At 40.1% G+C, this 72089-nt stretch overlaps 4 protein-coding genes across 5 annotated transcripts in view; 3 read left to right on the top strand and 1 right to left on the bottom strand.

The window, feature by feature from the left end:
• The window catches only part of LOC120730989 (lactase-phlorizin hydrolase-like), a 15328-nt gene extending 14260 nt beyond the window's left edge, over positions 1–1068 (top strand). Inside the window, exons 15-17 of the mRNA XM_040027679.1 lie at positions 28–251; positions 411–644; positions 870–1068. Of these exons, the coding sequence (XP_039883613.1) occupies positions 28–251; positions 411–637 (451 nt within the window). The 3' untranslated portion in view covers positions 638–644; positions 870–1068. The remainder of the gene's footprint in view (positions 1–27; positions 252–410; positions 645–869) is intronic.
• Positions 1069–19325: 18257 nt separating this feature from the next.
• LOC120731363 (lactase-phlorizin hydrolase-like) lies at positions 19326–28778 on the top strand. The gene is made up of 15 exons (XM_040028375.1): positions 19326–20130; positions 20402–20472; positions 22159–22236; positions 22329–22422; positions 23246–23330; positions 23438–24116; positions 24212–24860; positions 24959–26497; positions 26609–26877; positions 27006–27296; positions 27394–27592; positions 27678–27880; positions 27964–28070; positions 28208–28339; positions 28436–28778. Exons 1-15 carry the CDS (start codon positions 19518–19520, stop codon positions 28776–28778), a joined length of 5352 nt encoding a protein of 1783 aa, XP_039884309.1. The 5' UTR covers positions 19326–19517.
• A 10928-nt stretch (positions 28779–39706) lies between these two features.
• Positions 39707–50842, top strand: LOC120730988 (lactase-phlorizin hydrolase-like). Of its 2 annotated transcripts, XM_040027678.1 has the most exons (14): positions 39707–40007; positions 40690–40760; positions 42252–42329; positions 42422–42515; positions 43668–43752; positions 43849–44527; positions 44623–45271; positions 45370–46920; positions 47016–47284; positions 47375–47665; positions 47748–47946; positions 48184–48386; positions 48467–48573; positions 48723–49083. In XM_040027678.1, exons 1-14 carry the CDS (start codon positions 39827–39829, stop codon positions 48856–48858), a joined length of 4593 nt encoding a protein of 1530 aa, XP_039883612.1. In that variant the 5' UTR covers positions 39707–39826; the 3' UTR covers positions 48859–49083. The 2 variants fall into 2 exon arrangements, with proteins under 2 accessions (XP_039883612.1, XP_039883611.1); XM_040027677.1 differs by lacking the exons at positions 39707–40007; positions 40690–40760; positions 42252–42329; positions 42422–42515 and adding exons at positions 49427–49657; positions 50593–50842 and having other exon boundaries at positions 43437–43752; positions 48723–48854; positions 49031–49254.
• Positions 50843–52422: 1580 nt separating this feature from the next.
• gjc4b (gap junction protein gamma 4b) lies at positions 52423–59905 on the bottom strand. The gene is made up of 3 exons (XM_040027675.1): positions 59747–59905; positions 53944–55120; positions 52423–53828 (listed from the first exon to the last, which is right to left on the bottom strand). Exons 2-3 carry the CDS (start codon positions 55088–55090, stop codon positions 53815–53817), a joined length of 1161 nt encoding a protein of 386 aa, XP_039883609.1. The 5' UTR covers positions 55091–55120; positions 59747–59905; the 3' UTR covers positions 52423–53814.
• Between the last annotated feature and the right edge of the window lie 12184 nt (positions 59906–72089).

Raw genomic sequence — 72089 nt, 5'->3', positions numbered from 1 at the left:
TACTTCTTTTAACTTTGTCCCCTGCAGGGGTGCCATGGGAGTTTCTGATCGTACCTGGCTGGATACAGGCTCCTCCTGGCTGAAGATCGCACCATTTGGTATCCGCAGATTGCTGAACTTCATTAAGAATGAATATGGAAATCCACCAATTGTAATCACTGAGAATGGAGTTTCAGAGCGGGGGACTGTTGATCTAAATGATGTTCACAGGATTTACTACTATGACCAATACATCAACGAGGTGTTGAAAGGTATCAAAGCTTCTCCTTATATGAAATCTAAAGCCACAAGTGTCCTGGAGAGGAAAATAATGTTTTGTGTGTAATATGGATGCTTAAAAATTGTTCTGCTCATTCTCTAAAAGAAAGAAGAATTTTAAGCATATGAAGGTACTTATTTTCTCTTCACAGCTTACTTGCTTGACGGTGTGGATGTGCGTGGTTACACAGCGTGGTCACTGTTGGACAACCTAGAGTGGGCTGCTGGCTACTCAGAGAGATTTGGTCTGTTCTACGTTAATCGCACAGACCCTAATCTTCCTCGAGTGCCTAAGAGCTCTGTTAATTTCTACACCAAAATGATTAAGTGCAACGGATTCCCCGACCCTGAATCAGGACATGAGTGCCTGAACCCATAGTCTGAAGGTGAAGTGATAAAAGATTTGCTCAGATTCCTACTTTGAATGATAGACCTTTAAATTAAATGTTCAAATAAATATATTTTCAGCAGGTTAGTTAGTACTCTCTCATGAACCCTCTATTTCCTAAGCCATGCAACAGTTAAAATAAAGGTTGGATTTACAGTTACTATCTGCAAATGTTCACAAACAATATGACAGTATTGTTTTCACTGTCTCTCTGCACCAACAGCTGCACCACCAGTCAACATTAACAGCGTGAAATTCCTTGGTCTGGATCCCTCCACCAATGATGCTGAGACTGGACTTTACACCACATGATTGTTGCAGTAGTAGGGATGATTTGTGTTTCTGTTTTCTTCTTTAAGATGAAAAAAAAAAGTCCAAGAATAGTGAACATGGGGCAGTATCGAATGTAGTGAAAACTGTAACTGCCAATAAGATGATGTGCAGTGTAGGCCCCTGTAAACAGTATTTGATTGCAGGCCCTTAAAAATTGAACAATACTTGAACTCCTAGGCTCATCAGACATAGTATGTGTAAGATGTCTTATAACTAAAATTGTAAGTTTGTCATGATTTAGTCAGTTATTAAATCCTTGTCCATCATGTATCATTTGCTTGACCACTGCTGCAACATGAACACTTGAGGATCCAACAAGATTATTTAAAGTGTCATTTTATCCTGTATTTAAAAAATAAAAGTGATTTTTGTAATAAAAAACAATTTTTTTTTCCAGTTATAGTATAGGATGCATAATAAGCCTCATATTTGAATAATGTTTTTGTATATGTTTATCAAAAAATCTAATTTATCAAATAAAACACTGTAAACAATAATCCAGTGAATTATGTCATGATTGTTGTTAAATGTAAGTACCTTCTTCCTCTTCAGATTTTTTGTCTTCACTTTTTTGTACAGTGATAAGCAATTTTTAATACTGTTACCTTAAGTGATTAAAATTAGAATGTAAATCTAAACAATATACAGTGGGGCAAAAAAGTATTTAGTCAGCCACCGATTGTGCAAGTTCCCCCACCTAAAATGATGACAGAGGTCAGTAATTTGCACCAGAGGTACACTTCAACTGTGAGAGACAGAATGTGAAAAAAAAAATCCATGAATCTACATGGTAGGATTTGTAAAGAATTTATTCGTAAATCAGGGTGGAAAATAAGTATTTGGTCAATAACAAAAATACAACTCAATACTTTGTAACATAACCTTTGTTGGCAATAACAGAGGTCAAACGTTTACTATAGGTCTTTACCAGGTTTGCACACACAGTAGCTGGTATTTTGGCCCATTCCTCCATGCAGATCTTCTCGAGAGCAGTGATGTTTTGGGGCTGTCGCCGAGCAACACGGACTTTCAACTCTCGCCACAGATTTTCTATGGGGTTGAGGTCTGGAGACTGGCTAGGCCACTCCAGGACTTTCAAATGCTTCTTACGGAGCCACTCCTTTGTTGCCCGGGCGGTGTGTTTTGGATCATTGTCATTGTCACCCAGCCTTGTTTCATCTTCAAAGTTCTCACTGATGGAAGGAGGTTTTGGCTCAAAATCTCACGATACATGGCCCCATTCATTCTGTCCTTAACACGGATCAGTCATCCTGTCCCCTTGGCAGAAAAACAGCCCCATAGCATGATGTTTCCACCCCCATGCTTCACAGTAGGTATGGTGTTCTTGGGATGCAACTCAGTATTCTTCTTCCTCCAAACACGACGAGTTGAGTTTATACCAAAAAGTTCTACTTTGGTTTCATCTGACCACATGACATTCTCGAAATCCTCTGCTGTATCATCCATGTGCTCTCTGGCAAACTTCAGACGGGCCTGGACATGCACTGGCTTCAGCAGCGGAACACGTCTGGCACTGCGGGATTTGATTCCCTGCCGTTGTAGTGTGTTACTGATGGTGACCTTTGTTACTTTGGTCCCAGCTCTCTGCAGGTCATTCACCAGGTCCCCCCGTGTGGTTCTGGGATCTTTGCTCACCGTTCTCATGATCATTTTGACCCCACGGGATGAGATCTTGCGTGGAGCCCCAGATCGAGGGAGATTATCAGTGGTCTTGTATGTCTTCCATTTTCTGATGATTGCTCCCACAGTTGATTTTTTCACACCAAGCTGCTTGCCTATTGTAGATTCACTCTTCCCAGTCTGGTGCAGGTCTACAATACTTTTCCTGGTGTCCTTCGAAAGCTCTTTGGTCTTGGCCATGGCGGAGTTTGGAGTCTGACTGTTTGAGGCTGTGGACAGGTGTCTTTTATACAGATGATGAGTTCAAACAGGTGCCATTCATACAGGTAACGAGTGGGGGACAGAAAAGCTTCTTACAGAAGACGTTACAGGTCTGTGAGAGCCAGAGATTTTCCTTGTTTGAGGTGACCAAATACTTATTTTCCACCCTAATTTACGAATAAATTCTTTACAAATCCTACCATGTGGATTCATGGATTTTTTTTTCACATTCTGTCTCTCACAGTTGAAGTGTACCTCTGGTGCAAATTACTGACCTCTGTCATCATTTTAAGTGGGGGAACTTGCACAATCGGTGGTTGACTAAATACTTTTTTGCCCCACTGTATCCATCATCCATCATGTCCTGTGCTGCTGTGTGCCATGTGCAGCATTTAAGCTAAATAATGATCAGTGTTGTAGGTTGATTCATTTGTTAATAAAAGTCTAAAACTGTGTTTAAACATTTGTTATTTAGCTATAAATCCAGTGGCCTCTTAAATCTCTTAAACCTTTGCAGTTTTTTACTTCAGTGCATTTGACTTCAGCGGTCTTCAAAGTAGAGCAGTGTTTCACAAACAAGGAGCAGAATAACGCACTTTAAATTGTTCTTGTTAAAGAGACCTGATGAGAGTAAGTGTCAGGGTACTGTATCTGCTTAGTTGGTGACTCCTCACAAACTGGCCTGGCCTGTGGCCTGTATTTGTATAGCTGAAGTCTGCCAGCCTCGACCTCCATCATTCTAAAGACTTCCTCATCGACCAGTAAACCGTCACTATCAGCGTGATGAGCCTGGCCACATGGCTGCCCAACACCAACCGTGAAGACCAGAGCCACTCAGCCACAGGGAAACAACAGTGGAGTTGTCGCGTCAGGTGGCCACCACTCCAGCTGCCTGCCCCCCTCCAAGAACAATGCACCCTAGTTAGCCAACTCTGTCACGTCAAAGGGCTCTATCTGCACAGCTGTATTGATGACCAGCCTTGCAATCTCTGGTAAACACAGACCTGCTGGAGGGCCTGTGTTGACACATTGAAGCCAGTCATAACCCTAGGCACAGAGAATTTGTCTCTCAAGTGTGGCTAGAGGAAGAAAAAGGACAGACAAGCCAGTCACCAGGCAGCTGCCACCACTGCTCACGTCAGCCCCAACATCCGGGTCTGATAACCCTCCTTCGACTGAAATAACCCAAGCTGTCCATGACATATGGCAACACAGCAATGCAGGTCTCACTACTGACCAGCATCACTGGTTAAGGTGCCTCCTAGACGCGTGCGCTGCCAGTGACAAAGACTGCAGACAGACAGGACTGGTCCATCACAGCTTTGACACCAGCTCTGCTCAGCCCCTCCGCCTCTCCACCAACTGCCCTTCACAAAACGGCTGCACCGACCAGGTTTCCCTAACCTTGCTCTCTTCAAACACCCAGAAGGTCAGGTGGCCTGCTGGTTGGAAGTACTAAGAGCACCACCTAAGAGCGGACAAATGTGAGGCCATAGATCTTCCGTATTGATCTTACACATAAGCTTCATTTGACTAGAATTGAATTTATGGATGTTATGATGGAATGATGGATTTCAGTTGCAGGTATTCAAGAAATTTATTGTTGCTGATTCAATATGTTGATACAAGTTCTTCAAATGAAATAAACCTTCCATCTTGTATAACATGTTCTAGATTTTTTAGCCCTTTCTCACACCACAATGAAATCTTTTATTTTTTCAGACAAATATCAGGTTAGTGTTGGTTGGGCATCCTTAAAACAAAAGAACTTTTCATAGACTTCAGACAGCACAGACAGGTCCACTCCCTGTCATGAACTGAAGGTTCACTCAAGAAATGGACCTAAATGCAGACACCAAAACACATAAAATAACTCTTTACAAGAAAGTTTATTTTGATAACTGAAAATGTTTAACAGTTTGAGATTTAGGTTAGTAATTGCCATGGGGAATAGTCCCAGAAAACTGGGTTACTAAAATGGTCATGGTGAGAGACAGAGGAACGGGAGGCAGGAGGTGAGAGATGTTTGCTGGTGAGTGATTTTCCTTAATTTGCAGGTCCAGGTTTGCAAGCTCTGAGAAGGTCAGGTCTGTGGGAATTTCCAGAGAGTCCGAGGTCTAATGGAAGGCCGGAGGGCAGGCAAACAGGCAAGCAGGCAGGGAAAAGAAACAGATATTGAGGTGAGTATGAACCGTGCAAGCAAACACCTCGCCGTGGAGAGCTTAGCGAACAGGCGAGGGGAAGCAGGTTGCACAGGTTTATGAAGTGCAGGTGAGGTGCTGGAGGTCCTACATAAAAAGGGGAGGACAAGGTGCTACAGGTGGAAAACCTCCCAGGCACTCCCGCGAACCATGAAACTCCACTCTCATTATAAATGGAGAACGGGTGGAATCAGAAACCGACTGCTTGTTAACGAGAGCTGCTGAGGAGCATGCAGAAAAGACACCTAAGCCCTTACTCAATTCTCAAGTACGCGATTTGTACAATTGGAACACCAGCGTACTTGATGATGTCACAGGTCCGGAACTTTTACTGCCATCCGCTCTTAATTTAACTGTGATTAATATGTTATGAAATACACTGAAATAAACCAAACATTAACATTTAGAAGTGATCTAAGTGACTTATATATCATGTTTAACCTGAGTAGTGAAAGACCGCGGGGGGTTGAAAACGATGTGCTGGGAGTCCGCTGGTCTCGTCGGCTCTAGTGATCCTCGACCTCGCCGTCTGCTATGGAGCTGGTGGGTAACAGACGTCTCTGAAAACGTCAGAGCACATTTGGAAATATATGATATCTTGATATATCGAGCAGATATTTGAAGCTTACACAGCTACATTCTCGCTTGAAAATAACATAAAAGTTTATTTTGTGACCCAGAAAGAGCAATATTTAAAGGTTTTTAACGGCGCTCCTCCGCCATTGCCATGTTTGGGTTTTGGACAAAATGCAGTCTGTGATATTTAGCTGTACCAAGTACACACAAGTCACCACCGATGCATGCTTGATAAAACCGGTGGAGCGAGTACACATCTGGGAATTTTTCGCGTTCTCAGCTTGATGCGTACTTTGAATTGGAACAGTACTTGGTCTCCGACTGATGACGTATCACGAGTACATGAGAATGCAAGTACGTACAAGTACGCATATTGAGACAGGCCCCTACTGTGTGTTAATGCCTACATCCTGTTGAGATTGAGGTGGGTCACCCTGGAGACCAGATGTAGGCATCTTCACAGGTGTGAGCAAAGAAATGGTGTATGTTTGTTCCTGGATGTGTGGATTACACACAAACGAGAAATGCCTGAAAAACAGGTATTTCTCTATAATTATTTTAGTCAGAGGTCATTGGCCTAAAAGCCGGCCTTTAAAGTTGCTGGTTTGACCCAGTGACCCATTCTTGAAAATTCTGTAAGTAAAACTGTCAGGTGTGTAGTCAGGACCCCAACACAGGACTCTCGATATAGAACACAGTGTTTACAGTGTTTACAGTAAACACTGTGGACTCTGTAAACATTTTACAGTGTTTACAGTGAAGTGATAACAAGATACAGATAAATCCCTGTGTGTGCTCCTGGTGAGTGTCTATTCCCAATTCCCGTGTGGTATCTTCTCCCAGTGTCCGTGGTCCGTGTTTCCACTCTCTTGGTGGCTATATACAATGTGCTCGCTTCATCTTCTCGTTTCCGCAACTCTCCTGGAAACCACAGAGTAACTTCCACACTGGCGGTAAACTCTCAAACATACAGTTTGCGAAACTGAAGAATTTTATCACAACGATCCAGCGTTGACTGGAGCACAACAGCCACTCTGTTGAGTAGCTCCCAAGATGAGGCTGATCAGCAGCAGGTGTGTGTGATTATGCCTCAGGTGTCACGGTGGGAAGAACCACCCTTCAGGCCTGGATCCCAGGAAAACCAGGTCAATAGACTGAGCAAGCGGCCCCTCCCTGGGGCCAGCTCCCCCGCTGACCCCAGTAGGCACCCCCACACTCTGGAACCCACCAGGGCAAGGGGGCCCAGGCCCATCCGGACCGGGGCCCGCAGCAGCAGCACCGCCCAGCCCCACAGAGTCCGGGGCAGCCCACCCCAGAGAAAACTGCACCCACCCCATCATCCAATCATCTCCCAAACTACACAAGACAATAGACACCCAGGTTGAGTTCATTCTCTACCTCTCCTATATCTCTCCCCCACCTGCAGAGTGAGCTCCTGTAGAGAGGAGACCACCTGCAAAGATATAACAGCCTCCCGACCAGTTAGAGAGCCCCCTAGTTGGGCCGATGCACCGGAGGTCCCCTGCACTGGGGCTGAGCCCCCCTGCACCCACCCGCCCACAACCCCGGCGACACAACAACCAGGACCCAAGCCCCCAAGGCCCAGCCAGCACCCCAGACCGGGGGCGGAGCACCCCCAGACCCCCAAGCCTCCACGCCCGTCCTGGACCCACCCAGGGGCAGCCAGGCTACCAGGCCAGTAACCAACGTCCGCCAGCACAGACCCTCCCCCATCTCCGCTGTACGCAGCCACAAGGAAAACACCATCTAAGAGCCACCAGAGCCCCTAACCAGGTCATGGCCACATCCCCCGGGTTAGGCCCTCCAGGGAAAACGTCCCTAGGGACTCTCCAGACGCCTTAAGGCCGTCCCTACCCCCATATCAACCACAATAGCGAAGGCAGGACTAAACAATGACCCCCCCACCCCCACTAGGTGATGAAGCCGATCAAAGGAGCCCAAGGGATTGATCAAATGTGATGGCAGAGGCTGTATCAAGACTAATGTGATCTATTAGATGGTTTTTATATTGGTTAGAATTAAGATTATTTTTATTTTTCCAGTTAATGAGGACCATTTTCTTGGCAATGCATAGGGCCGTAAAAACAATGTGGGCTGTGTTTATTTCTGCAGTGACCTCATCCAAGTTGCCCAGCGAGCATACTAAAGGGGAGGCTGGAATGTTACATTTCAGACACTTTGATAAGTCTTCACATATCTCACGCCAAAACTTCTGAACTGGTGGACAGAACCAAAGAGCGTGGATGTAATTGTCCGGTGTATTTGCTAGACAGTGTGAGCAGTAGCAATTCTAATACAAGTGTTTCCACCTGCTGCTGGCTGAACTCCAGGGATTCTTTTAGAGATTTAAATTCCCGGTGTAAGATCTCCACCAGGGACAGCCTCGCATCAAAACTGGACAATCGCTTATCGATTGACTCCTGGATGTCTACGATGTCTTTGCCGGCAGGCGATGTTGTGCTGGGGGAGTCTGCCGGGCAACATCTTTTAGATGACGGCGTCTCAACTTTGGCCGGGGAAGACGCCCTCTAGGCCTTCTTCATTACTAAATCTTGGAAGCACCAGTCGATGTAATCTTGGAGAGCGTCTAAACTCTCCTCGTTGTCCTCCAGGGTGTTAGAGATGATAGGACAGATGTTGTTAGTTATATGACAATTGGTTAGTTTATTTGGCAATACTGAAGCTTAAAGAAACTTTGTTAAATTCTACGCTACCATTCGCTTTTTTCCCACCAAAATCTCCGGTTTCTGACGTCACCTACAACATGGGTCGCTTACCTTTTTCCGTCACTTCCGTCACTTACCTCCTTCTTCCTCTCATTCCGGTAAGTTCTAAATATGTTCATATCGCTCTTTATAGCCTATTAGTTTTATTTTCGATGCACTCTGAGGCCATAGCAAATTAGAACAAGCATTCTACCGAGTGATTTTGCAGAAGTACGTCCTATTTATAGAGTTGCTAATTATTTGGCATTATTGCAGACAAACAATAATGCCAAATATTGGCATTATTGTTTGTTTCATCCATTTCACATCTATGAAATGGATGAAACACATCGTGACTGGGTTCCAGCGCTACACAAGAGACCTGCTTCAAACATACCACCATGCCAATCAGATTACTTCTTCCATGTGAGGGTGAAGAGGTGACCCTTCTGGATAAGATGGTGAAGGTTTGCTGCGTTTGGTGAACAGTGTGGTAGTAAAACCAGGGAAAAATGAAACTTGCTCCTGTTAAATATTCTTAAGCCTTGTGCCTTTTTTCAAAAGATACAGTAATTAAAGTAATGTTAGTAGTGAGTGATATCATGTAAACACTGTCATGACTTTGTGTAAACGTTTAGTCATTTGTGAACTATAAATGACATGGATTCTACATTGTAACTGATGTGATGTTCTGTAAAGTGGTTTTTAAAAAAAAAAACAGTCAAAAATTAGTTTGTTTCTTTATTCAACTTTTGAACAGTGGTACTAAGTCAGTACATATTCAGTAAATGCAAATTATTTACATGGCAGTGCACTTCAGGCATAAATCTAGACCCCTAGATAAAACATTATGGGTCATTCCCACGACCCACAGCTTTACTGTGTTCCAGCAAAGTATCCAATAGCAGTGACAACTCCTCCACAGTAGCAGGTGGGATTTTTCTTTTTTGAGGACGGCTCCTTTTACCTTTCAATACGGATGGTCTGTTTATGTTTTGAGCAGGAGCCTTTTTTTGGGCAGCTGAAGAGGAGAAGTCTATCTTATGGCCAACCTCTGGCTGTATCTTGGTCATATTACCCAGGAAAACCCAGTATGCAGGTTCATCTGTAACAGTCCTTGTGCCACGGATCCGGACTGTTGCTTCTACTTTAAACAGAAGAGCAGCGACATGGGTGCAGGTCTCCGCGACTCCGGACATACAGGTGCAGTGGGCAGCTTCAACCTTCCCTGTGGTGCTCACAGTGACCCATGGCTGCAATGCTGGTTCATTCAGTCTTTGAGAGTGCAGTATCTGAAACACACACAGACAAAGTTAATTTAAAGACCTAATGAGACAAGGCCGACACAAATGTGTTTTATCTACTTTATCATAAATGTAACAAAGTGTTTAGAAAGTTAGCACATGTAATTTTTCATTTTTTTTTATGTATCCATCTATAGAACGCTGCATGTTATATTCTAAATCTGCCTGTTTTCTGTCAGAAACCTGCCTGCAGAAAATGAACCTAAAGTATGTAATGCAAGGATGTAATCACTATCAAGATGGAGAAAGCATAAAGTGACAATTACGAATCACTTAATATGATAAGGAGATTCTGCAGGTCATTAATCAATGTCTAAAACTAAAATAAAAATGTATTTTTAGTGACACAGGATACAAACATGGAAGCACGATGTATAATTAGAATTCTTTATAATAAATATGAGTAAATCATTGCAATTTCTTTAACCATAAAGAATAACTAAATCCTTCAGGACAATGTCACATCAATGCACTGAACTCACTGTTATCCCTCTAACAGCCTCCACATGTTCTCACTGTAATTTGCGTGAATGAATGAATTTATGCTTGCACTAAGCTTGCACTAATCTGAATGTTCAGAGGGAAATCAAACGCATTTCACTCGCAGTACTCAAGCTGACTTACCTTTGTTTGAATAACGACTTTTACACGCTGACTCCACAGACAAGGTACGAAAATATGTCAGGCTATGTCAATAGCGGTAGATCTTCAGGGTTTCTACTCCACGGCCGTATTTCATACATCTCCAATACACGCTATTTTCTGCAAGTACCGCCGCTTCGGCTCTGGACGCAATCGGTCTCTATACAGTCCACTCTCTTTTGAACTGCTTTTAAGCATCTTTCTTGTGTTTGTTTTGATTTGTGGACCCTGGAAAATGGCGCAGTGCTCCCACAATACATTGCGGCATGACGTCAACTCCAAAGCCCTGTAACTAACCACATCTAATTCTCTGTCTATATTTTCAATAACAAATGGTCAGCTTATTTCATGACCACCTTACTTTTATGCAACCTTAGGTTTTTATGGCTACTCCACTACTTGTTACCCTACTATTAGCACTTTATTACTGAGCTGTATTTCCGCATTATTACCACCAGTTTTGGGGCCCTTTATATCCAGCTTCATAAGACTTTTTGTAATGTTACTCAACTGTAACCAATGTTGCTACTATGATGTTACTTTGATCTTAAGTGGTTTTTACTTTGGGAATTGTATAGCGACAACTTAAGTGGTAATAACAACATTATTATGCTCTTGTCTCCACTTGTAATCCTACTATTACCCCTTTATTACTGAGCTGTAAGATAAAGTACTACCAAATAATTAATAGGAGATTAAGAATAAAAAATCAGCAGCAGAATTTAGAAAGATAATAACGAAACCAAATCCAGGAATTAAAGTGTAAAGTGTAATACACTGGCAGTGTGTTTGTTTTGTTTGGTCATTTCACTGGGTCAACACCCCTCCCCTCCTCCTCCCCCTCACCCCAAGTGCTGAGTTGTGCAGTTTGTGTTTTTAGGCCTGCTGGTTCTACTCCTGGGGAAGAGCAGCCCATCGTTGATCAGGCTTCTCTGTGCATTTATGACAGCGTGCAGAGTGTGGCTGACGTCATCCATGTACAGCAGCTTGTCCTGAGTCTCTGCCGCTGTCATTAAACATATAAAAGCTTGAATTAGCTTATCCGACTCCCTGTGGCTGGAGCAAAGATCATTTTTATAGTAGGCTGTTATAAACTTTGGGACTAGAAGAATTATTCCAGAAGACTATGTGAATGTGTGTGTGCTGTGTGCATTTTTAAATTACATTTTAATGCGTTTTTTTCAGCCTTGAAAATATGCAGCAAGCTCTTATACTTAGGAAGTTGTTGAATTAAATGTTGGAGTGAAATAAGGGCAATTTTTGTCCTTACCTGGACTGTTGATTATTATTATTATTATAATTATTATTATTCAGAATTGCATACCCCTGATCATGATTACGTCTTAGTCTATTTTGACCTTGTTTAGCTTTTGTATTTGCTCTTATACTTTCATACTTGCTTTTTATTTTTCATTTAGCTTATGTTTTTAAAAAATGTTTTGCATTAATGTAAGGTGACCTTATATAGGCGCTTATATATAAAATGTATTATTATTATTATTGAGCATGCATTATTTGAAGTATTGTTTAAAACCATCAGGTATGAGAGATATACGATGGGTTTCCTGAGATCTCAGGAAACCCATCGATAACCATGTTCCCTGTTTTCTCAGGGAACATAGTTATCACTTTTCTGTCATACATCGTTATAAAACATGGTGAGATTATTTTGAATTGGTCCCATTGAGGTTTTAATATATTATCATACTGTAATCTAAACTCCTTTCGCCAAAAGTTTCATAACTCTCCACTGTATGCATGTTTTTCTGTCTTTGATGAATGAGGATTTTTACAAAAAGTTTAAACAATAGAAAGAATAATAATGGATGACAGAATATATGTATATGGGGCTTAAACTACTTGTATACTGTAACAAGTGTAATAACCAATCTCCATAGAAAGACCTTGGACCATTATATTATATTTCATATGCTCATGTTTAGCTGTAACTGTTGGAAATCTTTCAACTTTGAAGACTAATTTCACTTAAAATGAATGACTTTTCAGCTTAATACTGTTAGTTTTTGCTGTGTGGTGTTGACTGTTCTACAATGTGTTTTGGTGCACAAAAAAAACATCTTATGGGAGTAAATGAAGTAGAATTTTTTTTTTTTATTTTTTTAAACATTTTTCAAAGTATGTTCAAAGAATAATTTTCTGGTACCGTCCACAAAGAATTTGAAAACACTACAAGTGCAACAACAGTATGACCATGGAGGTCACTGTGATTGCATGAACCCAACAAAGGCTCTTCTTCCTCAGAAAGCCAAAACGGAGCGGACTCTCTTCTTGGCTGCTTGTGAACTTCTACAGCACCACAATAGAAAGCATCCTCTGTCATATTATGACAGTGTGGAAAGGAAGCTGCACATCACAAGAAAAACATGGCCTGCATGGTGGGAACAGAAGTACAGTCACGTATCTGGACTCGGTATATGCTGGACAAAACCAGAAGGCCAGATGTATCGCTACAGACAACACCCACCCCAGCAATGAACTGTTTATACTGCTTCCTTCTGGAAAGCGGTATAGGACCACACAAACATGCACCTCCAGACTGAGAGACAGCTTCTTCCCCAGAGCTGTGAAGTTCATCTAAATTCTATTTGTGATTTTCTGCACATATTTTTCCTGCACATCTGCACACACATAATGACAATAAAGGTTTATTCTTCTTCTGTTGCACATTTACAAATACCATACTAATTTCCGTTTTCTGAGACAAAACTCATTCTCCTTTCTCGTGTTGCAATAACCTGTACTCCTTGTCATGACCCTGGGACACGTGTTCAACACTAATGAAAGATATAATCTTGGAAAGCAGGGTGATAATTTCTGAACATGTAATAAATGTGGATAAGTCAACCAAAGAAGATAAAAAGTAACCTTGGCAGTGTAGCACTTAATACAATTATTGTGATAATAAATACCTACGCTAATAAATTTAGTAGTATCTATGTTTATTAGTGTCTATGTTAAAATTAATCACACATACACACCTATACCTGTCTTTGTCACATTGTAGGGACACCTGACCAACCTGGTCAGGTGTATAGTGCTGAAAAAAAATCCAGCAGAGTTGTTACCTCAGTGATCAATCAGACAAAGTAGAGTTCCCAGACGAGAAACAGCTTTCTGAGGACCCTTTGGGTATTTACGTGGGGTCAACGGATACACACTCCACGCATCCTACATCTTTATACATTTAAGTACCAGTTAAGACACGGAACCACTTAAGACCTTTTGACATTATGTAGTCTTGATGTTTGTTTTGTTTTTTCTTTTTGAAATGGAACTGTCTCCCTCACACATCAAACACACGCGCGTGCGTGCATACACGTATATACACACACACATAAAAGACCTAGGTCATTCCAACTCAAAATTTTATATTTTTGTCACCTCCAATTTGAGAATTGTGTGGTCCTAGAGTTTGAATATACAGTATATTGCTGTTAATTTTAGCTTCATATACCAAATACGTTTTAAGATTTTTTTATTTTTTTTTTAATTTTTGGAAAAGGCTAGTCAACCCACTTCTATGACATTTTTCTTGCACATTGAAATCTGAGGCAACGTTTGAACATGACTATTTAAGATAAAATCTTGATATTTTATGTTGCCTTACCATCAAAATGAATAGCGATCTGTATTGTGGGACAATTCCTGTCAATTTCTTTAAAGTCCCAAACACTTCACATTGTAAGAGAGTAATATTAGTAATATTTCACAATAATGCTAAAATAAAAGACAGAATGGTTTTAGGAATAAATTCTTAGTTACAAAAATGAAGGAACTGAGCAAATTTCACAAGCTGTTTACAAAGTAATATTATTAGTACAAAATGTAGGAATTTCCAGGAGGTACTCAAATGATATCTCTTTTATAGTTTTTAAAGATATTAATATTTAAACATTGCCATTGATTTCAATGTGAAAGATATGTAATGAGTTTTGGCTCAAACAATGACAGTTTGATACTAAGTTATTCTAAACTTTAGGACTATAAAATTGAATCCAGAGAGGTACTTAAGGAAGAAAAACATAAGGAATAAATGAGACATGTTGTTTTGCTTTATTGTTTTTCAAGCAGGCATTGCAGTAAAATATTGATTGCCTTTTTTTTCCTCAGGAAACTGTTGGTGGTAACAGCAGTAGATAGTGCTGTGTGTATTAAGAGGTTTCAGGTGAGCAATCTTCAGTTCATCTAGCTGCTTGGTCCAAAAAAAGGAAAAAAAAAAGTGTTTAAAGTCAGTGCACAGATAGAACAAGCCCGTGGCTCTAACTTGATTCACTCCACAATCTCACAGTCTGGTCACTTTGATTCAAGAAGGCTGAACTTAACCATGTAACAGCAGCCAAGGACTGTTGAAAACCAGGATCAATGGGGTGGGGACAATCATGGGGTCCACCATGGCCTTTTAGGATGGTTTTCAGCTGAGGCCCAAGAAACATAGTTTGACAACACAGCAAGATCCTTTTTAATGTAATAAAACCCATATGGAAAAGAAATAGTAAAACTTATATGTGATTACTCATGAAAGTGGCCACTTTCTCATTACTTTCATACATTGTTTTAGTAAGTATCAAAACATACAAGTTTCATTTATATATTTTTCAAGGGATCTTATATCTGTTTTCACTCTTATATGCTTTTCATACAAGTTTCACACAAGACAGATACAAACTTTATAAGATTTATATATATCTTTTCCATATGGGAAGGATTGTATCTCAGAGAGGAAAGTAAGTGAACCTTACCAAGGATAACTTTTTTTTTACTGTACTCTTGTTTACAATCAGTCAGACATGAGTTTCATAACTATAGCTATATGTGGCTGTAGTCACACTACTGTAATCCTTTACAATATATTTTGTAGGTTTTTTTGTTTCCTTGAAGGTTGAGTGTTTATGACAACAAAAGGTTAAAAAGGGGAAGATGTGTTGTGTATATAATTGTATAAACTCCAAGGCTGGTTATTGCACACTATGTGTGCATTTTGAGTTGCAACTGTCTGGTAACATTTAAAATGAACTACTGTACATCTTATCATCTTATCGGTGTATAAAGAATTTTTATTGCGTTTTAAACAGTAAATTATGAAACATAGCACTATGCCTTTGTGTTCTGATCCAAGGCGTTATTGAAAAAAACATTACAATGCAATGTCAGAAATGTCATTACACCAGCTGCAACAGTCTGTTTCCTGATTTAATTAATTATTTCATGATTCGTTCCATGTTTTTGTGGATATAGTGGATGTAATTAAGCAATAGTGAAGTAGAACATAATCTCAAGGTCGTTTCAAATCTCTCAGTCATTCTTTTGTCAACCCTACTCAATAAACTAAATTTTATTGATGGGTAAGGGTGCCAACTTTTGATTTGTGCCATATACATTAAAGATTTATGATGATTAATTTTTTGTTATAGAACAAAAGGTGATATAACTTCATACGTGTGGATCAAAGTTCAAGTGGTGTGGGACACATCATGACAAGATTACATTAGTTACATTATGTAATTATCTTATATTTGACATTAAGAGAGTAAAAGTTCAGTTTCAGTCGGATCAGACGTTTGAAATAGTTATTTAAGGTCTATTATTACCTTCAGTGAGGAGGTTGTTTTTGGTAGCATTTGCGTTTGTGTGTATCATTCTGTTTGCAAACATAATAGCTCTGAAAATTGACAATAAATTTTTTGTAGCGGTGTAGAGTTAAAATTTGGCTTGCATATATCAAGGACATCATGGCCAACTTAATGTTTTTTTTGTCAATAATTAACAAAAAGCCTTATAACTTTGGTGTTTTGTCAATATGTAGAAACTACTGTGTAGAGATTAAAAATATCGTGCCACCTTTGACCGCTGGCCTCTCAAAATCAGCAGGTTGCTCTGAAGTGATAATAAGTCTAAACAGAAGAATTTAAAGCTATGTTTCTTACTGCCATTGTTTGCATTGACAACATATATGCATAAAGTGAATTATATATGGGAATTCTAAATATCATGGTACTTTGGGCCTCTGATCACTTCTTTAATGTCAGATAAAGTCAAACTTTCATAAAATGCATTTTATCTTTAAAACTTTAAAACTAAAATTCCACTGTCTTTGTTTGTATTTGCAACATTTAGGAAATTATTCTGGTACAGTTCAGAATCACTTCAATTTTTTTAAGTGGTGTGAAATCGTTTTTGTACCTTCCTGATTTCTTATTTTTTTTTGTATGTTTGTCACATTGAAATCTTTTAGATCATCAAACAAATTTGAATATTAGACAAAAATAACACAACGAATCATAAAATGCTGTTTTTAAATGACAGTTTTATGATTAAGGGGGAAAAATCCAAGCCTACATGGTCCTGTGTGAAAAGGTGATTTCTCTCTAAACTGGTTGGGTCATCCTTGGTAGCAAGAACTGCACAGAAGTGTTTGCAATACTTGGCAATGAGTCTTTTACAGGAATTCTGGCCCCTCATCTTTGCAGAATTGTTGTAATTGGGTTTTTGAGTATTACACAACATTTGGCCGGACATTCTCCTTCAGGATTTTTTGTTACACAGCAGAATTCATGGTTTCATTTACCACAGGAAGTCTTACAGGTCCTGAGGCAGGAAGACAGACCCAGACCATCACACTACCACCACCATATTTTACTATTGGTATGATGTTCATTTTCAGAAATGCTGTGTTACATTGATGCCAGATGTGATGGGACACACACCTTCCAAAAAGTTCAACTTTTGTCTCATCAGTTCACAGAGTAGCTTTGATCACAGTGGGAAGGAAAAACTTCCGTCCAGCACAACCAGGCGCATCTGCTGTGAGTGGTTGGGGGTGACAGGACAAAGACACACTGTGGAAGAGAGCCAGAGATTAATTATGACTAATGATTAAATGCAGAGTGTTGTATAAACACATAGTGAGTGAAAAATGGTGAGTGAAGAAGAAACGCTCGGACCCCAGCAGCCTCGACCTGTTGCAGCATGAAGAGAGAATTCAGTGTCAAATATCTAAATCTCACAGTATAGCTTGCACAAAAATATTATGTCACATTTGACCTCTGCTCTCACTTTTACATTTCACATCTGCCTTACTGTCAAGTGAACCTCAAAATGTGTCATATATAAAAAGCAAAATGTATTCATGATAAGTTATTTACAAATCAGTGCCTACTACTCATTACCCTCTCCTACATAATGTTGGTGTAATCAAAGTTATCATCTGTCACACTATTCTTACCTGATTTTTACTGCACTAAAAAACTAATTTAAAAGAACAAAGAAAACAAAATAAACACACAAACTCCAATACCATTTCTTTAAAAGTACTCTTTACTCCCCGGAGAGTGAGCTGCCTTAATGCACTCTCTGAGTGCTTCTTATTGAGAGTATGGGATTCTGCTCTTTTGTATCTTTTTCATTTAACTACCATCACATTTTATTAATTATTTTATTATATATATGAAATATTGATCATCAACAGGTTGATAATGGTTTATAATATTGTGATCTCAACCACCCATTTTGATGTCGGGACTTCCAGGCCATAGAGTTGGATGTCACGAGACCGGTCTTGAGACCACTTTTACGTGGTCTTGGTCTTGACAGACTTTGGTCTTGGTCTCAGATCCCTCGGTCTTGTCTTGGTCTCGCTGTCTCGTCTTGCTGTCTCAGATTGACATAGTGGTCGGGAGATTTGGAGTATCCATGACACACAACGTAACGTTTGATAATGTGTCATCATGCGCAAAAGCATCAGCTCTAAGAGCCGTGCTTGGAGAGTGCTTTGCAGTGAATCGGAAGAGTCGACTCCCATTGAGCGAGAGCCGGCTCCTCACTTAATTTCCTTTCGCTGCTCAGCTCTCACGCAGTAGCTCAGCTATGCTCCCATCCCTCCATATTGTGGCCAATCACATACGAGGATATAGGATAACATCATTATGTGAAAAACAGAGAGGGTGAGAGACGCGACAGTCAAGTGGAGCGTGCGTCTGTCCTCTCAGTAAGTCAGTGAGACAGTAGACAGTGGTGAGGAGGGCTGTGCGAGTGCATCGCAAAAACACATAAATATGCCTGACACCCGTAAACGAAGTAGCATCTGGCTGCAGTTTAAAGACTTTTTTGTCTCAGTCTTTGTCTTGATCTCGGCCTGTCTTGGTTTTGGTCTTAGTCTTGTCTTGGTCCTGATACCCTCTGGTCTTGGTATTGTCTTGATCTTGGTTAAGGCGGTTTTGACTACAAGTCTACCAGGCCATACTCGGTATAGATGTTGCTGTTTACAATGTTGGCCCCTTGGTTATGCTCTGACTCTTGCACCCTGCTGTTACGTGCTGGATTGTCTCAGGGTCATCTTTACACAGCCTGCCCCTGGGGTCTTGCACCTGGCGTCTTGCCTGGTGTGGTAGACCGTAGCCTCTACTGATCTTATGCTTAGGCCTTTGTTTCTGTGCTGCCATGATTAGTTTGTCTGTGCTCTCTTTCAGTTCAGCTTTGTCCAGCCACTGCTATGATTTCTTGATATCAGTCACTTCTTCTATCTGACAGTGGTACATACCATGCAGAAACCGGTCCTCTTCCTCTTCTTACTCCTCATACTTCTTAGATTTCTGCTGACTGAGGTATTCACAAAGCACATATATAGTTGTGGCCATTTGGCAGAGGACTCAAGCCTGAAGGGTAATGACCACCCGCAGGGCGAGTGGGGAATTTATATATGAATTCTACATGATTACTATTAATAAAAGCAAATAAATACATGTTAAAACTAAACTCAGAGAAAATAAAACTTTTTGATACCTTGTTGCACATACAAATACTTCACATCTTTACAAAGCATTTGCAACACAACACAGTAAGATGTTAATAAAACAAACCAATAAGAGTCAGAAGTAAATAAGACTAAAATTAAGCACCTAGGATAGGAGTAGTAAAATTAATGACTATGATATGATTCTATAGCAATAAAAAGTATATCAGAGCTCAAGAACAGAAGATGGGGAAGTTGTTATCTCTAGAGTCCAGAGTCTATCTGGCTATCTCTCAAAGCTACAATAAAACACTTGTGATAACTAGATGAGGTGCCAATAACAATAATTGTGTAACAATGTAAAAAAAAGGAAAAATATTGCTGTTAAATAGCTCAGCTACACTCGAAAAATATCAGTTGTTCTGTTTTTGAGCCACAATGAAGAAGTTGTTGTGGGTCTTTTGTCTGTACATTTTTTGTCTCTGTAGTTGTCAGAGCAGTGAGGTAAATGGAAGAGAGGACTTCATGCTTCTTGCAGGGCCTCTGACAAAGCAGGTGGTCAGAAGTTCAGACAGAAGCATAAATGATGCCTTTGACTGCAGTCATCCCGTTCCTCCTGGCTCTAAGCAGTACTTTGAGTACCTGCAAAGCAGAGGGGTGACCCACTTCAAAGTACTGCTGTCATGGGCTCAACTTCTTCCTACAGGCCACCCCAGCCAGCCCCAGCAGGCTGTGGTTAGATGTTACCAGACCCTGCTGAAACAGCTGCTGGAAGCAGGTCTTCAGCCTCTGGTCATCCTTCATGGATGGACAGTTCCAGAGTCTCTGCAATCAAGGTATGGAGGCTGGGAGAGCCAGGAGCTGGCACAGATGTTTCAGCAGTATGCAGAGTTTGCCTTCCAAGAGTTTGCACCACTTGCACACTCATGGGTGACACTGGATAGTGTTTGGCATGACGGGCAGCCTGCACATGCTCCCAGTTTTCTGCAGAACATCCTTCAACTTAACAAGAACATTTACCAGATGTACCATCAACGCTTTCCTGACAAAGGTGAGTCAAATTAACAGGAAAAAGTGAAGATTAAAGACAAAAGAACATGACTAAATTTATGTTTTCAGAATTATTCACTAGTCAATACTTGTTCTTATTTCTCTGAGGCTTGAGTTTACTTAAGGTTTCGTTTATATGTAAGTGTCTTGAGAAATCACCTGTAAAAATAAATTTCCATCAGTGTATGACCAAACTAAGTTAATAAAATCCTTCAGCACATGTTCAGCAGTTCCAAACAGTAAAAGTGCCTTTCATGCTTGCATATTTACAGGTAGACGTCTGTCACTTGGACTGAAAACTAAAGATGTGGCTTCTCTCTCCGACATTAAAGCTTCAACAAGTGTAAGTTTTTTCTTTTCTTTTATAGATACATAATCTATACAATAATATATGTATAGTCAGAATTTCACCTCCTTGCATGATTTTTATTTAGGATCCTAATAAAATTTTCGGTTGTTGATATTATTTTTGCAATAATCAATTAATCAATCAATCAATGTATTTATAAGCACATTTAAAACCAACACAGGTTTACCAAAGTGCTGCACATAGTAAAAAGTAACAAGTAGTGGTGTGCGGATCGATATTGAAATACCGATTCTTCTGATACCAGTAATTTATGTTCTAGAATCGATTCTCATATTAAAATATCAATATTTTTGTACTTTGGGGTAAATTTGTAGTTTATCATTAACAGGAACACAGTGGAAAAAAACTATATCATTTGGATCGTCTAAATTAGAAGGAACTACTTCCTCTTACGCCTTTCATAGTCCTGATGTCCTGTAATCATTATGAAGCTATATTATTATATTATTACAATTACATAATACAAGTATATATGAAATATAATGAAACAGTCTTTGTACAAAGTATCAGTATCGGATCAGTATCGTCGATACCACCCTGAATTTTACTTGGTATCGGATCGGAAAGGAAATCAGTGGTATCGCACATCACTAGTAACAAGTAGATCAAACACACACAAAGAACAACACAAAACTTAGTCACAATTAAGTTTGAGGATAAAAGCCAATTCTACAACATACTGGAAGCCCGTGTAAATGAGCCAAGACTGGGGAAATATGGTCATGTTCACGAGTGCCTGTCAAGAGTTCGGCTTCAGCATTCTGAACTAGCTCAAGACAAGAGAGCAGAGCCTGGCTGATACCAAAATAAACACTGTTACAGTAGTCAAGCCTGGATGAAATAAATGCATGTATCACTTTCTCGAAGTCAGCAAATGACAAAATGTTCTTAGTTTTTGCAAAGACCCCGAGCTGGAAGAAGCTTTTACGACAGAATTTATTTGTTTCTCAAATAAAAAGCTGCTATCAAAGAACTCAGATTCTCTGCAAAGGGATTTCTGGTCTTTTCCAGAGGACCAAGGTCAACCTTCAGAGAAAAGCGATGCACATTAACTGGCTGTTGTGAAATCATATTTGCTTCTTGTAGATGATTTTTATTTTTTATTAAACTATTTCTAACCAATCAAATAATTATTAACAATTATAATAATTATTAAATTTAATAAATAAATTGTTAAATTTGTAGTTAAATTTTTAATTAATATCCAATTTTTTCATTTATTTTTAATTTTGGTTTTGTTGAAGGCATTCAAGACCTCTTTACACCACACACTCTAGTGACAAGAAAGTAACAAGAACAGCAGCACTAACATACGTGAGGTTAATCATTGTCACCAAACCTGCAACTACTGATTGCTGTTATATGGATTTTAATTGGTCATATAATTATATACTTTTTTTGTTTGTTTCAAAGATGATTGATTTGGTTTTGTATTTATTTAAAGGATGGAAATGGCAACATAAGTCCCCTTAATCACCTTAAAATATATAAAATATTATGTTAAAAACAACAATTTCCTACAAAAATGGAGCATTACATTCAGTCGTGCAAAAAAAGGAAAGGTTTACTGTAATACATTTCACATTAAGTCTCTTCTCATTATGTCTCATCTCAGAATGACGATGTGACAACATGTTGTGTATCTCCTGTTTTAAACAGATGGATTTCTTGTCAGTGCACATTGACTACAACTGTGCCATCTCTTCAGAGTTTGAAAATGAACTGAGGAACTTACAGGTACAATAAGCATTATAAGATGTTTTTTTATACGTTGCATTTAACATTTTGCTGATACAGCAAAGCTACATATGTTTCATTTTATGTTGTAGATTTTCAGCAGGAACTTGCCTATCCTGATTTACGAGATGAGTGCTCATGATTGTTCTCCCAATGATTACCAGCTTCTTGGAGATTTCCTAAATGGTAAATGTCATGACAGCTTTTTGACTTTGCAAATATTAATAATCAATTAAAACTAATTTCCCATAATAGACATGAGAACAATACCTCATTTTATGAATGTGCAGCTGTATATATAAAAGAAACAATACGACTTTCCAGTGGCTGTCTTAGTAGAGATTTGTGTTTTTGTCTACATGAAATTTGTACTCATGGTGCCTAATAAGCTAGTTACCAAGAACATACCAAATGAATATGTATACTTCATACATGTAATGTTAAATGTTTCTGTGAATATAACATCACTTAATAATGTGTACAGTGTACATCCTGTCAAAAAATGGCGTTGTAAAACAGCGATCTGAAGATATTACGGGATGGCAGAATAAAGAAAAACCAAAGGCCACAACATCTGGGCAAATCCTCTGGTGTTGTTACCCAAACAGAATACATTAAGATAAAGTTCTAGATTTTGGGAGTGTTATTGTGTCATGAAATCTTCTTGTTATGGGCCAGTGATGTTATATAAGGCACCTGTAGACTTAGCTTTTGCTTACGACTTGTGCTCACTATTTTTCAGTAACAGTGAATACATATTGTTACTGAAACAGCTAATAGAGCCCTGGTGTGTCAAAGAAACAGCAAGTGGGTTTTTAGTTAAGATTAAAGAGGATTATTTCTAGATTTAGTTAAATAAAATTCCTTACATAAACTAAGCGAAGTATTGCGAAATTCACAAATAAACTGATTAATTACACAAAATTTTATTTTAAGAGTAATATATTTTTCAAGATAAGTTATTTATCATCAGTCATAAAACGATTCATATTTCTTGAACACAACACAGGCTTGATGGACAATGGCCTGAATATTGTGGGATGTGACATGAAGGACATGTTAGGCAAACTGGACACGGAAGATGCTCTTGTCAAGTAAGAGTTCATTTTCTGATTTATATGTACTGGAATTCTGTTTTGTTTTTTTTTCTTGTTTGATTAAAGATTTGCTTATATTTTTCATGTCTCTCTCTTTCCAAAAGTCATGGCATTTCACACCACACCAGGATGACAGGGTTAAGAAACAGTTATCAGACTGTGTGGGATAAATTTAAGTCCCAGACCACAGCAGAACGAGATCTTTTCCTTAAGGAATCATTCCCCTCTGGCTTCCAGTGGGCCACCTCCAGCGTATCTTTTAAGACTGAAGGTGGCTGGTCAGAAGGCGGGAAAGGAGAGACTATTTGGGACCGGTTTGGTCATGAGGGCTTGGCCTTTGCAAATCAGACAGCTGACCTAGCTTGCGACAGTTACCGTAAGGTAGATTATGATGTCTACCTTCTGCGAGGTCTTCAGGTCGACACCTACCAGTTTTCCATCTCTTGGGCCCGTATTTTCCCCACAGGGTACCGACAGAGCCAATCAGAAAAAGGAGCTCAATACTATGACCAGCTGATAAATGCTCTCGTTGCATCTGGCATACAACCCATTGTCACTCTCTACCACTGGGATCTGCCTCAAGCACTCCAGAATTATGGTGGCTGGACCAATCCCTCCATTGTAGAGGCCTTCAAAGACTATGCAGACTTCTGCTTCTCCAGGTTTGGAGACAGAGTCAAGATCTGGAACACATTCAATAGTCCCTGGGTAGTGAGCCATGCCGGGTATGGTACTGGTGTGCATGCCCCAGGAGTAAAGGACTATGTGGAATCTTCCTATCAGGTGACAGTGATGTTATTAGAATACTACAATTAATCAGTTTATTACAAGTGTAATTATTGCACTAATGTACTTAACATTTGATTTTGCATTATCAGGTCACTCACAATATTCTCAAGTCCCATGCCGAGGCCTGGCATGTTTATAATGACAATTACAGGAAAACACAAGGAGGAAAAGTGGGCATTGCCTTGAACTCTGACTGGGCTGAGCCCAGTGACCCTGCCAAACCTGAAGACGTAGCAGCTGCAGACCGTTACCTGCAGTTTATGCTGGGCTGGTTTGCACATCCCATATTTGTAGACGGAGATTATCCTGCAATACTCAAAGATCAGGTAGAACAGAAGAAAACGGCGTGCTCTGACTCTGTACCAGCAAAGCTCCCAGTTTTCACTCCCACAGAGAGCAAGAGGATACTTGGTACTGCTGACTTTTTTGGTTTAAATCACTATACTTCTCGGCTGGTCAGCAACAATGATGGTGGGTGCACCCCTGGTCCTGACAGTGTTGGTGACTTCCATGCAACTGTGGAGCCCACATGGAGTTCCACAGCTTCTGACTGGATCTATCCTGTTCCTTGGGGACTTAGAAGGCTCCTGAACTACATTTCAACAGAATACCTGAGTGCTAACAAATTACCTATATACATAACAGGAAATGGGATGCCAACAAATTACAGTGTAGACAGTCTCACTGACACCAGCAGAATGGACTATATGAGAAGTTACATCAATGAGGCCCTGAAAGGTTAGTGTTGGGGATTTTCCTGATCTGAAGTCATTTTTTTAGAGAGAGAGTTAAAATAATTCAAATATTAATCTTGTTTTTGTTTGTTCATTTTGTAGCAACACTCACAGATGGAGTGGATGTGCAGCGATTCACAGTGCAGTCACTCGTGGATGGATTTGAGGCAAACCAAGGCTACAGTCAAAGATTTGGTCTTCACTATGTCAACTTTGAAGTGGGATCCAGACCAAGGACCCCAAAGCAATCTGCATATTTGTACGCTGAGATTATTGAGCAAAACGGTTTCAGTTCACAAAAAAGTAAGAAGTTTAAAGCTGCAGAAAGGCCATTAACTCAACGTTTAGCTGCTTTACCACCCTCAGAAGTTCCATCTCAGGCAAAGGCAGTTTGGGAGAAATTCTCTTCACAGTCAAACTTTGATAGACAAATGTACCATTATGGCACTTTTCCTGAGGGCTTCAGTTGGGGAATTTCTTCTTCGGCCTACCAAATTGAAGGTGGCTGGAATGCTGATGGCAAAGGTCCTAGTATATGGGATACATTCACTCAGACAACTAACACTATTCCTGATAACGCAAATGGCAATGTAGCCTGTGACAGTTACAACAGACTTAATGAAGATCTCTACATGCTGCGGGCTCTGAGGGTGAAGTCATACAGATTCTCTTTGTCCTGGTCCAGGATCTTTCCTGATGGCACACGTAAGTCCCTCAACCAGAAAGGTGTTGACTACTACAACAGACTCATTGATGGTCTTATAGCGTACAATATCGAACCCATGGTAACACTGTACCACTGGGACCTTCCTGAAGCTTTGCAAAAGGTCAATGGCTGGGAAAGTGCAGAGATGATAGACATTTTTAATGACTATTGCGACTTCTGCTTTGCTACTTTTGGTGACAGAGTGAAATTCTGGATAACCATTAACCAGCCTCAGACAATTGCATGGTCTGGATATGGACTTGGAAATATGCCACCAAATGTTAAGGACCCAGGATATAGACCATACATAGTTGCACACAACCTCATTAAAGCCCATGCCAAGGCCTACCATACATATGATGACAAGTATCGCCAGTCTCAGGGTGGTCTAATCTCCATAGCCCTCAACGCTGATTGGTTTGAACCTGCTGATGTCAACGTAGTCCGTGAAGTGGTGACTGCTGACCGGGCGATGCAGTTCCAACTGGGATGGTTTGCACATCCTATTTTTAAGAATGGTGACTATCCTGATGCACTGAAGTGGCAAGTTGGGAACAAAAGTGAAATCCAAAGTCTTCCACAGTCAAGACTTCCTTCCTTTACTGAAGAAGAAAAGAACTTCATCAAGGGAACTGCTGACGTATTCTGTGTAAATCATTACACTACAAGGGTAGTGAGCTATTTTACAGCTGCACTTCAGCCTCACTCCTATGAATGGGACCGGGACATGAGAGAAGCAGAGGAACCTGATTCACCAACTACAGCCATTCCTAACCAAAAAGCTGTGGCCTGGGGCTTGAGGAGACTCCTCAACTGGATCAAGGAGGAGTATGGTGATCCAGAGATTTATATTACTGAGAATGGAGCAGCAGTAGAATGGGATGACTTTGAAAGAGTAATGTTCTACAAGACCTATATCGATGAGGCTCTCAAAGGTGCAGTGATATAAAAATATTTCAGAAGATATTTAACATTTTCCACCACTGCCATGACTGGTTGTTCATTTATTTTGTATGTATGTGTTTGCATTTGTGGTTACATTACAGCCAATAACCTTGATGGTGTGCGGTTGCGAGGATACACAGCAACAGCTTTTATGGATTCTTTTGAGTGGCTGCACGGGTACAAATTTCTATTTGGGCTGCACCACGTGGACTTCACAAACCCAGATCGTCCAAGAACACCAAAGTACTCAGCTCATTACTATTACAACATCATAAAGGATAATGGTTTCCCCTTGCCAGATGATGAGAAGATGCTTCATGGCCACTTCCGTGAGGATTTCATGTGGAGCACTGCTTCATCGGCCTACCAAGTAACTTGTACTTTTACTGCAATTTTACTTTTACTAAATTAAGCAGTAGTTGGGGAATGATTTGAATATTGTCTTGCTTCCCTTGTTTTCATCTCTTTAAATTTTTGTTTTGCATTTATTGTGTCCAGATTGAAGGAGGATGGAGGGCAGATGGAAAAGGTCTAAGCATCTGGGACAAGTTCGTTCACAGTCCCTCCAAGATATTAAATGATGACAATGGGGACATAGCCTGTGACAGTTACAATAAAATAGAAGAGGATGTTGCGATATTAAAGCAGCTGAAAGTAAGCCATTATCGTTTCTCCTTATCCTGGCCGAGAGTCCTTCCTGATGGCACTATCAATAACATTAATGAGGCTGGAATCAACTACTACCAAAGACTTTTGGACGCACTGCATGCTGCAAATATCCAGCCACAGGTATGAATAATTCTTTGCATTTCAAAAAGATACATTGGAAGTCAGTGAATTCAGTAAGAGTCCTTTTTCCTTTCCTTTCCTTTCCTTTCCTCTTCAGGTTACTCTGTACCACTGGGACCTGCCGCAAGCTATAGAGGATTATGGAGGCTTTTTGAATGACAGCTTTGTTAAGCTTTTCAGGGACTATGCTGACCTCATGTTTGACCGTCTTGGTGACAAAGTGAAAATTTGGATCACCTTTAATGAACCAATCATTATAACCAACCATGGATATGGCTTTGGAAGCTTTGCTCCAGGTACGGTTTAAGTCATTTTAAGTATTGCTTTAGTGCTGCATGCTCTCTCTTTCTCTGTGTCAAATGTGTCCATGTTTGTCTCCAGGAATCAGTTCAGGACCAGACACTCTGCCCTACATTGCTGGTCACAACCTGCTTAAAGCTCATGCTGAGGCCTGGCATCTCTACAATGACAAGTACAGGGCCAAACAGAACGGCATAATCTCCATCACTGTCAACTCTGACTGGTCCGAACCCAGGAATCCTTATAGGCAGGAGGACTATGATGCTGCAAGACGTGTGATGGAGGTATGCCATTTCTTCTCAAATCTGACAAAAGGAAATTGACGGCAGTTAGTTTCAAATTACTATTATGTTTTGTCTTTGTGCAGTTCTACCTTGGCTGGTTTTCCCATCCCATATTTAATGGTGACTACAGTGAAATTGTGAAGACAAGAATACGAGAACGAAGTCTAGCTGCTGGTCTACCACAGTCTCGGTATTACAAAGGCTATTATTAAATGCGTAAAAGTTTCTTTGTTATCCTTTAAGTAGATCTATAGTAAAATACTTTAACTCACATACAAATCCACTAAAATCAATAAGGTAAGTTTGGTGTCATTTCAATTTCTCCAGGTTACCTGAGTTCACTGCAGAGGAGATTAAGAGAATTAAGGGCACTCATGACTTCTTTGGATTGAACCATTACACATCTGTCCTGGCATTCCCTGTGGACCATGGAGATGCTGCAGGCTTCGATGCAGACAGGTAAGAAGTTAACATTTGCAAAACAAATGCTGTCTTGATCTTCTTCTTCTGGGCCTTTTTTTTATTAAGTACTTTATGGAATTCTATCCTTTGTAGGGGTGTAGTTGTAGTTTCTGATCGTACCTGGCTGGATGCAGGCTCCGTCTGGCTGAAGATCGCACCATTTGGCATCCGGAGATTGCTGAACTTCATTAAGAATGAATATGGAAATCCACCAATTATCGTCACTGAGAACGGAGTCTCAGAGCGGGGCCCTGTTGATCTAAATGATGTTCACAGGACCTACTTCTATGAAAAATACATCAATGAGGTGTTGAAAGGTATCAAAGCTTCTCATTCTAAGAAATCTAAATCCAGGAATGTCCTGGAGAGGAAACAAAAATACAGATGTTTTGTGTGTAATATGGATGCTTTCAAATTATTCTGCTCTTTCTTTTAAAGTAAGAAAAATAATTTGTCTCTTCACAGCTTACTTGCTTGATGGTGTGGATGTGCGTGGTTACACAGCGTGGTCACTGTTGGACAACCTAGAGTGGGCTGCTGGCTATATAGAGAGATTTGGCCTGTTCTACGTTAATCGCTCAGACCCTAATCTTCCTCGAGTGCCCAAGAACTCTGTTAACTTCTACACCAAAGTCATAAAGTGCAACGGATTCCCTGACCCCGAATCAGGACATGAGTGCCTGAACCCAGAGTCTGGTGGTAAAGTTATAAAAGATTTGCTCACATACCTGTTTTACAGAACCCAGTTAAACATCTTATCTAATGACAAAATGTGTCATGACAACGTAACAACATTTTATTTAGCATAAAATCCGGTGGCCTCTTAAACCTTTGCAACTTTTTACTTCAATACATTTGACTTCAGTGGTCTTCAACGTAGAGCAGTGTTTCACAAACAAAGAGCAGAGTAAAGCACTTAAAATCATTTTTTGTTAAAGAGACCTGATGAAAATAAGTGTCAGGGTACTGTATCCGCTAAGGTTTGGACTTGTACTTGTTTTCCAGCTTCAGTCAGAACGCTGTTGTTATAAACTGATAAGATTTGCTCAGATACCTGTTTTGAATGATAGACACTTAAATTAAAAGTTCAAATAAATAACTTTTCAGTGTTATGCCAAGCCTCTATGATCTCTACTACTGTGCAATAATTAAAATGAAGTTTTGATTTACAATACTATACTTCAAATGTTCACAAATAATACGACAGTAATGTTTTTATTGTGTCTCTTCTGCAGCAACAACTGCGCCAACAGCTGCGCCAACAGCTGCACCACCAGTCAACATTAACAGCGTAAAATTCCTTGGTCTGGATCTCTCCGCCGATGAAGCTGAGACTGGACTTTACACCACATTTGCTCTACTGATTGTTGCAGTAGTAGGAGTCATTTGTGTTTCTGTTTTCCTCTTTAAGATAAAAAAAAAAGCCATGTAAAGTGAACATGTGGACAGTATCAAAATGGAGTAAAAATTGTAACTGTAAATAAGCTGATGTGCAGTGTAGGCCCCCGTAAACAGCATTTGATTGCAGCCCCTTAAATACTGAACAATACTTGAACTACTTGCCTCATCAGACATAGTGTGTATAAGAGTTTCCATAACTAATATTGTAAGTTTATCATTGCATATTCAGTTATTAAATCCTTGTACATTATAATTTCCTTGAGAACTGATCAAGATTATTAAAAGTGTCATTTCATCCTGCAATCAAAATAAAAAAGTAATTTTTGTAATAAAAACACTCATTATAATACAGGATGTAACATGAGCCTCAACCATATTTATTTTCAAATAAAACACTGTAGAAAAAACCCCAATGAATTATGTCATGATTGCTATTAAAACGATTGCTATTCTTCATTTTCTGATTTGTTTTTTCACTTTTTTGTACAGTGAGAATATTGTTCAATATTGATTATGGAAAATGTTACCTTGAAGTAACCAAAATGTCACGATCCTGGGTCGTTTGACCCAGCACTTTGAGTTTTCATATATGTTGATGGTTTATGTTTAAGTTTATTTAGTTATCTGAAGCTCCTAGATTGCCCAGTTATAGTTCATTGTTTATTAGATTCCCCTTGTGCCTTCGCCCCTGTGTTTAAGTCTCCCTCACCCTTCATGTGTTTCAGTGATGTCTTTGTCTCCCATCTCCTCCTCTTGTTTACATGTTTCCCCTTTGTGACCCATTTCATCTATAGTGTGTGTCCCCTCCCCCCCCGCCAGCCATTATGTTCTGTTTGTGCTTAGTTCTGTCCATGTCTCATCTCAAGTCCACTTTTCCCTCTGTGTGTAGTTATAGTGTGCGTGTAAATCTAGTCTGTCATGTGTTTCATGTCTGCGTGTCCTATGTTATGTCTGCATTCCATTATGTTTCCTGTTTTATTTTGAAGAGTTTGGTGTTTCCATGTTCAGTGTGTTTACAGGGAGTGCAGAATTATTAGGCAAATGAGTATTTTGTCCACATCATCCTCTTCATGCATGTTGTCTTACTCCAAGCTGTATAGGCTCGAAAGCCTACTACCAATTAAGCATATTAGGTGATGTGCATCTCTGTAATGAGAAGGGGTGTGGTCTAATGACATCAACACCCTATATCAGGTGTGCATAATTATTAGGCAACATCCTTTCCTTTGGCAAAATGGGTCAAAAGAAGGACTTGACAGGCTCAGAAAAGTCAAAAATAGTGAGATATCTTGCAGAGGGATGCAGCAGTCTCAAAATTGCAAAGCTTCTGAAGCGTGATCATTGAACAATCAAGCGTTTCATTCAAAATAGTCAACAGGGTCGCAAGAAGCGTGTGGAAAAACCAAGGCGCAAAATAACTGCCCATGAACTGAGAAAAGTCAAGCGTGCAGCTGCCAAGATGCCACTTGCCACCAGTTTGGCCATATTTCAGAGCTGCAACATCATTGGAGTGCCCAAAAGCACAAGGTGTGCAATACTCAGAGACATGGCCAAGGTAAGAAAGGCTGAAAGACGACCACCACTGAACAAGACACACAAGCTGAAACGTCAAGACTGGGCCAAGAAATATCTCAAGACTGGTTTTTCTAAGGTTTTATGGACTGATGACATGAGAGTGAGTCTTGATGGGCCAGATGGATGGGCCCGTGGCTGGATTGGTAAAGGGCAGAGAGCTCCAGTCCGACTCAGACGCCAGCAAGGTGGAGGTGGAGTACTGGTTTGGGCTGGGTATCATCAAAGATGAACTTGTGGGGCCTTTTCGGGTTGAGGATGGAGTCAAGCTCAACTCCCAGTCCTACTGCCAGTTTCTGGAAGACACCTTCTTCAAGCAGTGGTACAGGAAGAAGTCTGCATCCTTCAAGAAAAACATGATTTTCATGCAGGACAATGCTCCATCACACGCGTCCAAGTACTCCACAGCGTTGCTGGCAAGAAAGGGTATAAAAGAAGAAAAACTAATGACATGGCCACCTTGTTCACCTGATCTGAACCCCATTGAGAACCTGTGGTCCATCATCAAATGTGAGATTTACAAGGAGGGAAAACAGTACACCTCTCTGAACAGTGTCTGGGAGGCTGTGGTTGCTGCTGCACGCAATGTTGATGGTGAACAGATCAAAACACTGACAGAATCCATGGATGGCAGGCTTTTGAGTGTCCTTGCAAAGAAAGGTGGCTATATTGGTCGCTGATTTGTTTTTGTTTTGTTTTTGAATGTCAGAAATGTATATTTGTGAATGTGGAGATGTTATATTGGTGTCACTGGTAAAAATAAATAATTGAAATGGGTATATATTTGTTTTTTGTTAAGTTGCCTAATAATTATGCACAGTAATAGTCACCTGCACACACAGATATCCCCCTAAAATAGCTAAAACTAAAAACAAACTAAAAACTACTTCCAAAAACATTCAGCTTTGATATTAATGAGTTTTTTGGGTTCATTGAGAACATGGTTGTTGTTCAATAATAAAATTATTCCTCAAAAATACAACTTGCCTAATAATTCTGCACTCCCTGTAGTTTTACTTCCCCTGTGTCGTCATTATTTTCATTCATATCAGCTGTTTCCCCATGTGTTTGCACTTCCCCTGATTACCTCTTGTGTGTATTTAGCCTCTAAGGTTTCATTTGTTCCTTGTCTGCCATGAAGATCTTCATTTGCTCATGCCAAGTCTTCACGTTCCAGGTTTTTCCATGCCAGCTTTCCATGTTCATCTTTCAGATTTTTTTATGTTTTGGCTTAGTTCTCCCAGTTTAGGTTATTGTCTAGTTTCACCTTTCCCTTTTTGTTTTCTACTGTTAACCAGCCTTAAATAAACGTCTCGCTTCCTGTTAAGATAAAGTTTTGTTTTTCGCATGTCAGCACTTGGGTCCTCCACAGTCAGCTTCAACTAACTGTGACACAAAATTAAATTGTCAGTCAAAATGCAGTTTACTCCAAGTCCATCATCACTTGCATTGGTCAGCAATGATATGCCCAGTATATCTGACGTGACTTTTACAGAAAGGCAAGCAGAGATGATTGCCCTTCCTCCACTACATTCATCTAACACGATTAAAATAAAACACACCATCTGTACACTCCACATGGGCTCTTCATCTTTCTGCCCTCCTTCCTGGCTGAAGAATTGTAAAATATAATAATTACTACTATAGACAAGTAAGTATCATATATTACCAAAAATTATTTGTTATTAGTTTAAAATGATAAGTGGTGGAGGATTTTTTTTAAACCATTCCTTTGGAAAAAGAAACAGTGCAATTGTATGAAAACCCTTCAGAACACAAACTATTACTGGAAAATTGTGCATTAAGTATCAAAATTAAAATAATTATTCTTCAAAACATGTTCCCCATCAGTGTTAAATGAATCAATGCCATTGCTACACATGTTTAAGACTGAGCCGATTTTAAATACTTTTGATGCTTTTTAATGTTCAACATCATATTCTATAAAACATATTTTTGTAGTGGCTCTTCTGTGATGACCTCTAGGTAGGTGGGAGGTATGATAAGGTTAACGATCAATATCTATAGAGAGAATTAAAATATGAATGAAAACTGAAGGTGGAGTGTTGACAAAACAGCTAGTTAAATGTATTCCATTCAGACATTCTCATAGATGCTAATCTAAAAGTGCTGCTGAGACTGCACCTGCTCAACTTGCCTGTTTGATGGACATGGTCAGAGCTGCTGTCTGTCTCCATCTTCATCATTTCAGCTTTCCTTGCTAATGCACTAAAGCAGTTACTGATAACTTTTTCAAACACCATCTTCTGTGTATCACACATACTGGCCAAGGTGGTTAGCAAGAGGAAAGACATCTGTTACGATGCTCAATCACTTATGTGCATTTACTTGCTAATGCTAGCCATGTTTCAAAATGAACTGCAGGTCCTGGCTGATCTCAGAACAGTAAAAGCTGAGGCACTGGCAGCTTGCCTCATAGGCCTCTCTCTCATCAGTTGACACGGAGCTTTCAGTGACAATGGCCATTCTCAATATGCGTACTTGTGTGTACTTGCATTCTCATGGACTTGTGATACGTCATCAGTCACAGACAAAGTAATGTTCCAATTCAGAATATGCATCAAGCCAAATGTGTTCTTGCTCCTCCTATTTTATCGAGCATGGACTTAGTGCAGCCAAATATCCCAGAATGCATTTTGTCCAAACTCAAACGTGGCAATGGTGGAGGATAGTGGCTAAAAAGTTTGAAATATTACTGTTTCTGGGTCACAAAATAAACTTTTAAGATATTTTCAAGTGAGAATGTAGCTGAGTAAACTTCAAATATCTGCTCTGTTTATCAAGACACCACATATCCCCACCACCCCTACTTTAGTGTTTCTGGTCATAATTGTCCGGCCCTTGTTAATTACTCATATTTGTAAAAGTGCTCTGACATTTTCGGAGATGTCTGTTACCCCACCAGTTCAATCACTGACCGGGAGGACGAGGCTCACTAGAGCCGGCGAGAACAGTGGACTCCCAGCACATCGTTTTCAACCTTGTGTATTTATGTTCTTCATCATGTCGTCAGTCTTGATGTCCTCCCGTCATGTTTCTCCCCATGCTGTGTGCTTCATGTTTTGCCTCATACTTACCACACCAAGAGTTTATTGTTTGGTACTTTTAGTTTGTAGTTCTCAGCACCTCTGGAGTCCTGTGTTTGGGTCCAACCTCTGCTTGCCACACAGCCAGGCCTTGGTAGGTCTGTAGATCCAAAGTAAACAATTTTAAAACCAAAGGTGATCTTAAAGCCAAACGTTACTGTCAAAAGATGGTAATTATGGAAGGTAGTTAAAAGAAAAAGAAAAGCAATAACTTTTAATTATAATGAATCTTTCACAACACACCAACCCACTGACATAAATATGCTCAGTAATATGAAGTAAAAAGTAAGTAAAATGCAGTCAATAATAAACATCTGTGCCTTCAGTTTGTTCATTTGTTTTGCTCATGTTCATGTTTTAAAATGTATCACAACTTTAGTTATTGCAGCAGGTAGCCACGATGAGGAGCTATTATGCAAGAGATATAAAATGAATAAATCCATCATTCACCTTCTGTTGCATGAAACCACAACCAGACTGTTATGTAAAGGAAATCCTGCAAAATTTGAAATGGGGTTTAGAAGGCACATCAGGGTCTAATCAAAGAAAATGTCACAGTTGTTTGTGCAAAACACTGAGAGGCACAACACACTTAAAAAGATTTTAATGAACTCTGAAATTAGTAACAGGTAGGATTTTGCAGCAGTTCAGAACAGTAGTGGAATTATTATCAATATGATGTATGAAGTGTGAAAATAATATATTTTTGCCAGTTGGTAAGTTGTGCAATATAGTATTTTGAGACCTATTAGAAAAGTGATAACATCTTGATTGTTAAACTATTTGCATAAATATGATGTATGATGAATGTTTACAACTGCTATATAAAATACGTTCTCTCGCTTATCTAGATTAGAGAGACAAATTGGAGTTTTCGCCCATCTCAGCAGAGAAAAACAGGGGCCAAGGCAGTGCTTAGGCGCTAGAGTAAGTTACATGAAGGTGGGGGCACTAGAGGTATTTTGTCATGCTCCCCGCTTTGTCGATGCGTATGCGTACGGTGTCCATCTCCCACGCGTAGTATTAAATCATGTTTGACTCCCCGCCGGACCGTGTTGTTCTTTGGTTTTTCCAAAAACAGGTAGTCTCAAAGATGGACCTGTTAAAAAAAAAAAAATGTTCACACACATAAAGTGAAGAAAAACACATGCAAGCAGTTCTTTTTTTGTAGCTGTTAATAGAACCAAAGTGTGGTTTTTCAAGTTCAGGTGAGGCAAATTCAGTGTTAATGGTACTATGCAGGAGTACAGAACTGTAAATAAATATCATAAAATGTTGCGCTCTATTGCTGAGCAGCACAATCCCTCTGTCAAATAAGATGCATGGGCGAGTAAAAAAAGAATCATCTGTGATCAATCATGATGCACTGTGATACACTAAATCTACTTCAAAGTGGATGTAGAAGCATGCATATAAAATATATCACCATAATCAATGTAGACAAAATTGTGAATTAGATGCAACAACGTGTGAATGAGAAGCAAGATTTAGATGTAAAAATCTGATCTTTGTCTTTAATTTTCTTGAAAGGCATTCCATATTGTTTTTAAAAGGAGTCTATCATCCAGCCAGAGTCTAAAGTATTTATAACAATCAACAGTTTCAATTTTATGATCATGAAGGGTCTGAATATGAACTGTAGGCTGGGTCCTTTTATGTGCGTGTGTGTGATTGCCGAATTGAATCACACACAGACTGTTTACATTACATTAAAAATAGTGTAAACTTGGAAAAACATACATAAAAGAGGTCCAAAAATAGATCCCTGTGGAACACCTTTGGTATATTACTGGTGAGTGGACTTGACTTTAAACTCAGGTTCTAATAGAAAGATAGTACTTAAACCATTTCAAGGACTGTTTATCCAAACAAACTGAGAATACTGTTTCTAATTCCAAATTGATCTCCAAATTTCCCAGTTCACTGAGATATTGCATTTAAAAAATAATACAGATGAACAGGAGCTGTAAATGAATGGTTGTTGGTGCAGCAGTGTAATACAGTAACTTTTGCATTAGGAATTGCCATATCTATTTACGTTTTGTTGCACTGGAGTCACCAGCAGTTGCTGGTAACAGATGAATGTGATTTTAATGACATTCATTATGACTAATACCACATGCAGTCATTAACTTTGCTTTTCAGTCTCATGTTAAAGTACAGCACACTCTATTTTCACTTCTTCACTTGCCCACCTTAGTGGGTAAGTGACCTTTGGGACCTGTGATAAGCAGTTAGCACTGTCATAAATACTGTCATAAATACTGTACATCTAATAAATGTGTTCTGGACAAGAAACTAAGACAAAAGAAAGCCTACCAAAGTAACTTTACCTCCTAATATAGTTTTCAGTGAAAACTGAATTATTTTTCTATGAAAACATGCAGGGTGTGACTTTGCTGTTAATACCCCCAGAAACACAACTCCTCTCCATTTAGATTTGGCCCATTTAAATTTTACTCTGCCAATGCAATCAACTTGAGGGCATTCAGGTGCCCCCCCCCACCACCACCACCACCACTGCTTGAAGTTAGGTCTCTCCTATTGTCAGTTTCAACTTTCAGTTTGATTTCTCGGTTTATATTGTCTGTCTGTATTCGGGTTCTAAATACTGCGCTTCATAACATAGCACATATTACGGCAGGGCTGTGCAGAGAGGTTTAAAGGGGCGGGTGCTCAAAGTTAAAAAGGGGCACATTGAACCAGGCTGAATAACAACAACACACATTCATCAAGAATCTAATATAGGAAGGGCAGGGCTGTGTTGATCTGAGACTGTAGACATTAAAAAGTCCATAGGAGAGATGGTAGCTGATTAAACAAGTGTCATGAGATAATAACAAAATGCAAAGATTGGTGACAGCACTTGGAACCATAAGGCAACAAAAAACTGTGAGAAATAATTTAGGCTCTGCCTGTGAATCACTCTTTGCTTCTCTTCTTCCTTCCATCCCATCATTTCATATATCACTCTCCACTTGCTGTCTATCTGAGAACAAGGCACAACTTGCTATTGCAATAAACTATAATCTAATTATCCACACCTAACAACTCTTGCACTTAATCTATAATAAAATGATGACAGAAAAATGTTATAGCACTGCCTTTAGTAGCCTCACACAGCTCCTACTGTTTCCTCCTCATGTCCTTACCAGGCATGTCTGGACAATGTTATATCATGAGTAATATTTTTTTTAAAAATCCATCTAAATAAAACACACACATGCACGCACACACAGTGACATTTTAGACCTTCTTCAGAATACTGTATATACTATGGGCATCATGGTGCTGATCCAGAATCCTTACATTATTATTTATTACTAGAGCTACAATAATAAAGCAATGAGGAGGGGAAAGTAATAAATATGAAATAATGTATTTATGATGATTCCATTTGTTTCACTATCCACTCTGTGCAGGGGCAAAGCTTATTACATTTTTAAACTGTAGAGATACAATCATTTTACTGCTGTAAAATCCAAATTTTGTCTTATTTAAAATATAAATCTAATATAATCTGCTTCTTAATGTATGTTCTTTAAAATACAGCGTGTGTTTTTTAATATATTATAATTATAATAATGCATAATTATGTGGACATGCATATTAGATCGTTTTTTAGTGAAATATAATCCCTCCAGAAAGGCAGGAAAAGCCCGGAAACTTACTTTAAAACTAAATATGTTTCTAAATACTTTAAAACTAAATATGTTTCTAAATACTTTAAAACTAAATATGTTCCCTAAAACGGTGACAGAGCTACAGACCCATGACAGCCAGGTAGCCAGCAGCTATGACCAGCACTACTTGTGCAGTTAATAAAAGGACAGGTAATGTTTGTCACGCTGTTGCACACACAGCACGCTCGTTTGTTTCAGTTCGTCAGTTGCCACAAGACAACTTACCAACGTGTACGTAATAAGCTAATACTCCTGGGTGCTATACACTACAGTGTGCGCTGTACACCTACTTACTGGTTTTGTCGCATCAGTCTGTGTCTCTGAGTTAACTTGTGTTTCTCCTACAACTCCGGACCGCTAAAAATGCGCGTGCTCTTTGTGAGCTCGTTCCCGGCTCGTAACCAGCGCGTTCTGCCGTCAAGGGCGATCATTGGTTAAATGTGATCATGTGACTGATGCAAGCCAGATCCTTTTATTTAGCAAAACTGTGATTAATAGTTAAATATTATTGTTGAGGGGCACAGACAGGACTCCGCACGCACACACACATTAAAAAAAATAAATAAATAAATATTTTTTTTTTTTAAAAAGTTGCCTCAACAAAAGGGCACTTTGGGCACCCATCAGGAAAGGGGCGGGTGCTCAAGCCCCTCTAGCCCCCCCCTCTGCACGTGCCTGTATTACGGAGCAATACAGTTTTGGCTGTATAACCATTACTTATCATTGTACCTTCAAAGTTCGGGAGATTTTAATAGCCTTGTTTATGCAAGTCAGGAGGTTGAGTATCAATAAGCTGATAGTGGTTTATGATGGATATTTTGTTTTGACAGCTGTAGCTGATACTCCAGTTCATCTACATAGAAATTAAGCTGGTGAGAAAAATACTCAGTTTTAATTCACTCCCCTTGGTCTTTTGAACTGCAGAACTAACTGACTTTTAAAATAAAATATCTTCTCATGCTTGTTTTCTGCTAACTATCTGGTTTTTCCTTTTAACTGATATACTGTAACTCACACTGATATAAAAATTATACATTTTAAAAGGTATATTGCAGCTGCAAATTCGAGACTTTTCAGATCACTGCAAGATAGGGATTCAATTATCAGTAGATTGAGTCCAGAGTCTTTTTGACCATATTTCACAGCTACAATAAACATGTTCACTTGTAATAATTACACAAGATACCGATCTTGATTGGGTAATTATGCAATAAGAAGGAACAAAAATTGCCTTAAAGAACTCTGCAACCAGTGAATATTGTCACTTCGTTCCTTTCTTTTGAGCCACAATGAAGAAGCTGTTGTGGATTCTTTGTCTGTACGTTTTTTGTCTCCGTGGTTGTCAGAGCAGTGAGGTGAATGGAAGGGTGGACTTCATGCTTCTTGCAGGGCCTCTGACAAAGCAGGTGGTCAGAAGCTCAGACAGAAGCGTAAATGATGCCTTTGACTGCAGTCATCCCGTTCCTCCTGGCTCTAAGCAGTACTTTGAGTACCTGCAGAGCAGAGGGGTGACCCACTTCAAAGTACCGCTGTCATGGGCTCAACTTATTCCTACAGGCCACCCCAGCCAGCCCCAGCAGGCTGTGGTTAGATGTTACCAGACCCTGCTGAAACAGCTGCTGGAAGCAGGTCTTCAGCCTCTGGTCATCCTTCATGGATGGACAGTTCCAGAGTCTCTGCAATCAAGGTATGGAGGCTGGGAGAGCCAGGAGCTGGCACAGATGTTTCAGCAGTATGCAGAGTTTGCCTTCCAAGAGTTTGCACCACTTGCACACTCATGGTTGACACTGGATGGTGTTTGGCATGACGGGCAGCCTGCAGATGCTCCCAGTTTTCTGCAGAACATCCTTCAACTAAACAAGAACATTTACCAGATGTACCATCAGCGCTTTCCTGACAAAGGTGAGTTAGAAGAAAAAGAGACAATTAAGATGAGATACTAAGCAAATAGAGTAAAAATCAGAAGTAAGAAATCTTGAGAAATTTCTCCAAAACATTCCTTAAAATAAGCTATTTTTAAAATGTTGCTTAGAAATCAGATGCAAAGGCTTTTACAAAAGGAGTTTTTAATTTCACCTTTAAAAACACAAAATCAGTATTTTGAGAAAACTGCTAAAAAAAAAAAAAGCATTTTAAAAATCAAGTTTGATTGGAAACTACTATCAAAAGGTAAATAAAACAAACAAAAATAAATGACCATTAAATGTCATATTTGCTGTTTTCCAGTTCTCATATATGTCAAAAAGTTACATTTTGGTGTCATAAAATAAACACATAGATGTGTATTTTAGGCGTTTTTGTAATATTACACAACACATCAGATTTTCTGTATGTCTTAAGAAGTTAAAATACTGTTAAAAATACCACCTGTTAAAAATACTTTATGGCCAACTGATACTGAAAGCCTTCAAAACATTATTTATCAGACATATTACCGTCATGATTATCTCAGCAGCAATTGAATTCACTAAAATAATCTTGTATGTATGTCACTGTACAGTTTGACCCAACAAGCCATTTTTACAGCAGACATTTTATATTAAAATAAATATTAAAAAAGATTTAAATGCTTCTACATTTACAGGAAGACGTCTGTCAATTGGGTTGAGAGCAACAGATATGACTTCCCTCTCCCACATTAAAGATTCAACAGCAGTAAGTTAAATACTCTATTTCATTATGTATGTAAACGTTATGTATACCTTAAGCTTTAATTAAGACCAAGTCCCTTTATTGTTAAAATTGAAAAGAAAATCAATCTGAAAATAACAATGAGACATGCTTATTTGCCCAGAGCTATTAGAAATATGCGAAGCTTTTTGAGGGTACAGGGAGAATCACCTTTACCCTTGAATTGGAGATTAGCTTGCCTAGATAAGATAATCATACACAGCTTGGATCAGCAACCCAACCCAACAGCCCGATTAAATTCCAAGTGATCTTTCTCCATCACACACCCTTTCACCTTGTTGTCATATGCCCACATTCTGCTCATCAGATTTTTCTTGAGCCTAAGCCATGAGCCTGATCACAGTTGTTCGATCACTGTATGAAACACTGCTCAGCCTGCATGAAGACTCAAGCAACAGCGCATAAAGAAAGTGAGTTCTCTGTCCAAGATCTAGATGCCTCATATATCAGGGGGGACCAAAGGAATTGGGGTAAAATGACATGCTGTTAAATCCATACTCTTATTGCCTGGTAGGCCAGTCTTGCCTACCAGGCAATGGTTAAAGCTTGTGATTTAACCAAATCAAAAGCTTGTTGATGTTGCTTAGCATCTCTGAGGCTACAATCCAAGCCTTAAGATATGATATTGTGTGGTTTCTTTATAAGAGATGTAGTTGCAATGCAATGAAAAAAGATGGAAAATAACATCACATTTATTCTTCTCATGGAGGGCTGTGTGAGGCAGATAGGATTTTACTCTGAACCCAGTGCCAGATACTTGAACAAGAAAGCGACCGCTCAGAGTAGGCTGTCTCACCGTTTGAAGCATACTTCCCCTGGTTTGCGTGTTTGGTGGTTGTGAACAGCGCTGTCCTGTTTTCCTGTTTCATGCTAAAAACCAACTTGAACCCAGTTTCTGCATGGTGTTAATGCTACTTTCAGAAATGGCGATCTCTGGTTTGTGCACTTTGAATATTTTCTCAAACATGGTTGCCTGTTTTCCGTTTGATGTAACGAGAGGACCACATGTTTGGTGGTTGTGGACTGCAATGTGCTGTTTTCATGTTTAATGCTATGTAAATAAGAAATTATATTTCAACCTAATTTGGTATGGTTGAAAATGAATTGATACGGTTTTAGCAATGTGTTAAAGGTCCACAGTTTGAGAGAAATTTCTGTGACAGTTCATAAAACATAAAGATCCATGCCAAATTAATTATACTGAACTGTCTATTGTGGTGACCCACAAAAGAAGCTTTACATTCATTTATATGACAAATTGACAATTTTTTTAATAGACATTTTTTAAACAATGATATTCTGGCACTTTGTGTTTCACATGACTATGTAATGGTATATTTTTGAAACAATAGTAGTGTGTTATATATACATCAAAGAGTATCACATACAGCTTATTTTTTGATCAAGAGGCTTGAGTGTAATGGTATGCCGTTGTGTATCTTCTATTTTTAATAGATGGATTTCTTGTCGGTGAACATTGAATATAACTGTGTTATCTCCTCAAATTTTGAAAACGAGCTAAGGAGGATACAGGTACAGTAAACACATGAAGAAAAAAATTCCTAGCTTTTCAGATTTTGCATTACTGTTAAACTGCTGCATCTGCATATTCTGTAACACTGTAGATGTCCATTGGGAACATGCCTATCCTGCTGTACAAGATGACTGCTCATGACTGTTCCCAGAGTAATTATCAGGTTCTTGGAAATTTTTTAAATGGTAAATACAATTATATTTTATGCTGTTATTTTCCATTAAATTACCAATGAATATGAAGAGCTATACAACTAAATTTGTATTTACAGATATATAGCATATAATCTCAAAAAGTTGATTCTGTTCATCTGGATGTAGAGTTTTCAGTTGGAGTAAGGTTTCATCACTCATCCAAGTGACTTCTTCAGTCTTAACTGCATGCAGGTTTCCCCAACCTTATAAAGAGTACATTTGCATACTGACTGAAACTAGCACCGGTGACTAAAAGTGGACCGTGAGGTTTCCTAGCCCCATGAGCTTTCATAAATATGACAGTGGTTTGCCATACAAACTTTTGCGTCTGACTGGAGGTAGATGAAGTGCATTACACTTAAACCAGAAGGTGAAGTTAATATCGTATAATATGTGGAACTGTTAAGAGATATTAACACCAAAACAATGACCAGCGCCACTGAAACCAGTGCTCACACTGGTAATCATGGAAAAATAAAAAAAATATTATGTCAAATAAAGAAAACCTCTGGTATTTACTAAAGAAAAAACACATTAATATAAGCTTTTACATTAGGCAACACTGTAAAAATTGACAATACTGCTCTCATAAAAGTGGAAGAGTTATCAAGTGAAAGTGATGAGTGTCATGTCATCATATTATGAGCCAGTAAAGTGCTAATAGAAAATGTTGGAGCACAGTCAATGCTTTCTGCATAACTGTTATGATAGATGCATTGTACCAAGAATATTGGGTTAAATGAAGAAAGTGTTTGCACTGTAGATTTTAGTTGACTAAAATTTCTTTTGGTAACCCAAGTATTAGCAAATATAAGCAAATATTATGACCCATTTTATTAGGATACACCATCCTAATCTGATATTACATAATGTATTATAACATTACATTCTATACTATTAAATTCTGCATTTTGTCCTCAATTGAGCTGCCAAATGTACAAATAGGGCGGGTAAAATAAGTATTGAACACATTACCAAGTGTGTTTCTAAGTAAATATATTTCTAAAGGTGTTGTTAACATGATATTCTCACCAGACGTCTGTAGCAACCCATCCAAAGGGAATGCATTTTTCATTTCTTTATACTTACTGTTTTAACATTTTAACACTGACAAGACATAACTGTTTCTTGAACACAACACAGTCCTGATGGACAATGGCCTGAATATCGTGGGGTGTGACATGAAGGACGTGTTAGGCAAGCTGGACATGGAAGATGCTCTTGTCAAGTAAGAGTTTATTCTCTGATTCACATACAGTATATTGTTATTCTATTTTTTTTTTAAGTTCACGTGTGATATTTATGTCTTTTTATTTTCTGAAAGTCATGCAGGTTCACACCATACCAGGGTGACAGGGTTAAGAAACAGTTATCAGACTGTGTGGGATAAATTTAAGTCCCAGACCACAGCAGAACGAGATCTTTTCCTTCAGGAATCATTCCCTTCTGGCTTCCAGTGGGCCACCTCCAGCGTATCCTTTAAGACTGAAGGTGGCTGGTCAGAAGGTGGGAAAGGAGAGACTATTTGGGACCGGTTTGGTCATGAGGGATTGGCCTTTGCAAATCAGACAGCTGACCTAGCTTGCGACAGTTACCGTAAGGTAGATTATGATGTCTACCTTCTGCGAGGTCTTCAGGTCGACACCTACCAGTTTTCCATCTCTTGGGCCCGTATTTTCCCCACAGGGTACCGACAGAGCCAATCAGAAAAAGGAGCTCAATACTATGACCAGCTGATAAATGCTCTCGTTGCATCTGGCATACAACCCATTGTCACTCTGTACCACTGGGATCTGCCTCAAGCACTCCAGAATTATGGTGGATGGACCAATGCCTCCATTGTAGAGGCCTTCAAAGACTATGCAGACTTCTGCTTCTCCAGGTTTGGAGACAGAGTCAAGATCTGGAACACATTCAATAGTCCCTGGGTAGTAAGCCATGCTGGGTATGGTACTGGTGTGCATGCCCCAGGAGTAAAGGACTATGTGGAATCTTCCTATCAGGTGACAGTGATGTTATTAGAATACTACAATTAATCAGTTTATTACAAGTGTAATTATTGCACTAATGTACTTAACATTTGATTTTGCATTATCAGGTCACTCACAATATTCTCAAGTCCCATGCCGAGGCCTGGCATGTCTATAATGACAATTATAGGAAAACACAAGGAGGAAAAGTGGGCATTGCCTTGAACTCTGACTGGGCTGAGCCCAGTGACCCTGCCAAACCTGAAGACGTAGCAGCTGCAGACCGTTACCTGCAGTTTATGCTGGGCTGGTTTGCACATCCCATATTTGTAGATGGAGATTATCCTGCAATACTCAAAGATCAGGTGGAACAGAAGAAAACGGCATGCCCTGACTCTGTACCAGCAAAGCTCCCAGTTTTCACTCCCACAGAGAGCAAGAGGATACTTGGTACTGCTGACTTTTTTGGTTTAAATCACTATACTTCTCGGCTGGTCAGCAACAGTGATGGTGGGTGCACCCCTGGTCCTGACGGTGTGGGTGACTTCCATGCAACTGTGGACCCCACATGGAGTTCCACAGCTTCTGACTGGATCTATCCTGTTCCTTGGGGACTTAGAAGGCTCCTAAACTACATTTCAACAGAATACCTGAATGTTAACAAATTACCTGTATACATAACAGGAAATGGGATGCCAACAAATTACAGTGCCGACAGTCTCACTGACACCAGCAGAATGGACTATATGAGAAGTTACATCAATGAGGCCCTGAAAGGTTAGTGTTGGAGATTTCCCCAATTTGAAGGCACATTTTTTTTTAGAGAGTTAAAATAATTCAAATATTAATTTTGTTTTTGTGTGTCCATTTTGTAGCAACACTCACAGATGGAGTGGATGTGCAGCGATTCACAGTGCAGTCACTCATGGATGGATTTGAGGCAAACCAAGGCTACAGCCAAAGATTTGGTCTTCACTATGTCAGCTTTGAAGATGCATCCAGGCCAAGGACCCCAAAGCAATCTGCATATTTGTACGCTGAGATTATCGAGCAAAACGGTTTCAGTTCACAAAAAAGTAAGAAGTTTAAAGCTGCAGAAAGGCCATTAACTCGACGTTTAGCTGCTTTACCACCCTCAGAAGTTCCATCTCAGGCAAAGGTAGTTTGGGAGAAATTCTCTTCACAGTCAAACTTTGATAGAAAAATGTACCATTATGGCACTTTTCCTGAGGGCTTCAGTTGGGGAATTTCTTCTTCGGCCTACCAAATTGAAGGTGGCTGGAATGCTGATGGCAAAGGTCCTAGTATATGGGATACATTCACTCAGACAACTAACACTATTCCTGATAACGCAAATGGCAATGTAGCCTGTGACAGCTACAACAGACTTAATGAAGATCTCTACATGCTGCGGGCTCTGAGGGTGAAGTCATACAGATTCTCTTTGTCCTGGTCCAGGATCTTTCCTGATGGCACACGTAAGTCCCTCAACCAGAAAGGTGTTGACTACTACAACAGACTCATTGATGGTCTTATAGCATACAATATCGAACCCATGGTAACACTGTACCACTGGGACCTTCCTGAAGCTTTGCAAAAGGTCAATGGCTGGGAAAGTGCAGAGATGATAGACATTTTTAATGACTATTGCGACTTCTGCTTTGCTACTTTTGGTGACAGAGTGAAATTCTGGATAACCCTTAACCAGCCTCAGACAATTGCATGGTCTGGATATGGACTTGGAAATATGCCACCAAATGTTAAGGACCCAGGGTATGGACCATACATAGTTGCACACAACCTCATTAAAGCTCATGCCAAGGCCTACCATACATATGATGACAAATATCGCCAGTCTCAGGGTGGTCTAATATCCATAGCCCTCAATGCTGATTGGGCTGAACCTAAAGATGTCAGTGTTCGCCGTGAAGTGGTGGCTGCTGACCGGGCGATGCAGTTCCAACTGGGATGGTTTGCACATCCTATTTTTAAGAATGGTGACTATCCTGATGCACTGAAGTGGCAAGTTGGGAACAAAAGTGAAATCCAAAGTCTTCCACAGTCAAGACTTCCTTCCTTTACTGAAGAAGAAAAGAACTTCATCAAGGGAACTGCTGATGTATTCTGTGTAAATCATTACACTACAAAGATTGTAAGCCATGTTACAGCTCGGCTTAGCCCCGAGTCTTATGAATATGACTGGGACTTCAAGGAAGAAGAGGAAAATGATTCACCAACTACAGCCATTCCTAACCAAAAAGTTGTGGCCTGGGGCTTGAGGCGACTCCTCAACTGGATCAAGGAGGAGTATGGTGATCCAGAGATTTATATTACTGAGAACGGAGTTGCTACAGAAGCACAGACAACTTGGGATGATTCTGCCAGAGTGTTTTTTTACAAGGCCTATATTGATGAGGCTCTGAAAGGTATACTGTCAAAGTGATTTCATTAGCTACATTGCATGATCATTATAAGTATTTTTAATGTACCTAATTTTTTTGTGCGCTTGTTTACATTACAGCTTATAAAGTTGATGGTGTGACTGTGAAAGGATACACTGCAACCTCTCTAATGGATTCTTTTGAGTGGCTAAATGGGTACAACGTTGGATTTGGCCTGCACCACGTGGACTTCAGTAACCCAAATCGGTCAAGAACACCCAAGTACTCAGCTCATTTCTATTATAACATCATAAAGGATAATGGTTTCCCATTGCCAGATGATGAGAAGGTACTTTATGGACATTTTCGAGATGATTTCATTTGGAGTACTGCCACAGCATCATACCAGGTACCCTAGATAAGGCCACTGCACATTTATTGCAATGCTTACTCTATTTTCATTCGTTTCAAATTACTGTTTTATACTTATTCCTTTCAGATTGAAGGGGGGTGGAGAGCTGATGGCAAAGGTCTCAGTATTTGGGACAAGTTTGCTCACACTCATCTCCGAATCTCCAATGATGACAATGGGGACATAGCTTGTGACAGTTACAATAAAGTAGAAGAGGATGTTGCCATATTAAAGCAACTCAAGGTGACCCATTATCGATTCTCCATATCATGGTCAAGGGTCCTTCCTGATGGTACCACCAACTACATTAATGAGGCTGGACTCAATTACTACCACAGACTGGTGGATGCACTGATTGCTGCAAACATTCAGCCTCATGTATGTATAATTACAGCTAAAAGAACTGTACTAGAATTGGTAAATTCAATAACGTCAGTAAACCCTTTCCCTTTGCTTTCAGGTCACTCTGTACCACTGGGACCTTCCACAAGCCCTGCAGGATATTGGGGGATGGGAAAATGACACTATTGTTACCAAATTCAGAGATTATGCTGACTTCATCTTTGACAGACTTGGCCACAAAGTGAAATTTTGGATCACTATTAACGAACCCTACAATGTAGCCATGATAGGACATGGTTATGGAGTAGGTGCCCCAGGTGAGCTTTATGCTTTAGTATTCCTGGTTGTCTGCTTTATTTAACAAATAGGAATAGTACTGTTACTGAACATGCAAAACTGTATATAAGGACACCAAAATTGTTCAAAACAAAATGTACTGTTACAAACATCAAACTAAATGTCTTCTGTAAAAACAATAAAGCAATCCTTGACCAAACCCTCAACAACAAAAAATATAAAGCGTAGAGGCTGCAAATGTGTCTCTTTGTCTCCAGGGATCAGTTTCCGACCAGGTACTCTGCCCTACATTGTTGGTCACAACCTGCTTAAAGCTCATGCTGAGGCCTGGCATATTTACAATGACAAGTACAGGGCCAAACAGAATGGAATTATCTCCATCACAATTAACTCTGACTGGTCTGAGCCCAGAAATCCTTATAAGCAAGAGGACTATGATGCTGCAATACGCGCCATTCAGGTACACCAGTTCTTCTTATATTTTAAAGCAATATGTCATAGTGGTTATTTCAAGTGTCTTTTGTGTGTCTTTTTGTGCAGTTCTACATTGGCTGGTTTGCCCATCCTGTATATAATGGCGACTACAATGACATAATGAAGACAGTCATTCGTGAGCGAAGCCTTGCTGCTGGTCTGTCAGAATCTAGGTATTCAAAAAACTACATTTAGGCCCCAAAAGGGAAAAAAAATTGCTATAAAGTTACCTTTAAAAGCAGCAGGACATTTTCACTTTTTTTGTTGTTTGGTCCTTTTTTCAGCAACCACATAACCTGTTGGTTTCACTTCCATTTTCCAGGCTGCCTGAGTTCACTCCGGAGGAGGTTAAAAGAATTAAAGGCACTTATGATTATTTTGGGTTCAACTATTACACCACTGTCCTAACATTCCCTGTGGACTATAAGAACCTTCAGCACTATGATGGAGACAAGTAAGCAAACGTTAGATAAATATTAATAGAGTAATCTTTCATTTTTCTTCTAATAAAAGAAACCAACAGATTTAGCACAGCTGACTTTGTTCTCTGCTGTGGCCGTTTACTGAAATGTGAAACTTATTTCATTGTTTTACTCAAACTCAAAAATCTAACCTTTTTGATCTTCACAGGGGTGCAGGGTCAACTGTTGATCTCACCTGGCTGGATTCAGGTTCAGGCTGGCTGAAAGTCACACCATTTGGATTCCGCAGAATACTTAATTTTATCAAGGAGGAATATGGAAATCCACCAATTATTATCACTGAGAATGGCATCTCAGAGCGGGGCACTGTTGATCTAAATGATACTCACAGGAGCCACTACTATGAAAAATACATCAACCAGGCATTAAAAGGTATGAAAAATTTATCTTGAAATCTATTTAGGACCAGCACAGTTAGAGAAGAAGGCTATAAATATGTCTCAGATAAAATGTGGCTGTTTTTTTTTTTTCTTTCTTTTGTGGAAACATTAAGAAACTAGATTTTAAGTGCAAAAAAGTTAACTTATCTCTTTTCTCTTCCCAGCTTACTTACTAGATGGTGTAGACATCCGTGGCTACACAGCTTGGTCACTGATGGACAACTTTGAGTGGGCTAAAGGCTTTTCAGAGAGATTTGGGTTTTTTTACGTGAATCATTCAGACCCTAATATTTCTCGAGTAGCTAAGAAATCTGTTTCCGACTACTCTAAAATCATAACTTGCAATGGATTCCCTCACCCTGCGTCAGGACATGAGTGCTTGAATCCTGTGGAAGGTAAATTGACACCATGGATTGTAAATAGTACGTAAAAGATAAGTACGTGGCCACCCTACTGTAAACATAAATATTTAAAGTCTATGTTTAGTTTCAGTTGTATCAGTTCAGTATTATGGCCTTTACCAACTTGGTACTTTAAAGTCAGAACACAATATATTTGTGTGGGAAGTTTTCAGCTAATGCTAACCAGCCAGGTTGGCTCTTCATTGACACAGTTACATTGCTAAAAACTGCAAAATGCATTAAAGTTAAGAGAAGTGGAATGCCCACCTAACAAGGTGCTTCCACAGTGCAAAAGCAAGCCTTTTAGGACACCTAAACTGGACAGCTGCAATACGATATGCAGTTCCATGATCAGAAGGAACAGGGATACTGAGGGGGTCCTAAATATCTATTCCTGCATGCAAGCATTTTGTAAGTTGAGCTTAAGCATTATAGCAGAGTTGAGCTTGTGTATTGTATGAATGCAGATCATTTAGACAGATGTAAGATGTTTGCAAGTGTGTTAGTTAACAGCACTAGCTTACTAACAAATAGCTAAAATTAGCATGATAATTAGACACGGTGCAAAAATAATGCTCTGACATAGTGAAAGCTAATGTTTTCATTTTGTTAGTGTCTTTCTTACCAGCTCACAGACACCTGCTACTTAGAGGTGTATAGACATGCAAGAAACCTTGTTGTAAATAATAGCATTAAAAGTGCTCAGAATACTGAGAACAAAATTCAGAGGTCCAGTTCAGTTGCTAGCAGAGTGCTAGCAACTGTAGCTGTAGTCAAACCTGCCACACCACACCAAATAAATTTAAACCTTAATGCAATTTCTGTGGAGGAATTCTAACAACAGGTAAAATAGGGCTTTGATTTACAGTTACTGCCTGCAAATGTTAAAAAATAATACGAAAACTTTGGTTTCTGTGTCTTTTCTGCAGGAACAGCTGCACCACCAATCACTGACAACAATGCCACTGTGAGGTTCCTTGGTATGGAGCTCTCTGTCCGCAATGCTGAGACCGGACTTAATGTCACATTTGCTCTTCTGATTGTTGCAGTGTTTGGAGCTGTTTGTGCATCATTTTGCTTCTTTAAGTCAAAAAATCAGATTTGTAAAAGTGGAAAAACATTCTAATTGCAGGTAACTTGACATATTATTAAAGCCCTCATATTGACAGATGCATTTTAATTGCAGGTATATAAATTATTTCTTTTCCTCTTCTATAATGTTGCTGTCACTGTCAAGGTTAAACTACAATTTTAAATCATTTTTAAAAATGATCTGTGGTCCGTTTAGTTTGAGATACCACGTAAGCGTACATGTAAAAATATGTTTGTGTGTTTTGGGACTAATTGAGTAAAATATTTCTTCATTTGCTGTTTAGTATCAGACTTTCAGACTTCTGCATATAGGACTGACCTGCAAAAGCTTATTACCTGCTGTATTAGTCAACAAAGCCAAGTATTTTCTGTTAAAAATCATCAGTTTGTCAGCCAGGGTGGATTAGTTTGTCTATATGGCTGTAAAATGAGTTTCAAAAGTGCTATTTAGAATATTATGTTGTTTCTTCAACTTTCTGTTCTCAGAAAGCTTTTTAAAAATGGAGTGTAGGAATCACCTAATTCCTCTAGAGGTCACTGGCTGTCTAAAGTAGCCATATAAAACGTACTACGCTAATGTTCAGTACCAGAAAGTAAATTAATCTGACTTACTGAAAATAAATGTATACCATACTGTACAGCATCAATAATGGTGTCTGTCCAACCATCAATTGTCTTACATTATCCTTGTCAGTGTCTCAGGAGGTTGGAGCCTATCCCAGCGGCCATAGGTGCGAGAGGCAGGATACACCCTGGACAGGCCGTCAGCCTGGCACAGGGCTAACACAGAGACAGACAATCATTTGCACTCACATTCACGCTTATGGGCAATTTAGATCCGCCAATTAACCTAACCCCACCAACCACATGTGTTTGGACTGTGGGAGGAAGCTGGAGTACCCGGGGAGGAGAACATGCAAACTCCACACAGAAAGGCCCCGGTGAGGTGGAGGAATCAAACTCAGGACCTTCTTGCTATGAGGCAGTGCCCTGTCTGATTTAAGTTGCAAATAAAACCTATTCATAGAAAATTAAATGTATGGCCAAATCCCCAAATAATTTATTTAATGATAAAACCTCACTGGAGGCCTTTTGGGGTTTTTTTTAGATCACACTCAAATATCTAACTGGCCAGTTACATTATACCAATTCAATGTTTGGGCATGGTCAAGACCTGAGCACCAAAATGGAGAAGAAAGGTAGTTTAACTGACTTTGAATGTGGCATGGACAGCAGGATAGAGCACCGTGTCATAAAGCTTGGATCACCTCTGACTGGTTTTCTGTGCACTCAAACGGCCTCCAGTCGCCAGACTGTGCACTTCTGAAAGCGGTAAGTGTAGATACTCAGGTATCCAGTGAATGTAAATAGAAGTGACCCGACATATCAGCTTGGATTAGTCATTTGCAGGTGAAATTGGCAAGTATTAGACCTCACAGACATCATTCAAGTCACTGTACAGGTCACTGATGGAAAGTAACCGAGTTATACTTGTGGCCTTTTTCAATACATACAAAGATGGATCTATTTAACTGGACCACTTTCCAAATTTTACCCAAGATTGTGGGACGTGAGATAGAGCATACCAGTAAAGGTAACGTAGACATTATTGTCCAATGTTGTCTAAAACAATATTTGTAAACAAAGGAAAACTAGGACCAAAAATCTGAATTTGCTGGATTTTTATTTTAAAACTAACCACAAAGTTCTATCAATACAAAAAGTATAAAAAGTACAAAAAGCATTGTTCAAAAATAACTTGAGATGAAAATATGAATTGGCACTGTGGGTATTATTCAGAATAGAAAAAGATGGCATCTCGTCAGAGCGCGTTCAAGGCATTAAATTCACATTGATTTGATTACAGATCCTGGAACAGTGAAAACACTCATCCAGCAATCAGCACTTTCAGATATCAAACAGATACAGTTTTATCCCCACTTAACCAAAAGGAAAAAAAAACAAAAGTTAACATTTCTTGTGGTCATACATGATGTGTACCTAATAAAATAAGAAAACAAAATTATTTAAATATTAAAGAGAAAAGTGTTGCAATATTATCTCAACTGTACCAAACAGAATACACCAGTCCAACAAAATCTGGCATCAGGGAGCTAAGACAGTAGCAAATACTCTTTGAAAAACAGGGAAAAAAAACAAAATAATCCCAAACGTGTTGGCCACAGTGACAAGAGTCAAGACAACAACACTTACAACTAATACAAAAATACAGTATTAAATGTTTAAAACAATACAAGTCATTATCAAGAGTTAAATGGTTTTCAAGCATTACCCAGGTTTGTCTATTCCTTTGGACAAAGGCATCCCAAGTGTGTTCCAGTCACCAGTCAGGCACCAGACTTGGGAATGTTGACTGGTGCAACATCATCAAAATCACAAAAAACAAATCCTTTGACACACTTGAGGGAAACCTTTGTATGAAATGTCACACCTCAAAGTCTTCATCAGCATGACAATAACTCCAGTACCTTTTCTTTATGAGTGGTGCTGTGTCCATTAACCCTTTGTTTGCATGTAAAAGCACTCTCACTTCTGCACAAAACACAAAATTCTTACAGTTTCAACATCTTTTTTTGCACATCTGGCTTGGCCTTAGAAAAATCCCATTAAGTTTTCCAGTTTTAATCTAATGCAAACTTTAGATGCAATCACTGAACATCCAACGGAGGACAAACTCATAAAAATGACTAATAGCTCTAAGACTTAAAGTTAATTATATTTATAAAAAAAAAGAAAATAGCTGCCCTGAGGGAGAAGCACATGGTAACCTTAACTGTTCTTGTTGCACTATGGCAGTTTGTAAGCACTTTGGATCTTCAGACCGGCTTGTGTCTCGAGTATTGCTGGGTTGAGACGACCGTTCTTGCAATTTGAACCGATGCTCGACCAGAGTCGGCCATAACACTGGAAGGCTTGGGCTGACTTCATCCACCTCAAGCAATTTCACAACATCCCACTCACACATACAGACTCCCCTTGGTTCAAATCCCTTGTGTCCTCTCACTGCTCCTCATGTTAACTGCCCAGCTGATGAGAATCTATGCACGAAGACCTGCAGACAGATCATCAGGGTTGTTAAGCAATGAGTTTCAAAAACAGCCAGAAAAAAAATAAATAAATAAAAAAATAAAACTGTGGTTATCAAGAGACAAAGACGGAAGCCTCACCTTTCTCACAGGTACTGCTCTGCTTTTCCTGGGCAAAGTTTAGCCTGTTCTGCTCCACTGCAGTGCCGTTAGATTCGGGGCTGCTGCTGCGTGACGGGCTGCTCTCCTCGTTCTGGTATGCCATATCCAGATGCTGCTGGGCCAGTTTTAGGTGCCTGCGCAGCCTCTCCAGCTCCCGAGACGATGCCTCGTCCCCGAAAGACTCGCGACCTGAGTCTCCCAGGTTATCTCGAAATCCCAGTTTTCCAGATGGATCCTTCTTCAAAGCAGTGTGATAGCCTGGAGGCGCAGAGGGCTGGCGGCAGATGGAGGACCTCTGGCTGGCCAGAGCTGAGTGTCGTGGGGTGGGGTGCCGGGGCCGTGGCGTGCAAAAGCAGTCACGGATACCACTGATGCCAAGGTGCAGGATCTCCAACAGGGTAAAGAGGAGACACAAGGCGCTGACGGCATACATTATAAGCAGGAAGATAGTTTTCTCTGTTGGGCGTGACACGAAGCAATCCACTGTGTGCGGGCAAGGGGAACGTGTGCATACGTACGACGGTGCCACTTCCAGACCATAAAGGATGTACTGTCCAAACAGGAAGGAGGTCTCAAAGATGGCACGTGATAACAGCTGGAACACGTAGACCTTCATCAGGCCATCTCTCTTGATGCGACGGCGCCCGTCGTGCTTTTTCTTGGGCTTTTCCGCAACCTCCTTTTCCTTTTCTGGCTCAATTTCTTCAATGATCATGGGATCCTCCTCCCCATTGTCCTCCGCTTCCTCATAGTCCCTGTTAGCACCACGGCTCACTATAGGCATCCTCTTCCTGCCCTGGGGCCTGTAGTCATCGTCATCCATGCGAGCAATCTTGTGCATAGCAAACCCAAGGTACATGATGGTGGGAGTGGTGATCATAATCACCTGAAACACCCAGAAGCGAATGTGCGACAATGGCGCAAAGGCGTCATAGCATACGTTCTCGCAACCAGGTTGCTGCGTGTTACACACAAATTTACTCTGTTCATCGTAGTAGATCGACTCTCCTCCAACAACCGTCAGCACAATCCGAAAAACAATGAGGAGGGTGAGCCAGATCTTGCCCACAAAGGTGGAGTGATTGGAAATCTCATCCAAAAGGCGTGTGAGGAAGCTCCAACTCATTTTGTCTTTGGAACAGGAACACAGCTATGTCTGTGTAAGAGAAAAAAAAAAAAAAAAGCATATATCGAAGTTAATTTCTGGATGTCTTTACCAAGAAGCTGGCCTGACAACAGAAAGCGCGTGAAGGAATATGGGTCACTAAAATATGACCAAAAAAAGGAAATACGGTAGTACTTAATATTTAAATACACTGTAGTAGGTGTATCATGTTTTTGCAACACAAGGTGGTGCTATTATGCCACCCTCACAGTAGTACCCATTACAGCCATGGAGTAAAATCTGCAGGCATGCTCAGGCAAGGATCTGATATTGTCTGAATAGATGCAATCAAAATCATGTAACCACAGGCAGACTGCTATGTGCAGACAGTCTAACCAGCAGACATGGTACATGGTGTTTATCACAGCAAAAAAAGAAAGAAAAAAAAAGCCCTGAGGTCAGACATTAAAAAAAAAAAAAAAAGAAGCAGCATGCGCGTGTTAGTGTGAGGAAACTTCAGCAAGCAAAATTTCAGTCAAGCACCACATTTCCATGTTACGACACTGCTGTGCAAAGACACTGAAAGCTGTCTTCATCTTTTACAGAGTTCAGTGACATTCGCAGAAGTTTAAGGAGTTACAAACTAATTCAGAGCCACGTGTGGTTGTTCTTAACTGAATTTTAGTAATCTGACAACAAGGTAGTAATGAAGAGCTTGTGTGGTTTCACACCTCATAACTTCAGCTGTGTAATTATCCAGAACTATAAACCAAGCTGCTGCACTTCAACCAGCTACATAAAGGTACAAGTTTCTATTCAAACTCTTATGCTGCTTTTTGCCTCTGCCTTGAAACGACTCTGTTCATGTATCGGTCATAAAGACTGAAAAGCCTTTATTCAACTACATGAATCATAAAATAAAAAGTAGCGCTGTGCGAAAACCTCAAGTCAGCCCTCATTTCTTTAGTTGTTATCATGTGATGTATATACTATATATTAAATATAATGTTTTGTTATCCATGTTAATAGTGAGATCAAAAGTCAATTGCTGTTGTGACCACCTTTATTCTTCAACACAACCTGAACTCTCAGGCTGAGACATTTCTGATGACGAATCCGTGCGCAGCAGATGGATCAACTGAAGGGCCAGATCCCTCTTCGCTGGATTTTTCCTATTTCTTAAGGTCATAACTTACAAATACTGTTAATCACCTGTTTTTTTGCCCTTTTGTCTTCCCTTTGCCCAGTTTTCTCAATTTTTTTTTAAGCTGAAGCCCAACGTATGCCAAGTTTTTAAGCTAACAGCCATGTGGGAAGCACTCTGTTGTTGCACAAACACTATTTCTTGTCCGTTGAACTTTTATCTGTGACCTTTTTCATCAACTCGACTAAAGAAATGGGAAATGACTTTTAACACTGTGTCATGATTGTTAGTTTTGTGCTTTTTATTCTTGACAAAGAACAGCTAGCACCCTATGGCAACATCAGCACAAAGGAATGGACTCGACTGATCCTGACATCACCGTGCACTCCATTTATACTTTTTTTTTATTGATTTCCTGCTCAGTGCAACTAATTTATATCCAAGTCTCCACTGCCAGGACATGGATGTGAGCAGAGAAACACGGCTGAATGAAAAAAGCAACCCATGAGCTTGATGGAACAGATTCTGGATTTCCATCCTCCCATCCCTACTGTGAATATAAAAGCATGAAGTTTTGAATAACTTATATATTATGGTTACAAAAAACAAACAAACCAAAAAAAGAACATATTCACCACATCATACCACAGAGTTTATATAACATCCAAACATATCTTTAGAGTTTAAAAGTTGAAGCCAACTGCAAGTACCTCAAATCGGCATTCTTTCAAATGCCCAAAAGGGGGCGCTCTCTATGGTTTTAAAAAGATGGTTGTATTGAAGTCTGTGTGGAAACTACTCTCACCTGACAAACTGCTCAGTTTTTCAGTCAGATCAGCTCATTGGTCATGTCGTCTGTGTGAAAGAACTTCCTTAGCTTGAGGTTTCGTGAGACTGTGCCAACGAGTGACGCCGTTATGCCGTGAAAAGAAACGCTGGACACGAAAGCCTCAAATTATTCACCCAGCACATTTGTAGGATTTATTCATAGCTTGGATTATGATACTTTTCCATCTACCCCCATGTTTTTAGCAGTGAGGGAGAAATCACGTTTAACATCATTTAAACGTTCATTCATAACTGCTGATTAAAAGTATACATGCACACCTGCAACAAGCCTTTTAGCTGATAACATGCTGTGTGGCTAAGAAAAACTGCATGCATGAAAAGATCAACTAGATCAAATAAGGGGAAAGTGACCCGAACGATTCCAACACCAACTACCACTGAAAAGCCTTCTAAAGATCACACATTACTCTCCTCAGCGCTCCAGCTCAATAAGTGGTTTGTTATACTGGGCAACTCTCCAGTGTGAGTGGTACTCATGTTTGACACAGGGTTGGCAAGGACAAAAAAAACCAAAACAAAACAACACAACAACTTCCCTAGATAAAGAACATTTTGCATTGTGCAGGAACAACTGGGTAATGACAATCAGATAAATGATCAGCAAGTTTGACGATTCAGCCTGAAACATTAACTACTAAATCAAACAATTATCTTCCTGTGTTTAGTCACTGCTCCCCTCTCAGTATCTCATCTGTGGTTTATGTTGTTGTTGTATGCAGCCATTTCATTTCTACATGCAAAGAGATGCAGCAACACAAAAGTGTGGTATCGCAACTGTTGGGTTTCCATGGAGATAACACATACTAAATACTTGTGAGAACTACCTTTACCCTCCATCTAAACTGAGCTATACTGTAGTTTTGTTGATGCAAAGCCAGAAGGACTAAAGGTCAAGATGATCCTCAGCTGCTTGAAATGTAGGTTAATAGTTAGTAAGAACTGACATTTTGTTCAAGTCTGAGTGCTGCCTCACAAGCAAGCCTAAAGCGAAAAGCTGGAAGTAGAAAGAGCTGAATTATGTAACTCAGCTGCTCTTGATAATTGAGCACTGGAATCAAAGAATGGTATGTAGATGGGCCTGTTGCTCATATCCTTATTTTTAGTTTTACAGCTCCTTCTCAGCACCACTATTCACTAGTCCATCACGTGCGAACTGCTAAGTTACTCAACAATTTATCAACTTTTACATAACAAAGATTGCCTAACAGAAATGCAGGACCTCACTGGATCAAATTCCGAGCAGGGATTGGGATGAATAACAGACTCCATCAAAAACAATTTTTGGAATCGAGCTTATCACTTCCACTCATCAATGCTGGTACACTGCACATAACAAAACAAGGGACCTGAAGTCACGGCAGCTGAAGTGTTCATCCAAATTTTGATGAGTTTTTGTAGCGTTTCTACCCTGCTTTCAGTCTCCTTCAGCTGTGCTGACTCTGAAACCTCTCATGGGCCTACCCACCTATCCAAGAAACAGTAATGTAATGTAAAATCCATCTGCTTTCAATGACCACATTTTATATAGCTTGAACCTTACATATACTAGAGGGGGTGATGCGAACATCAGTATTAACAATTAAGATTTTGCAGAGACTCCCTGCATGCTCCCCACTCATCCGTCAAAAGACAAATGAGTTTCAGCCTTGTCTGCAGAGCCAGCCCGGGCCTGTCTGTGTGGTATTTGACAGAAAACAGGCTGCTTCCACCCAGTGGAGATTCAACACTGCTGCTGAACAGAGAGGGTTTTGTGCCACATCTGGGAGGCTCGCTGCAGTTAACCTTCTGGTACCCCAATGCGCTTAAGCATAGAAGCCCCTGTCCTGAAGCAGGGGGGAGTAAGCAGGGACCGAGCAGACCTGAGTAAGGAGTGACTTCCGGTTAAGTTTAACGATAGAACCGGGCTTGGGGGAAAAAAGACATCCCAAACCATCCGCCCATCACAGCACAGTGAGTCACATCATAAAACCTACTTAATTAGTAAAACTGAGGAAGAGTAATGACAAGAAAACAAGAAAAATCATTTAAAAACCCAAATTCAACGAATTCCGATATGGAATTTTAAGGAAGCTAATCCATTTGCAGGGAATAAAATTCCTCCTCGTGGCCAACGACTGGACACGTCGTCGGCGCGGTGCCCCGCGTGCTCCGTTAACGTTACCGACTGTTATCAAAGCAAACCGGTGGGCGACATTGTTTTTATAAATCCTGAAAACCGTTAAGAAAGTATCGATATTGCAGCTAATATCCCACATAAGCGTGTGTGGGCAGATTCCAGGGGGGAAAAAACCAGACGGTTCCTGACCGTCCAATCACAAAGTGGATGCAGATAAAAGTCCCGTTAAAACGAGATAAATAGTCCGCGTGCCAACGCAGCTGTAACTGCACATGCTGCTAATTAGATACCTTTGCCTTAATGTGCCGTAAGATTCCCCTTTTCTCTCTTTAATTAGCGCTCTCTGCTTTCACACTGTGCGCGTAAACTCTCGTTTAACGGATTTGTGCTGTAACGCACGGCTTATTAAAAACGCTGCAGTGACCTCCGACGCTTTACAATCACAGCCACCGGCGGACAGGCCCGAGAAGTTGAAGATAAAAGTCTAGTTAAAGCTCTTATTTGTTAGCCAAAGCTAAGAGAAGATGCCCCCGCGTCCCCGCCGCGCTTTGTCTGTGAGGTGTTTTACCTTCAGTTATGATTCCAGGTCCTCCTTTTCATTAAAGTCGTGGTCTTACGCAGGGTTTCTCTTTTAAATCAAAGTCCTCCCGCTCTTCATATCAAGCCATCCAGGTTTTTCTTCTTTTCCAACGAGGAGCTCGCGTCGTTTCTCCAGTTGTGTGTCGAACTGCTGGGCGAGGACAAAGAATATTCCCAAATCCCCCCTCCCCTCTTTTCTTCTCCTCCCAGTTCCAGCCAGGCACCCCACCCCCTTTCTGCGCAGCCTGGAGAACAGCATTAAACTGCCAGCATTCCTGATGCAATCTTTGCTTCGTCTTATAACTCCAGGCTGCTCAGGGTGAGAGGACCGAGAAATGTGTCGCAGGAGGAGCATTCTGGAAGCAAAGAATAAATCCGTTTTTTAACTGGAAAAAAACAGAGAAGGGGTTTAGTTCGCCACTTAAATTTTGGCCTCGTAAAAAGGCTTTAATTGTTAACAACAGAGACCGCTTTATTGGAGGTGCTTGAGCCTGTCTGCAACCTGCAGAAGTTTCCATTTCTGTCCAAACTGGATAATTTCCAGGTATCCAAACTGAATTAAATGTCTCGATTTAAACTCCAAGTCAGAACAAACAGTTCCAAATCAGATGAATTTAAAACAGGCTTTAGATGTAATGACTCAGTCCATCTCTGACTCAGAGGTCCAGAAAAAAATCAAACACACACATGTACAAACGAGGACTGACAGGTTCCAACAAATTATAATAATGTCACACAGAAAAGCAGATGTGCATTGAAAGTCACAGTAATTCAAGTGTTTTAGATATCCACGTTCAAGGAGCTGATTAAACACATCCAACAGATGCCAAAGAGATAAGATACCCATTGAGGAAGACATGCATCAGTTTGTCTCACTGTTCAGGTTAAACATGTCCACACATACACTGCAGTGTATTAAATCAGATCCCACAAAAGCAACTGGCCTGCAACTAGAAGTCTGCAAACAGGATGATTTTCCTTACTGTTCTTATTTTCCCTTCAAAAAGAAATTTTTTGTAGAAACAATGATTAAATTAAACTATGGCACAAGGAGCGATGCGTCACTAAAGCTTGTGATGCTTAGAAAACACTGCCATCGCTAGTTTCACAACTGACATCTGGACCTAATGTTGTGTAGCAGACCAAACACAAATCTGGTTTTTTCACAGCACAATTACGTAGAAAAATATGTGAATTGACGCAAACTCTCTGGACACTGAGACACAGTGTCCAGCTGTGATTCTGCTAATGACTGTGGATTCTCCTTATGCCACAGGCAATTACGAATGGAGGACAAACTCAGCGTCAGCATCTGTGGGCAGATAGAGCTGAGTGCTTCATCTTCACTTGAATAAAGAGACAGAGCGAAAAGGGGCTTGGAGACAAAATCCTAAGTCTTTTCAGAAAGTTTCTTTCATCCATGAGTTTTACTTCTCTATCTCCCATTGGCCGTTAGGGCTGAATATGGACTATATTTTCCATATGGGCTATGGAAAATATAGCATATAACTGGTATCCTTCATATATTAGAGGTTCCAGCGGCAGTATCGCAGTGTGCCATGAAAAAAGTGGCATCAAGCCATGAAGCAGCTGTCAACCATTGTTTTTCTAGAACAATACAGCCTGTTGAGAGTGGGTGCACCTCTTCCTGCTGATGCCAGCATTCGGAAGTTGTTGCTATCATAAGCCCCCTTCCTTTGTGTCACACTTTCTTTGCTAAGAAAAACATATGTTTCCTGAGCCCCCCTTCAACACTTCTTTGAACCCACAGTAAACAACGTCGATTAGTCGACGTCAAAGGAGAGTTAAAGCTTTTAAGCCATGTTGTGTTTAAATCAAGACCTTCTGTGTGCCCTAATCTGACATTGGCTCTAAATGTTCTTATTTTATTTTATTTTTTTGGGGGGGCGGACGCGACACCCACCACGCATTATTGGCTTGCACTTAATCAAACCTGCTGAATTTGCAGTTGGCTGATGCTGCACTTTCGATAGAGAAGTGACATGAATGAGGTATGCACGGTCACCCAGATTAAATATCGCAAGCATGCAGTCAGCATCAGTCTCCCAAGATAGTCACTCAAACTGAATGATGACATTGTTCTCCCTGGATTCCCTGAAATGCTGCTCTCCGTCGCTTCACCGCACCTCTCCAGAGAAAAATGCAGACAAAGCACATCTACTCTACTTTCTGCATCAAAGCTGCGAATGCACCGTCAGGCTGGGGGACAGTTGGGCTTCGTCTTATCTCTTTGATAAGTGCTCGCTGCTGGTGAGAGCAAACAAGGAGAAGGACTTATTGTTTAATATCTGCTGCAAACAGGAGGTCAGTGGAGGAATGCAAAGCCCTTCCCCCTTTTCATGGTGCAGCCCGAGCTCTATTGTGAACCACAAGCATGCTTTTATTCATGGGGTGTAATGTGGGGTGCTCTGGGAAACCACATTGCAAATGACAGTGAGAGATAATGAGGAGGCAAGGAAGCCTGCCCTCACGGCCCCTTCAGACCACGAGCTGATGCTTGTCTTCTTGTTAAGCAAACATGCATGTCTGCATCAACAGAAAGCACCAGTGTCTGTTAAACACATTTGCAGTGTGCCTGTCTCTCTTCAGCTCCTTGGCATTCAGATGGGTGTTCACTCCTGTCCGGTCAGCTGGCTTGATAGCAACGAACACTGAAAATATTTGGATTTAGTATCTGGGTGACAATAAGTCTGCTAGGTGCTGAGAGCGCCTCGTCACATTTTAAAGAAGCATCTGCAAGCCAACAACACTGCCACAACACAGGAAGTGAGGCCTGTTAGGGAGTCACAACAGCTGGCTGTCAGTTTAACTGAGGCTCTCAATTTTCTGTAGATTAGTAAGCTTGCTGCTGGTTCTGCACTAGGAGTGATGCTACCAGTATGAGCTCTATCACATGAGTTAAAGACAATGAATTACAGGTAAATCTGGACTGGGATGTACATCCTCTCAACATGTATCATCAAAACACACAGACCCAGTTCAAAGGTCCTTTTGAGTTGGTAACAGCAGGTAATGTTGTCATGTAACTGATCAGTTTTGAAACGTATCAAAGCACTTTTAAAAGTAACTTTAATCAGTGCTGGTTAGGATCAAGGTTATTATAGTGAACTCAAACTAGACATGAAAAAGCATCATAGTTAATTCAAATAAAAATAAAAACTATGCTAACTGAAAGAAATGTGTAAATAAATAAATATGTAGCGGATTTTTTTTTTAGTTTGAGCATCTTTAATCTGAAAAACAGTGTTTTTTCCTACCTGATGAGGTGTTGATGAACATGTATGTCCACTGCTCTTTTGTTCTGTGTTTCTATTGTAATACCTGTCCTTATTTTCCCAAATCACACCCCTGCTAAATGCCCTCCATACAATAACAATTAAAAAGCTAAAAACAAACAAACACTGAAACTAATAAAAATAAACTGAAACTGAACATTTTCAAAATTAAAAACTAAAGTGAAACAAGATAAAACTCACTCTGGAAACTAACACAAACTAAACGTAATTAAGAACAAAAAGTCAAAATGAAATAACAACGCAACAAAACCACAGCAGCACTGGTTGGAATACATCCTACAAGTTTGCACATACAAACTGTAGACATTTTTCCATCCACGTCAAACATCTGCTGCCGTGTTTGCCTGTAGAAACCGAACTTTTTCAGAAACAGTGTAGAAAAAAAGTGTTTGTCAGCACTTTTTCTGTGGATGGAGAAACTGGTCTCAGAGCAGATCTTGATTTACGGCTTAAAGCTGCTTGCTCAAGTGGCCTTTGATTACCCAGCGGGGGAGACTTGAACATTCCTGTGTTGTACTGCTGTTACAGTGTGGGCCACATGGTTTTTAAAAAACACAAATAGCTCTAAGTAATTAATCCGCACCCTTGCGGACAAGGTCTTACACCACTTGTTTATCACTGTTGTTGGGCTGTGCGTCTGTCCACTGGCTTTGCTGAAAATCTAAAAAAAAGAAAAGAAAGTAAAACACACACGCAGTCACACGCACGCACATACATCCGGCCTTTTGGATGTGGTGTTGCAACATAATATTCAACTCAAAATGTGAAAGGGCTTTGCTCAAGAGTTGCCCTCTTGTTTGCCTCAGAACCTGAGCCACTCTGAATCATACTCTTGTGATATTTGCTTTCCTGCCACAAACGCACGCACGCACATACACTTTTGATGAAAGGGTCAACCCAGACTGGTTTTGTGCTTGAACGCTTGTGTAAGTTCAACTTGGTGAGCCATACTGTTCCTCTTTTGGGCAGTTTTAGCAGAAAAAATATGTGTCACTCGGCAGGGTGCACTGATAAACTGTACTTGCTTATTTAACTTTTAGATCAGATATGTGCAGTTAACCATCTTATTAGACACCCAGAGAAGAGATTCCCTTTCCCTCTGCATTAGCACCACCCTGACAGAGCAGATAAACCACAGAAGCACACAGACCCACACCATATTAAGGTCTTGTTAAGAGTTTTGCTTGCTGCACGCCCTTGCTGGTTTTCATTTTTTAAATCGCATTCTTGTGGCTGTCTCCCAGCTACAACACACACACACACACATATACACAGAAAAATGCACAAGGGCGCGACTCATTTTATGAAATGGCATTAGCGCAGGGTTAACGTGGCAACCAACCAGCATGACTTTGGAAAAATAACCACCCTGTCTTCACTGTGGCCCAGAGAAGAATTCCAGTCTCCTACAGCCTGACTGTCAGCTGTGTAACCTCTTTTGTTTTCTTCTAATAAGTAAGAAATGGTAAGTATTAATTCACTGCTTTGCACTCTCTTTCATACTCTGTGAAACTCTCTTCAGGTAGCTGATCCACCTGCACCTGTGAGGTTTTGGGCACTTACTTAAAATGACCCAGAATAATTCATTCCAGCAGTACCCAGAGTCCTAGCTGTAATATTATAATTCACATTACAACAGGGAAGTGGAGCTTCCTGCCAAGAAGACTAATACTTTCCATCTGTGTGTTGTTTAGGAGCCAGTGTATCCCAAATAGTGCCTAATAAGGTTCTGCCTCAGATCAGAGTAACTCACTTCCACTCCACCTAATAATGCATCAGTAACAGAATGACGAGCTTATTAGCACCGGACAGGCATTTTAAAAGTTCACAGTTGTGCACATCAACATCTTATATGCATGCATGTGCACAACCAATGAAACAAAAAAAAAGGAAAAAAGTATGCAGACAGGCCTAAAACTGTGCTGTATACCACACCTACGGCCCCATACATGGCAAAAAATAACCAGCTGTTAGTGCCAGGCCAAATGTAATTACAGCACCATGGCCACAAATTGCTTTTGGAATTAAAAAAGAAGAAAAAAAAAGTAGGCCTCGCTCTTGAGGCTGACTGGAAGTAATCAGCGTGTGCTAAAAAAATATGTGTTATGCCATAGAATTTTCATCTCATTAATTAAATTAGATCAATGTGTTGTAATTGTATTCATTTTTAAGGAATGCGCAGCTTGAACATTGTTTTCGTTTCACATGTTTATTGATTTCTGTGGCGTCTGAGCATTTGTCTTCACAGGTACTGCTTACTTCCTCACAGGTACGCAGCTCCTATCTGTTCCTCTCATCTCAGTTTAAGAACAATGCATTTTTGGGTGGTGGTGGGGAGGTAGAGTGACCAAGCACCCTGGATGGTAAAAGTGGGGGTGGCTGGGTTTCATTTGTGAGGTCACCTTGTCTTGCTTTGGGGGGAGGGGGAGTGATGTTCTCAAAGTGTGGCTCTTTCTCAGGTTTTTCTTTTTGTTTTTTTAAATCGAAATCTTTCCAGAATCTTTTTTAGAGGCGAAATTACCAAACATAAAATTCCTGAAGACACAAATCCCATTATGAAACCTCCTGTTTCTGTCATACAGTCAACATGAGCAGCACGCCTCGTCAGCATGGTCAGGTTACAGTTGGAACAGACTGCACGTGGGACACACAAAAGAAGCCTTACGGAGGAGGGGTACTGAGTTACCATGGAAACAGACAGCCCTACCCCGGAGCAGATGGTGGTGGTTAGGGTATCAGGGGCTGGGTGTAGTGATGGCAGGATCCACAGATGATTATCTGTCCCGGGTTTCTGTTCTCAAACAACAGCTTCTGTGTCTTTGTAACAAAACAGGTGGCTCAGGTTTGTGTTATATTGTTAATGCAAAACACACGCACAACTTCATTGCATTTTACAATCTTCAACATACTTTATTTTTAATTTGAGCTAAAACTGGTTTGTCACTACTTGGAAGATTTTCATGATTCATTTTGGTGGATTACTTAGATTACTACAAGGAACTGAGAGCTGGGCTCACTGCTCTTACCCTGAAGAAATCCTTCATTTGCATAACAGCACTGGAAGATGCATGAGTCATCAGTTGTTGAACTGAAGGAAAGTTACTCACTGAAAACACTTGCAGTCAGGAACTTGGAAAAAAAGAGTTTCTGTTTCTCTGATATGCAAATCTGCCTTTTACAAATATATATTTCTTCCTTTGCTTCCCTGACAGGCTGTATTTTATGGATAATTCACATTAAAAATAGACTAACTCTGAAAGCCATACAGTGATTACTAACTAGTGATGCCTATAGGGAATTTTACAGAGGAGCAATTGTCTTTAGCTGTTTTCAAGAAGTCAGGATGAAAATGATCAATCAATGAACACTGTAATTATACTGCCAACCTCAGGGATACTTCAACTGTGGGTATAGACCCATTTCAGGTGGGGTATGGCTGACTAGGGGAAGAATAAGAAGTTAATTGAAATAAATGTTATTTATATGAGAAAAAAAATAAAATTCAGCTTGGATCCTGTTTTTTGTCAGTGTTAACAATTCTGGCCTTTTGAAGTGAAGCATGTCTGAAAAGGTTTGGAAGAAAAACTGGTGTTTCTCAATCTCAAAATATTAAATCAGAATCAGAAAGACTTTATTTATCCCCAAGGGGCAATTAAGATACAACAGAGCAGCATGACGTTGAAGATAAGGACAGGGCATAAACAGGCAATGTATGCCACACACACTTATGATAAACTCTAACTCAGCTTCCTACATGTTATATCCAACCAGTGCATGAAACGACATGCCCGGGGGTTAAAGGGGGTAATCTTTTGGTGCCAAAGGCAGTCATTTGTAAACACTTCAAGGTGCAGGAAATATAGTTGGTGAGGATGGCCTCTGGGCTCTGCTGCTGCTTACGACACTCTGAGAAGCACGCTTCCTGCCATTTGGATTTTTGGCTTCCCTAAATGTAATTAAATGAGATAGAAAAAAAAGAGAATTGGTTATATGAATGAAGCATCATGTTAAATGTGTTTGTTTTTAAAGCATTTTTAAGTGCAGCTGTGTGCATATTTCATCATTTGAAATAACTGAGGGCAAAGGTTTTGTTTTACCATGAGTGCAAAAAATGTTATGGGAGTGTCACTTATCAGGCAGTTATCTCCATGCGCTTTTGCATACTCTCCTTTAACGGGGCGATCGTCGCTCAAGAGTTGGGAGTTTGCCTTGTAATTGGAAGGTTGCCGGTTCGAGCCCCGGCTTGGACAGTCCTGGTTGTTGTGTCTTTGAGCAAGACACTTCACCCGTTGCCTACTGGTGGTGGTCAGAGGGCCCGGTGGCGCCAGTGTCCGGCAGCCTCGCCTGTGTGTCTGGATCTGTAAAGCACTATACAAATACAGGCCATTTTAACAGATTCTATTTGCACCTTAGTCTGGTTTGGAGGACATGTAACTGTAAATTGTCTCTTTCTATATCTCTACGCACTTGCATGTGGTATAAATACCAACCAAATAGCAAACTATGCTAGTAATTTTCCTACATTGAGCCTCTTAAACTCCCCCACATTCTCGTCACTCTGATGGCGTCATCATGACTGTGCAAAAGACTCAGAAATGCGTAAAAGTATTTTTTGGAGCAAGTCTTTGAGTGTGGCCAGACAGTGAGGAATTATGAGTGGGGTAAAAATGCTAAGATCACCCTTGATTCAGCAAGTACAGAACCTCTCCTTCTGGATGACAGGAAAATGGGAGCATCAATCAAAGCAGCCGTGCGGGATGGCAGAGGAGCAGAGGATTTGTGGCTACGGAGCCATGAAAATACAAAAATGAGGCCAAGCTTCAGTATCACTGCCAAGCGGAATAAGTCAAAATTAAATTACCCTGTAAATTCCTTGTCGTGCATGTTGGGGTAATAGTTAATATCAATCAACCATTTCAAACATGTCTGACTAATAAAGAGTGCTTATTGCCCTTTAACCTTTTTTTTTCAGGTTGATATCCAGTGACTGATGAGATTTCCGGTGATGAGATGCATGTCCGTAGAGTTATGGGTAGCTTGGACATGGTTTCTGTATCGCACATATGTTTATTCCATCTGGCTCTGCTCATGTCTGAGTGGTGATGTCATGATAAGAGGCCTTTGGGTCTCACAGCTTCTTATTACACCATAACGCTGGGTCAAAGTTAGACTTTTGGAAGGTTGTGTTTAAGTGTGGGCAAAATTACAACGTTGAGTTACTTTTCCAAGTGGAAATAGTTCTCCCAACTGTTGGAGGACATGACTTGGGACATGAGCACAGCTGAAACTCAGGGCTCTGCCCTTAGTAAACAAGTGACTGAGAAAGCAAACAAAAGAATACCAGACTGCCTTTTTACAGTTATTCAGTGTGGATCATCCTCACCCCGTTGTTGCTGTAAGTGCAAAAAGGGCAAGAGGTGTTAAACCTGATTCTATGTAAATGCCTCATCTCATTCTCATTCCTCTAAGCTGAAGTAAACATTACAGCAGAACCCTCAGAGCATTTTTAAGAAGAAGGTGAGGAAACTTGAAAGATGTGTCCAGAGCAGGCAACTGGGCACTTCTCAAGCCCAGATAAAATCCAGTTAATATACTGTAAGTGTAAGTGTCCACTGGCCAAGTAAGCAAGCATTAAACTTGAGTAGAAATATGCCACCAAAAACACAGTGACTTCCAGATGAGAATGGGAAATTCTTGTGGCCTTCTTTCAAGCTTTCCAGCCTGCAGAGACCGAATTGTCTGAGGATCCCATAAAAAAGGCTCTTAAAAGAGAAGCTGGGTATTGTTATTCTAATTTCAGCTTACAAGTGTTTTATGCCTTTACAGAAAAAAGTGCAGATTGACAGCACAAATGCAGAAAGGAGACGCGGAAAATCACTTCCTTTCAGCTCACAACAGCCAGTGGTCACCACGTATAGCATGCTTCTCCGGCGATCACAGGAAAAAATGGAGGGAAATGCAACGCAGCTGTCAGCAGATTCAAATCAGTACGTGACAGAGCACAAGTGAGTATGCTGTCAAAAATGTGTTATTTGAGGTTTGAAACCCTCCTTTGTTTGGAAGTATCGGTTGGCCAGTTTCATGCTGTCATCCCACCAAACTTTTCGATAATAAAGTAAAAGCAGAAATTCTGCTTTAAATATAAAGTCATGGCCATGTAAATTAAAAGGGTAAGCAACAAGTCATCGGCAAGTGTGAGGACTTCTATAAAAGCCCAAGTGTTGACAGTTTGCTGGTCTGGAGCTTTCTGGTGTGAGTTAACACAATGCCACAGAGCAAAAACATCAGCAAGGATCTTAGAGAAGCGACTGCTGTGGCTCATCAATCTGGGAAGGATTATGTAGCCTTTTCCAAACAATCTGAAGTCCATCTACAGTGAGAAAGATTATTCACATGTAAAAGGTTTTCACGACAATTGCCAGGATCCAAGTTAGATGTCAGACTCTACAGGCCTCAGTTAGCATGTTAAATGTTCGATGATAGCTGTCGCACAGCTGACTGTGGAGTAAAATGTAAATAAATGCAGAATCCAATCATTTGCAAATCTCATAAACCATCTTTTAGTCACAACAAAACACTGAAGACATAGAAGACTGAGCAGTCCTGGGTCTTCTATGCAGTATTTGTTATTTCATGATGATCCCCCAGATGTTTTCAATTGGTGAAAGGTCTGGACTGCGGGCTAATTCAGCACCCGGACTCCTCTACTACAAAGGCATGTTATTGTAACAGATGCAGTTTGTGGTTTTGCACCCTCTTGCTGAAATACGCATGGATTTCCCTGAAAAAGACACCATCTGGATGGGAGAATATTTTAATCTGAATCCTGAATAGGTCATTCAGCAGGTCAAGCGGCCAATTCTATAGGCGCTTACCACCGCCATGCCATCAGAGATCCAGACTTCTGAACTCATCCCTTATAACATGCTGGAAGGTTTCTTTCCGCTTTAATCTAGAGAACCTAAGTCTACGAGTGTCTGTGCTTTCCAAAAAGAAATTCAAAAGAATTTCAGAGTTCAATCCGTTCAACCACAGAGCTGTTTTCCACTTTTCCTCTGTCCATTTTCAACGAGCTTTGGCCCAGAGAAGATGGTGGCATATCTGGATCATATGTATGCTTTCTGAAAGTGGTCCTGAGCTCACACAGTGATTCCCATGACAGAATCTTGCCTGTTTTTTTAATGCAGTGCTGGAAATACTGCCTGAGGGCTTGAAGATCATGGGCATCCAATATTGATTTTCAGCCTAGCCTCTTCTACACAGAGAATTCCCCAGATTCCCAAAATCATTTGATAATTTAATAGACCGTAGACGATGAGATATCCACAGTCTTAGGGCCGTTATTCTGAAATTGTTCCACAATATGTTGAGGTGGTTTTTTTGATACAGACTGGTGAACTTCTGTCCATCTTTTCCTCTGAGAAGCTCTGGCTTTATAAGATGCTATTTTTTTTATGCTCACTTACTTTAGCGATCAACTTACCGATTTAGTTGGAATATGTTCTTCCAGCAGTTTCTTTTGAGAACCACTTACTTTTCCATGAAACAGTAAAATGTCTCATTGTAAACATTTGATTTGCTTTCTTGTTCTATTGTGAATATTTTTTTAATTTGTTTTTTTAAAAATTGAGGTTCCAGAAAAAGAATGAACAAGTATGGCTCGTTTGGACGGGTTGTCATGTGAAGGCCTCTCCTCTCTAAAAGGAACATGGCAGCATAACTTAGGTTTGCAAAGTTGCATCTGAACAAACCACAAGACTTAACAAGAGTGAACCATGAATATCCCTGTATGCCAGTTCTAGAGTCAAACATGTGGCCGTCTGTCTCACAGCTAAAACTGGATCATGCAACAGGAAAATGATCCCAAGCAGACCACCAAATCTACAAAACAATGACTGGAAAAGAAAGACTCAAGATGTTGCAATGATCCAGTCAAAGTCCAGACCTCAACCTCACTGAAAGGCTGCAAAGGAACCTTTAAAAAGTTGTGCATAAACCAGTGCCCATAAACCTCAATGAAATGAAGCAGGTTTGTAAAGTACAGTGGTTGAACAGTTCTCCGCAACAATGTGAGAGACTGATAAAGTCATGCTGAAAAAGATGCTGTTAACTACACAAACTTCTATAAAGACCAGAAAACCTTAAAGAAACTCAGTAACTCAAAACTACAGTTCAGACTCATTGTCTGCTAAGGTAGGGAAAATATTAAATAGCTATATATGTGTATAATTACTGTGTTTAGTTAGTTTTGATGGTTAGTAAAGTTCCTGTCATGTCTGTGTGGGTACTCGGGCTTCTTTCCACAGTCCAAAGACATGTAGTTAGTGGGGTTAGGTGAAGTGCTGATTCTAAACTGGCCTCGGGTGAGAATAGTAGCCTCGATGGATGAATTCTGCGTTTAAGTATTTCTCATCAGCTGATCAATGGCAATGAACTTTTGTTCATGTTCATTCAGTGGAATCGATCTACGACAGTCTGAATATGTTGTCACATCTATGAAATGCTTCTTTCTTACGTCATTTCAGGTCACCGTCCAAATGAAAGTCTGGTGGTTCAGAGACAAGCAGAGTTTCCAGGCCAGATTGTCTAAGCCACCATGAGCAACCATGGTCTCACCATGTGACTAACGCAGTGGGTTCATATGAGTTAAACACTTCACCCTTTTATATAGTCATGTGGAGAAGTTTCACGTAAGTCAGACCAACGAGGGGAGCAGCTGTTTATAAAACATGAAAATAGCTTTATAGTCACCACTGTTTCCAGCTCCCGAGCCTGTTTGTACAAGGAGTTGTAAAGTCAGCCTCCACTGATTGATTTTTTTTCCAAGTGAACTGAAATCCTCCCTGTTTAGTTTTCACAACCATTCAAACAGAGCCAACACTAACACAATATTTCCTGTGAGATTTAAACAGGTTGACTGGAGCACACAAAGAAGGGGGAGATTCGAGACCCCCTTCGGTGTTAGTATTCTATATATATGTTATGTTATGTATGAGCATCTAAGACAAAGACAGA

The sequence above is a fragment of the Simochromis diagramma genome, unplaced genomic scaffold, assembly GCF_900408965.1.
Source record: "Simochromis diagramma unplaced genomic scaffold, fSimDia1.1 OVJJ01000343.1, whole genome shotgun sequence".
Classification (NCBI taxonomy): Eukaryota; Metazoa; Chordata; class Actinopteri; order Cichliformes; family Cichlidae; genus Simochromis; species Simochromis diagramma.
This window is presented reverse-complemented; position numbering and strand designations above follow the sequence as displayed.

Coding starts and splice junctions, on each gene's coding strand:
- LOC120731363 (XM_040028375.1), top strand. CDS start 19,518: ATGAAGAAGTTGTTGTGGGTCTTTTGTCTGTACATTTTTTGTCTCTGT. Junction 22,237..22,328: donor ATGAACTGAGGAACTTACAG/GTACAATAAGCA, acceptor TTTATGTTGTAG/ATTTTCAGCAGGAACTTGCC. Junction 28,340..28,435: donor GCAGGCTTCGATGCAGACAG/GTAAGAAGTTAA, acceptor TATCCTTTGTAG/GGGTGTAGTTGTAGTTTCTG.
- LOC120730988 (XM_040027677.1), top strand. CDS start 43,673: ATGGACAATGGCCTGAATATCGTGGGGTGTGACATGAAGGACGTGTTA. Junction 46,921..47,015: donor TATTGATGAGGCTCTGAAAG/GTATACTGTCAA, acceptor TTTACATTACAG/CTTATAAAGTTGATGGTGTG. Junction 49,658..50,592: donor GTGCTTGAATCCTGTGGAAG/GTAAATTGACAC, acceptor TCTTTTCTGCAG/GAACAGCTGCACCACCAATC.
- gjc4b (XM_040027675.1), bottom strand. CDS start 55,090: ATGAGTTGGAGCTTCCTCACACGCCTTTTGGATGAGATTTCCAATCAC.